The sequence below is a fragment of the Phragmites australis genome, chromosome 20, assembly GCF_958298935.1.
Source record: "Phragmites australis chromosome 20, lpPhrAust1.1, whole genome shotgun sequence".
NCBI classification, from domain to species: Eukaryota; Viridiplantae; Streptophyta; class Magnoliopsida; order Poales; family Poaceae; genus Phragmites; species Phragmites australis.
Genome location: NC_084940.1, coordinates 5253357 through 5324020, shown reverse-complemented (window position 1 = coordinate 5324020; position 70664 = coordinate 5253357). Strand labels below are relative to the sequence as shown.

Here is a 70664-nt window from a genome sequence, read left to right as displayed (position 1 = left end):
TAGACAGGTTCGGGCCGCACTAAGTGTAATACCCTACTCCTGTGTGGATGCTATAAATGCACTGAGAATGTTTCTCAGGGATGTTGCTGGTTACAAAAATGTTTGTCTATCCTAGAGTTTCGGGCTCCTTATTCTTCGGTGGTCTCAACTTCTGTGCTTGTACCGGGGTGTTCTTCGATCTTCGTCCGGACTTCGGATGTGTCTAGATTTGGGGCTTCGGGCTTCGAGAGAGTGTGAGAGAGTCCGTACCCACTGGCTCTCTTAAATACTCGCCGGCAGTAGCGTGTCCTGAAAGGGAGGGCACGAGTTTCAAGGCACCATAAATGGAAATACAGCCATCATGGGCTACTGCGCGAAGTGACAGGCGGCGGGGGGGGGGGGGGTTGAAAACGCACCTCCCCCCCCCCCCCCCCCCCCGCCCGGTCTCGGTCGTCATGATGGCGTCCTGCAATGGGCGTCGCGAAGAGGGCCCACCGGGCAGCCACTGAACGGCCCGACGTGCCCGCCCGGTCTTGTACACCTGACACAGCAGGGCGGCAGGCGGGACGCCTTGGGCCTCGCGATGTTATCCCGAGGCGCGCTGGATGACGCGGGATGAGACCCGTGCATTAAATGACCCCACGCCCTCCTGCCAGAAAGTGGCAGGGACTGACACCGAGCGTGGCAGGAGCAGTTGGAAGTGACAGGCCACACGCCCTCTTAAATGCGGCATCGGACCTTTCACTGGCTGACACCTCACCGCTGGACCTCTGTGGGGGCCACCGGCAAAGGACTTCTTAGGCCGTCGGGGAACTGAGTGCTTAGGGGTCACTGTTCACATCCCCGAGCACTCTCTCTCGGATATGCCCTTTCTTGGTCCTCGGGGAACCGAGTACTCGGGGGCCACTGTTCGCGGCCCCGAGCACTCTCTCCCGGACTGACTGTTCAGGTCCTCAGGGAACCGAGTGCTCGGGGGCCGCTGTTCACAGCCCCGAGCACTCTCTCCCGGAACTAACTCCCTTGGGTCCTCGGGGTACTCGGGCGCTCGGGGGCCGCTGTTCGCAGCCTCGAGCACACCTTTCCCGGTACTCAGCTTTTCTGGTCATCGGGGGACTTGAGTTCTCGGGGGCCACGGTTCATGACCCCAATCACTCCCTTCTCGGCACTTGGTCTTCGCGGATCATCGGGGAACTCGGGTACTCGGGGACCACTGTTCATGGCCCCGAGCACCCCCTCCCGGGACTTAGTCTTCTCGTACCTCGCGGAGATGATCCCCGCGGGAGGGTGCCACATGACGAACTGCTGGCCTGGCCTCGGGACTCGGGGATCCCTGGTTCCTGATTCACCGATAAACCCCGTCCTGCAAATGCTCTTGGATTCGTCATCTTCCTCATTCGACGACAATGAATTCATTGTTACTACAACATTTCACACAATGAATATCAGCAGTTGAATGTTCCACGTCATGGTGGTTACATGCTAGGACATCGGGTAATTCATCGCGGTATAGAAGCCGGACATGCTTGACTATACCAAAACTACTTTTCAGAGGCTCCTACCTATGATCCAACTATCTTTCGGCGAGGGTTTGCAATTAGTCTATATATTGTTATTCGTCATTCTTGTTGATCCTCTCGTCTCATTCTTTTTTTCATGCAGGTTTAGAATGACTCATTCTCTATTTTTGTGTATAATGCATTTTGTAGAAGTCCATGATAGCTATTTTGTGCAGAAAAGAAGTAGTGCTGGAATTCATAGATTATCTTCTTTGTAGAAGATTACATTAGCATTTCAAATGCTAAATTATGGAGTAGCGACGGATTCTACAGATGATTATGTTCGGATTGGAAAAACGTACTGCTATAGAGTCTTAAAAGGTTTGTGAAAGTTATTGTTGAAGTCTTCGGAGATAAGTACCTGAGATCTCTAAATGATTATGATACTGCTAGATTACATGCAATTGAAGAGCGAAGTGGTTTTCTTGAAATACTAGGTAGCATAGATTGTATGCATGAGAAGTAGAAAAATTACCTTGCAGCATGGCAAGACATGTATATCGGCTATGTGCATGAGCTCACAATCATTCTAGAAGCACTAGCTTCATAAGATCTTTGGATTTGACATGCCTTCTTTGGTTTACCGGGATCTCACAACGATATTAATGTTCTTCACCGTTCTCCTATCTTTACAAAGCTAGCTAAAGGGTAAACTTCAGAAGTGAATTATACAATCAATGGTCACAACTATACAACAGGATATTACCTTGCAAGATGGCATATATTTACCATGGGCCACATTTGTCAAGACAATATCATATCCACTATGAAAAAAAAACATTTCTCCCAAGCTCAAGAATAAGTTAGAAAAGATGTTGAACGAGCATTTGGAGTTTTATAAGCTCGTTTTGCTATTGTTTGTGGATCAACAAGATTTTAGGATAAGGAGACACTCAAACAAATCATGACAGCTTGTATCATTATGCATAACATGATAGTTGAAGATGAACAGGATGGAGAACCGAATGACTTCAATTACAAAGGATTGTGAGAAAGGGTGACTGTCGGAGGGTGAACTCCTCAAGCAGGGATGATTCTAAATCTGTTTTGCGGGTGAAATAAATGGGCATAAATGCGATGCAGGTGGAATGGAATGATCAGATGTAGAAGTAGTAAATGCACAGGAGGTTTTTTAGACAGGTTTGGGCCGCACTGAGCGTAACACCCTACTCCTGTGGGTATGCTATAAATGCTCTGGGAATATCTCTCAGAGATGTTGCTGGTTACAAGAATATTTGTCTAGCCTAGAGCTGCGGACTCCTTTTCTTCAGTGATCTGAGCTTCTGTGCTTGTACTTGTCCTGGTGGTTGCTCCGTGCTAACCGGTTCTTCTTTCTCCGGGGAGCCCGCCCCGCCTTAAATACCCGTCGGGGCTGTAGCGTGCCCAGAAAGGGAGGGCGCGAGCTCTGAGGCGCCATAAATGGAAAGCAATCATCATGGGCTGCTGTGCGAAGTGACGGGGAGGGTTGAAAATGTGCCCTCGTCTGATCTTGTTCGTCATCATACCGTTCTGCAACGGGCACCGTGGAGAGGGCCCACCGGGCAGCCACTGAACAGCCCGGCGTGCCCGCTCGGTCTTGTACACCTAACACAGCAGGGCGGCAGGCGGGGCGCCTTGGGCTTCGTGATGCTATCCCGAGGCGCACTGGATGTCCCGCGATGGGACCCGCGCATTAAATGTCCCCACGCCCCACTGCCAGAAGGTGGCAGGGGCTGTCAGGAAGCGTGAGGGGAGCAGTTGGAGGTGACAGGCCATGCGCCCTCTTAAATACAACATCAGACCTTTCACCAGCTGACACCTCACCACTGGGCCCCTGTGGGGGCCACCGGCAAGGGACTTCTCAGGCCCTCGGGGAACCAAGTGCTCGGGGGCCACTGTTTACAGCCCCGAGCACTCTCTCCCGGATATGCCCTCTCATGGTCTTCGGGGAACCGAGTGCTCGGGGGCCACTGCTCGCGACCCCGAGCACTCTCTCCCGGAATCTGACTGATCGGGTCCTCGGGGAACCGAGTGCTCGGGGGTTCACTACTCGCGACCCCGAGCACTCTCTCTTGGAACTGACTTCCTTTGGGTCTTCGGGGTACTAGGGTGCTCGGGGGCCACTGTTCGCAGCCCCGAGCACCCGCTTCCCGGTACTCGGCTTTTCTGGTCGTCGGGGGACTTGAGTGCTCGAGGGCCACTGTTGGCAGCCCCGAGCACTCTCTTCCTGGCACTTGGTCTCTTCGGATCATCGGGGAACTCGGGTACTCGGGGACCACTGTTCATGGCCCCGAGCACCCTCTCCCGGGACTCAGTCTTCTCGCACCTCGGGGAGGCAAACCCTCGAGGGAAGGCGCCACGTGGCAACCTGCTGATCTGGCCTCGAGACTCGGAGACCCCTGGTTCCTGTGTCACCGACAGTGACCGTTTCAAATAAACCCACAAGGGGATTGATCTGGAGGGTGGATATGCTTTGTGCGGTGGAGGCGGCGCAGGGGAGTATTCGATCCTGTAAGGTGTGCAAGATAGGATGCGGTGCGGAGGGGGTAATGCGAGCCCGAGTGCGTCGTTCTGACCGATGGGCCCCCGTGAAGATGCTGCATCCGAATGGCCTGGCTGTGGAGCGAAGTCTCAAATGAGCGTAGGTAGGATGCAGGTTTCCAACGTATTTTTGCACCCGCGGATGCAACATAGGATATGTGATACAACCAATCAAATATGTTTCTCATTAAATTTATACGTATCAACTGAACCAGGATACATGGGAAACACGCAACCATACAGACCCATGTTCGGCTGTATTGCCTCTGACGAAGCAACCTCTTCATGGGATGGACAAGTGCCAAGAAGCCACACTGAAGAATTGTGGTGACAAATTCCAATCGACTTGAGGCTTACCAGGTCTTCAGACATGTGTCACATTGTTTTCAACAACAGAGGAACTCTTGCAAATCATGTTGGGATGATTATTCAGAACCCATAAGTACACATGCATTGATTGAAGAATGCTTTAACTTGTCTATATACCGATTTGTACGCCAATGCCACTACACCAGCACGTCGCTTCCTTTCAATTTTCAGTCGGTGCAGGCTTCTTCTAGCTTTGAAAATGGCCTTTGCCCTTATGGTTTGAGAAAGACTCTCATGTCCGGGTAACTGGCCCTTTTGGTTCCAGAAAGCAAATCAATCGCATTCTGTGTTGGATTAGGATAACGGTTGATGTAATTGCGCTCATAAGATGCGGGTGAGCTCAATACTCAAAGCACTGTGATGGGCTAGTTTTGGTCCGATTGCGCTTCGGCCGAATTCTACAAATGGGCTTGCATACAATTGTGCAACATACAGAAATACAAAGGACATACAGAAATACAAAGGACATCCATAAAAGAGAGAGAGAGAAATACAAATCAAAGAGCACATAATAAGGCAACATATATTTATATGTTCGTAAAGTCTAATAGATTCCCCGCCAAGCTGCCGCGGCGTGACCGCACGACCGTGCGGGATGGGCCCGCTTGTCGCTTGGGCCGTGGGAGGTCACGTGCACGCCGTGGCTTGGGCCAAAGTATGGAGGCGATAATATCAGTAAGAATGAGTTGTTTTACTGATTCATTAGCTAAGTGTCTATACGTTGCAACAAAATATAAATGTTGGATACAATAATATCAAATATAAATTTAAGGTATGCAGATGTGGATACGCCATATGTGCACTGCCAAACAAATACGTCGGGAGTGATGATGTATTTTGATTTCAGATGGGATGCGAAAAAGAAAGAGAGATTATATGCTAATTTTCCTCCTAATCTTTTTATTTATTTTTATTAGTAAAACATGTCTCATATCTGTAGCTGATAATGAGACGGGGAGGATAGAGGACGAGAGTGGATGAAAAAAATGATAAATTATTCAAATTTTAAGGGTTTTTTTTAGTACAAATTCTCTATCATTAAATGGTTATATCTCTTATATTTGATATATGTTTTTGATTCCATTTGCAATTTTATGTTCTTTATGAAAAACATAACAAAATAAGATCTATATTGCATATGTTTTAAAGACATTTAATATGTGTTGTGAAGTTACATGTAACGGTTCTAGGAACTTATGTGTAAACTGCTAATAATATTGTCCACATAAGTTGCTACCAAAACTTCTTTAATTGAAGTTGATGCCTGATATGAAGTAACACATATCCATGCATATAAGTTGCTACACAAAATTTATAATGATTTGAAAGCTTAAAAAGTATAATTTTATGTGTTCTAAGTCATAATAAATTTTGAGTTGCTACATTATCTCTACATAAGTTATGATCAGACATACAACATAAGTTGCTACACTGCCTCACTAGCAATTTGATCCTTTATGTAAGTTGCTACTCCTGTTCGATAAAAGTCCTACAATAATTTTAATGAATATTTTTTAACAACTTCAATGAGTACATGGTAGCAATTTATGTGTAGGCATCAATAGAAAGTTTACAATTAAATTTCTAGTACATGTAAAATGTTTCCAAAACATATGCAATATGGATCTTATTTTGTTGGACTCGTCGCACACAATGGTTCAAACGGAACTCGAAATGGACACTCCACATAAAAAGCTATGTGATTTAAAGTAAACTTGATAAACCTTTTTCCATCCTTGCAAACGACGTTTACTGCTGACATGAGGAGCAGTCACACGATCAGTCTACACACGACCGTTCACGGGGTATCTTGGTCCTTATATGTCACACATGCAACCTCCACCATTTGTTTTGCACACCTACGGCTCCACTAGCACGTCGCCTCCACCACCACCTTTCGTTGTCTCCATGACCACCTAGTGTCTCACGCCGTTGTCCACCCACCTCCACGAGTATCTCACCGTCGTCCCCCTCATCCTCGCAGGAGTCTCTCCCAGAAGGAACCATAGCAAGATCTCAGGTACAATCTCGGTGTGCCATCAATGGGTCCACAGTTGGCGTTGCTCTTGGCTCCTAACCATGACACCACAATGCTCCTTGCCATGCCCTTGCTCCCGGAATATTTAATTTTATCCTTTTTGTAACATTTGGTTTGGATTCTCTGAAACATTTGCTTGATGGACTGAGGGTTTGCAAGAGCTTACCGGCGTGACGCTAGTGAGCAAGAGGAAGACAATGTGTCTACAACAGTGACGACGACAAGTGTTTGGTGATGGATGAAGTCACTACACATGTCTCGCTGTCGACATATACATTATTTATTATTGAAAGAAAATTTCTCCTTAACGAGACACATAAGGAGCATCATTAGTTTTTCTCGCATGCCTTTATTCATCACCAGCAAGTTCTGCTGCCAATTTGCAGTTGAGCAACGATCGACGTTTAAGTATCTTCTAGAGAAACATGCGTGGTTGGTTCTCAACCATGCAAATGCTTGGGGAACAACATTTCGCACTTCTTTGTCCCTGTCCCATGAGTCCTATGTTCCTTGCTCAAGTGGAGGAAGAAGGGTACCAATCCAGCATGATATCATATACTTTATGGAATATGATTAGTTGCTTACAACATCGGTAACTATCCTACAAAGTACAGACAAAAAAAATGCCATTTTGCCATGGTATCACACGATTTAGAAAAAAAATGAAAGATCGGATGTGCAGAAAACCCCGATTTATCTTAAGCAGGTGTCAAAACTCGAACGCGAACCGATTCAGAATCTATCACACGATTTATATGTACATGTTTTTGAAGAAAAAAAATAATCGAACGCGCACCCAGTAAATGATCGCGACCAAACCTTTAATTTGCCTCCGAAATTCCATGGCCGAGAATTTTCCACCACGACGGCGAGTTGGCGACGAAAGCACCGAGAATTTTCCAGCAGACACCGATTGACCACGACAGAGAGACCTCGTCGAAGTCAAACACGTTGTCCTGGCGCGCACGCCTGGTCGTCGCACTCCGCTGAGTTCCCGCCGGCGCCGGCCGCCTTGCCGCCCTTGCTCGACCCGTCGGCCTCGGTGCCCCGCCGCGTCGACCGCGACCCCCAGGCTGGGAGCCTCGCGGAGAAGGTGCGCGCCAGGAAAGACGGCCACCGGCCGGACTGGCCCAGCCGGATGCTCCTCACGCCGCGGCGCGTGCTGCCATCGCGGCTGGCGCGGAACGTGACGAGGCTCGTGGTACGCTGGAGCTTCCCCGCCGCGGCAAGGTTGCGGAGCACGTGGTCGGGCAGCCGCAGCGTGAACCTCTCGGCGCCGGCGCCTTCTCCACCTGACGGTACCGCGAGCGAGTGCCCTGTCGAGTGCGAGCGCGGGAACCGTGCGGGCGCCCGGCCGGACTTGGAACGCAGCGCGCGCTTGACGCTGCCGATGCGCATTAGCTCGGCGGCCTCCTCTCTGATTATCCTCTCCTCCTCTGTCTCCTCCACGTCAATGACCACCGCCGTCTGCCCTGGCGCAGCATCCGGCGCGGACGACGGCAGTTCTTGCGGCTGCGGCGCGGGAGTCGGTAGCTCAGGCACGTCGCCGGCCGGGGCGTTGGGGTCGGGGATGAGATTTGCGCGGCAGACGGGGCAGGTGACGTGCGAGGCCAGCCACGTGTCGATGCAGTCCGGGTGGAACACGTGGGAGCACTTGGGTAGAAGGCGGAGCGTCTCGTCGTCGTCGAACTCGCTGAGGCAGACGGCGCACTCGAGCGCGCCCTTGCCGGCCTTGTGCGCCTTCACGTCGGCGTACGCCATGGTCGGGAAGGTCTCGAGGACGGCCGCGTCGAGCCCGCGCTGGCGCCGCGAGCGCGCGGCGGCCCCGGCGCCGTTCGTGAGCGGGTTGGTACTGTAGTAGCCCGCGCCGTCGCCGTAGCAGTGGCGGATGTAGATGGAGAAGAAGCCGAGGAAGAAGAAGGCCGCGATGAGGACGACGATGACGATCGCCACGGACGGGTTGAAGTTGGTGTAGTAGCCCGGTGGCCCCGGTGGAGACGATTGCTGCCCCTGCACCACTGCCAAGTCGGCGACGGCGAGCAGGAGGAGAACGAGGCGGTCATTTCTATTGAGGAGTTGGATTTCCATTGTGCAATGTGTTGAGTGGTAATGAACAAATGATCGAGCGACGGGGGTGGGTTTTTGCGTGAGTCGGGAAAGTGTTTACGGAGACCAATTTGGAAGAGTGGGGAGTGTTTATACGTGAGGAGGAAGAGCGGAAGAGGCGGAGGTCGGGTCTCGGGCTAGATGCACGTGTAGTACCAATAGATATTTATAAATTTAATTAATCAGTTATTTTAATTTAGTTAAAATTTACTAGTTAGTTAATCGAGTTAAGTTAAAATAGATCTATAAATTGTTTCACACCTATCCGTACCTCAGCGGCGTTGCATATAAGCTGTAGCTTGTAGGTTCTTTGCTGGGGGGAAGCTAAGCCAACTGCTAAGTCACTACACAATATACTATTATAATATATGAGATCGTCTATTATATTTGTGTATTCTAAATAAATCTTAAAGCCCTAATATATGAAAAAAGGCTAAGTTAAAATAGATCTACAAATTGTTTCACACCTATCCCTACCTCGGTGGCATTGCATATAAGCTGTAGCTTGTAGGTTCTTTGCTCGGGGAAGCTAAGCCAACTGCTAAAGCCACTACACCATATACTATTATAATATATGAGATTGGTCTATTATATTTGTGTATTTTTAATAAATCTTAAAGCCCTAAAATGTGAAAGAAGGCTAAGTTCTTTTAATTCTATCTTATTAGTATAGGTGGAAGGAGAATAAATCTTAAAGCCCTAACATGTGAAAGAAGGCTAATTATTTTCTCCACTCCCTTAGCATAGGTGGATAAAAGGACTAAGAGAATATACTCACACACTTTCTCTTCTTGCAAGGGCGAATGACATTTGCGTGAACGGTACGTCGAAATCGGGTTTAGTTGTAGCAAAAATGACCATATTAGATCATGATTGTGATTTTGGTGATTAATAAGAACATAGTCAATGAGACTAATATGTTTATGTTAGTAGTTCTCATGGATGCAATATATGAAGAAGCCACCGTAGCCGGGACAAAGTTGGACTGAATTGGAGAAGTCCTAGGAAGATTTGCCTCACCGGATGGTTCGATGCTTTGGGTGTTGAACTCATCAGAGTATATTTGACAAAAGGGAGAGAGGCCTGAAGACCTCACCGGAAGGTCTGGTGATCAGAGAAGATACACACTGGAGCATTTTGTCCAGAGAAGGTTGCATCTATTGAAGTTGAAGATCAAAGTACTGGATTGTCCAGTGATCAATGTGTTACACACACTGGACAATAAATAGTGCAAATTAACAGAAAGAATTCAACACACCAGAAGGTCTGGTGTATGTGTTGTACATATCAGAGACTTAACACCAAACTAAATTACATAGGGTGCCAAGTGTTGAAGAATGAAGTTTAATGCATCGGATGGCCCAGTGATGGATGTTGTGTACACCGGAGTATAATTTCTAGAGAGGGTTGCATTGGCTCGGTTGGCTGAAGTTAACTCACCGGATAGTCCGATGATGAAGTGATGTGCACATGATGCTAACATAAGAGCAATTTACACAGAGAGGATGCAGTTGGCTCAGATGGCTTAGGATAACTCACTAGATAGTTCGGTGATGGAGATGAAATATACACCACAATATCTGGTGTTCACAAAGGCTTGAGTGGGGTTCCAACGGCTAGTTTGTGAGAGTGTACTCACCGGATGATCCGGTGTTAGTACTAGTATTCTCACCAGATCATCCGGTGTTAACAACTTTTTTAAGCCGTTGGGTTAACGGCTAGTGCATGGGTTTAAGGCTATAAATACCTATCTACTCAGTCATTTGAAGGTGTGGCATGCTATTCGAGTCCAGAGAAGTTCTTGTACATCTGAGAAGACATCCAAGCCACCAAAGTGCTTAAGGTGATCATTCAAGGTAATTAAGTACACTGTTAGAGAGTGATTAGTGCTTATAGGCCTAGAGAGTGTGTTGCGAGGTGATTACTGACTAGAGATTGGATCAAGGAGTGATCCAACCTTGTACCAAGTACACCGACACCTTGGAGTCTTGGTGACTCTCCAGCAAGCTTGTTGACCCTCTGACTTGGTGTAGAGCAGCGATGAGAAGCGTGTATGGGGATGCGAAGACCCTTGCTTTGATGGCTGAAGCTCCGAAGTGATCATGACAGTAAGGAACCGGAAGAGAGGCTAGTGGTAAGACCTTGCCTTGGTGGCTTGGTGGCTCATCTGGATAGATGCTTTGTTTTTGTGACTTAGTGGCTCAAGAACTGTGATCGAGTACCGACCGGGAGCATATCATTTGCAGAGCTCCAACATGGACTATAGGTGGCATTCATGCCATCGATACCACGAAAAAAAAATCCTTATGCCGAGTTTGCTCTCTCTGCCTTATTTAAGTTTCCGTATTTACATTGTTGCAATTTAACTTCTTAGATAGGTTGCAAGTGCTTTGATCGGTAAAGTAGATACAATAGATAAACCTAGAGCACATTTGGATAGAATTTAATATAGATTTATCTTGTGTTGTTTTTAGAGCTGAAATAGTTCTAAGTATCCTAATTCATTCCCCTCTTAGGACGTCATCGATCCCTTTAATTGGTATAAGAGCTATGGCCCACATCTAACTCTACAATTTGTGTTAGAGCTTCACATATTTCATAAGTTTTTGCCATTTCAAGTGGCATTTGAGCCTTAGTCTCATTGTGATCGGTTAGGTTTCAGCGCTTAGTGAGTTGTAACATTCATGGTTGGGATGGATTCCCATAGTGCTCTACTTTTCGATGATACAAATTTCTCATGTTGAAAAATTCTAATGTCTTGTTATTTGCAAGCTCGAGGGTTGGATGTTTGGAGAGTCACAGAGGAAGGGATGAGACCTCGTATCACCAACAAGGAGAATCAATTAGATGTATTGGCCAAGAGTATCTTTTTATCATATATATATATATATGTTGATGTATTTAATCGTATTTATTCTCTCACAAATGTACATGATATTTGGATTAGTCTCATTAAAATACATGAAAACACAGAGAATGTGCACAATAAGAAATATCATGTGCTTGTTACTAAGCTCAGTGACATCAAGTAACTACCCCATGAAAGTGCTAATGATATGTATCCTTGTTTGAACATTCTTGTTAATGAGATCGATGGATTAGGTTTGACGCCAACTGAAGATGATCAAGTGATGAGAAGAATACTTCAAGCTCTTCTTCCAAAGTATAAGTTGATAGTTTTCATCATCTACGATAACAATGACATCAAGAAAATAACTCCAAGTCAGGTGTTCGGCAAGATCACCGCCTATGTGATGAAAATAAACATAAGGATGAAAGCTTCTTTCTCATATGACACCAAGAACCTTGCTCTCACAAGCAAGTAAGCTCAATGCTAACACATGAAGGCAATGATGAGGAGACAAGAGCAAGAGTCAAGCTCAAGTGAAGATGATGGTGATGAAAATAAAGAGAGCTATGAAGAGGATGATCAAAGCACATCAAGTGATGAATAAATTGATTATAAGATGGCCAAACTCTTCTCAAAGTTAGAAAAGAACATAAAGAGGATCAATGCCAAGATTGATCATCCTATCTCCATTCAATATTTGTTCAACACAATTGATCATATCAAGAAGAAGAAGACCAAGAACAAGAGAGAGACAAGGAGAAGAGCCAAGGCATTCGCAAGCATAGGAAGATAGTTGAGCGATGATGAAGAGTCAAGCTCAAGTGATGAAAGCTTCACTATCCTCCCCTTCAAAAAAAACTCTTCCTCAAGGTCATCATTACACAAGTCGTCATCGTGCAAGTCATCTCACAAGTGTCTTATGGCCAAAGATATGGATAGCGATATAAGTGATGATGAATCCGATGAGAATTCTTCTTCCTATGATGAACTCCTTCATTTGATCAATGAGCAACAAAGGGCATTTAAGAAACAATCTAAAGAGCTTAAGAAATTCAATGCACTTAATGATATTCATGCTACATTTGTTACTAATTATGAACAATTATTGTTCAAATTCAATTGCTAAACAAAGAGCATGAAGAGCTTAAAGCTAAATTTGAGTGTATTGAATCTCAAACTAAGCTCCCTTTAAAGCAATCTACATCTCTATTTAGTTTCAATCCTAAGGTAGATGACTCTACTTCTTGTGATGATTTAATTGCTTTATCTAGCTCACCCTTTTGCAATAAGATTTGTGTTCATAATGTTTTTGTAGAATCATCTAACAACCTCATTACACAAGAGAATGATGAGCTTAAGCAAGAAGTGGAGAAGCTTAAGAAGAACTTGTCAAGTTTAAAGGGCAACGAACATGTTCAACCTTCTCAAGATAACCATGCTTTCATAGTGAAGAAGCTTGCCGGGGGGGTGGTCCACCATGACATGCTTCAAATACCATCAAGAAGGCTACAAGTCCTTTCAATGCAAACAAGTGAAGAAGGGGATCAAGGAGAAGAAGAAGATATCGAACCTATCCAACAAGACCTCCAACCTCTACACCAAGTCCAACTACAAGATGAAGACCAAGAGAAACCACTACAAACTTAAGAAGAAGAACAATGATAAGGCGGTTGCATACATGGTTGGGAGAAAAGATTGGAGGTGGAACTAACTCATTTAGGTGCCCAAGTAAGTCATCACCAACATGAAGGGACCCAATCGGTTTGGGTTCCAAAGAAGACTTGAAGCCCAAAGCGGCTATGGGGATTTGGAGACTTAGCTCACAAGATGACTTGGTGGCTCAAGAGCCGTGATCGGATGCCGACCGAGAGCATATCATTTGTGGAGCTCCAACGTGGACTAGGGTGGCATTCATACCATCGATACCATAAGAAAAAAACCTTGTGCCGAGTTTGCTCTCTCTACCTTATTTACATTTCCGCATTTATATTTTTGCAATTTACCTTCTTAGATAGGTTGTAAGAGCTTTGATCGGTAGAGTAGACATACTAGATAAACCTATAGCATATTTGGATAGAATTTGATATAGATTTATCTTGTGTTATTTTTAGAGCCGAAATAGTTCTAAGTATCCTAATTCATCCCCCTCTTAGGACGTCACCGATTCCTTCATCAGTAGCTTATGCAGGTGCAACCTCTTTTTGTAGTTTTATTCTTTTGCCGCGTGGGTAAATGGATGTATGTATGTATGTATGTATGTATGTATGTATGTATGTATGTATGTATGTATGTATGTATGTATGTATGTATGTATGTATGTATATGTAAACTGTGTCGGTTAAGAATCCGGTCATGGCACGTAATTGAGTCTGATCGTGGTATGTCTCAACCACGCAACTCTATATATAGATGTTGCCCACTGCCACATGATATTAGAATAATGTGTTCAATGAGTCTTGATCAGGTGAATAGTTTCAATGACAAAATGCCTTTGACGTTGGCGCCCCTCAAGGTGAAGAAAGAAGATAACATGAGGGTGTTTCTATTGATATAGATTTTCTATTTGAATTTGAGTATAGGAATACCGTACTATTAAGAGAGATGTAATATTGATAGCTTTGTTTATGTCTCAGTATTCAAACATGATGTATCCAAGTGCTAACTTGAGAGAAACCTATCGCAACATGTACACTAGGTGGTCTTGGATCATAATTTCAGTTAGGGATAGGTAGCCCTCTGAATAATCTTTCTGTAGAGTCTAAGATCATCGAAATAGGACATCGGAGTAAAAAGTTATGGCCATTTTAACTAAGCAAATTCGGAAGTTTTGGGTTGGCCGGATGTTCTAGATTAAATCCGATCCGGAGTACTTTATGGTGAACTATCGCATCAACCCGAAAGTTCTGGGTGCAATCCGGAAGTTCCGGGTAGCCAGAACCTCTTGATGGGCTCCAGGCAAGGGTGCTCAGTTTGGGTTTTTTAATTTAACTTGGAAGTTTCGGTTGGGTCCACAACCATCAGATTCTAGTGACTTTTATCGGATCCTCCGAATAGAGTTCTGGGTTGGGGTCCTCGATTGTTGTGGTCACGTGTTAACCTGGAAGTTCTGGGTTAGGCTAGTATGCTCTGTAACGGCTAGTTTTGGGGGGTTGGCTATATATACCCCCTCACCCCCTCTTTGCTGGGGTGCTGCTGTTCCACACAAGAGAAATATCCCCACAACCAATATTTGCTCTCTCCTCTTCAAATTAGCTTGAGTTTTGAGAAGAGAAGTGAGTTGTGTTGAGAGATTGAAAGATTGAGTGTAGGTGAGTAAAACTCCTTCTTTGAGCACTTGAGTTCATAGCAAGCAAATTTTCAATTGTGTTTGTTACTCTTCGAGATCAAGGTCTCATAAACGGCTAGGAGTTGCTGGCGAGCACTTAAGCTTGTGGTATGTTACGAAAAGTTTGTGAAGGTCTCGATTTCGTCTCCGCAAGGGAAGAAATCAAGAGTAAACTCAAGGGGAACGTTGGTGTTGCCTTGGTGATGATTTGGGTTGAAAGAGACTCGACTCCTTTGAGAACTCCTCAACGGAGACGTAGGAATCTTAGTGGAGGAGTCTAAACTTTGTGAAATAAATCATGTGTCTACTCTGTTGGTTTGATTGTTCTTGAGTTCTTGCTTTCTATTTGTACCTATTTGCTCGATCTACTTGCTTGTGTAAAATTGACTGCAGGTGCTCCGTGGATCTGCTTGAAATCATCATTTGGAACACACGACTTCAATTGGTTTGAGTTAGAACTCATTAGGTATAGTTTAATTTCGAGTTCATTCTCTGCATAGTTGGAAGCTTCGAGTTGAACCCGGAAGTTCCGGATTGAACCCGAAAGTTCTGAATCTAACTTGGAAGTTCTGACCCCTACTTCCACTTACCCTTTTTTATTTAAAAAAAAACGCATATTCACCTCCCCTCTAGGCGACATCAACATCCTTTCAATCTTACATAGGGAGAGTGCGGATAAGGTTTTTGGGAAGCGTTTGGCACAACTTCTCACGATCTGCTTCCTCTACATCAACACAGTTTGTTTCCTCTACGTCCTCTTCATCACAATCTATTGCATCGCTATCACGGGGGCTTCCGCATCTCACGCTTCCATCGGATACGTTTATTGTGATCCGTCATGTTCATCATGCATGTTTTCCTGCTGCTTTTATCCTGTAATACATTAGAGAGATTATATTTAGGATAGACTCTTATAGTATGATGATAATAGTTGATATGTTTATGTTCATGTTATATTTAGAAATTAAATTAAATATAAAAGCATATATTTTTTTAAGGAAAAAATCCAAATTACTCTCCTGAACTATTCATAGTGTCTGGATAACCCTCGAACTTTAAAACCGTTTATTTAACCTCCCGAACTTTACATACCGGATCACATAACCCCCTGGAGTGATTTTTCTCTGTGGTTTTGCTAACGTGGTGACGATTTCACTGACGTGGCAGGCCATTATGTCATTTTCACTAACATAGCAGTGCACACGTGGCAAGTAGGCCCACATGTTATATTTTTCTCGCTCACCCCTCTCCTGCTGGTCTCTCTCTCCCTCCGATCGGCCTCTCTCTCTGCCTTTCTCTCCCTCTCGTTGGCCTCTCTCTTCCTCCCATCGTCCTATCTCTCTCGGACCGAACGACTCAGACCATATGCGACGAGCTCCGCTAGTGCCCATCTAACTCGGTTCCAAAGAAAAAGAGTGTGAGAGAGATGACATAGTAGCCATATGGCAAAAATAGGTGGTGTGGTAGTCACGTTATCAAAACCGTTGTTGCAGCCCACTACAGGGGTCATGTGATCCAGTATTTAAAGTTTGGAGAGTTAAATAAACGGTTTTAAAGTTCGGGGTTATCCGGACACTAGAAATAGTTTAGGGGAGTAATTTTAACTTTTTATTTTTCCATCATATACATTTATTGCAGCACATACCAAAATCATTTGTGGCCTCCACCACCAACCCATTTTTACCTCCAGCTAAACGGAGCAGAGTCTAAATAATAAAGGAAGGAAGAAGTGAAGCAGCTTACGGGTGAACAATGGGGTAGGCACATCACATTTGTTCTAAAGGTCGAGTAAGTGTAATTCGTAAGTATAATTTGGGTTGTATATCTCAAGTGCAACAAAAATTCATAGACGCATTAGTTAGGTTTGTTTTTCGTGGTCTTCGTTAAATATTTTTATGTTATTTTATCTTGTACATGTTGAATAATCACTAATTTTTATATTACGCCTATTGGAAAATATATATGCTATCACTATGATATACTAATATTGGCTAGTACCATATTTTTATAACACTAAGGACTGATTTTTGAAAGGGATGTTTGCTCTAAGAGCTTCTAGAGTTTATTTCAAATTTGAGTTAGATCTCAAATATTTGGAGGCCGGTCATGCCCTTCCAAATGAGATATATGAAAGAACATGACTACCCAATGAGATCCTGTTAGAAAGGGATAGCGGTCAACAGCAAAAAATATCAAGTTTCAGAGAGGTTTAATGAAGGTTTCAAAGAGGTTTCATCTCAAAGGCGTTACAGGTATCCCCAAGACCATGATATTGCTTTGTAGATTCTTTTTTAACGAGCAATTTATCATCTACAATGTGAGAAATAGGTGTACATAAAAAATACTATTGAACAATTGTCTAGTAACAAGATGATGATGTCCCTTCAAAGCAAGTGTATGTTAGAAAACCTGCTGGTGTGGCTGGCCCTGTACGCATAGACAATTCGATGCGGGTTAGGCGGAGAATCTGTTCTGGCGGGCCTGCCTTGCTCAGCGGAACGCGATGAACGAAGGATCGGCGGAGATGCTCCTCCGCGCGGCAGCCGGCAGCACGTGGATGTTCTGCTTTTGTTTGGCCTCTTCCTGGCCTTTCCGTTGCATTTCCTGGAGCTAACTGCTAGGCTGAATTGACTAAAGCGGCTGGTCATACACTGACCGTTGCAGTTCCACCCGCAGATTAATTAATTTATCCTGATGAATTGCTTTCAAGGCTTGTCCTTGTTAGTTAATGCATGGTTATAACGAGAAGAAGGTTCTTGGAGTGTTTGAGAAGGAATTTTCTAGAAGACCAACAAATGATCAGGTAAATATTTTAAACTTTTCATGAGCAGTAATTGAATATAAAAAGTTCCTTTTCCCTTTAGTTTTGAGCACTTCCTATATTTCAGGTACTAAAATCTCCAAACTATTAGTCTGTGAACACACGAGTTCACATGGTCTGCTAGGATTCCATCATTCTCCGTGAGCTTTAGGGTTTTGGGACCGGGGCTTTCATGGCTGCTTGCCTTAGAGAGAGGCCTTGGGCAGCGGGACCCACCGACAGTGGTGGCGGACACAGGGGTGGAGCGGCGAGGCAGCGGGGACACACTGGTTACGGGTGGGGAGAGGGCGGGAACGAGAGGCGGAAGCGCGCCGAAGGAGCTAGCTTAGCATGGCAGGGGCAGTGGTGGCGGGCACGTTGTCGAAGATGGTTGGGGAGGGCGGAAAACGGGGTAGCGATTCAGTGGTGGCAGGTGGACGCGAGGCAGTCGCTAGGAAGAAGAAACACCAGAGGATGAAGAAAGAACATAACCGGTCCGATGCAAATTTTGTGGTTGTGGGCATCAACTGAAATGAAAAGTCACGCATTTTCAGGCCTATGACAATAGCATCACACTTAGTTTTAATTCTACACTACGCAGTTCTGATATGGATCATGTACTACTCAGTTTGCTTCATCAGGGTCCGTACATGCTCATTGGTTTAATTTGGTCCTATACGTAACAACAAGAAGAATTAGTCCCACCTATCTTTCGTAGCTAGCTGCGTCAGAAGTGTTTTTAGCTACACAAGTTACTGCAACAGAGATACTTGGAAATTGCAGAGTTTTGACATGGCTCCACAGAATAGAATTGAACTCGTCTAGCTCGCGTCACGGAATCTGATCTCTCGAAGTAAATAATGCTTGGACCTTGGAGGCAGTTGAAGAACGGGCAAGCAGGTAAGGATCTAGTCCGTTCTACAACGGAGAGCGACAGGCCGCGCGAGCGGTAGCCGGTGGTTGCGGTGACAAACAACACCAGACTCCTCCGTCGTCGGTCCAGGCAGCTCGGGCGGTGGCTGCAAGGAAGTCGTCACGGGGTTGCTCTTGCCCCGCTCCGCCTCGGCGGCTGCTTGCGAGCTGCAACGCGCTCTGGTGACGTGCTTGGGCACGCACGTACGTATGCGATATTTTGATAGGCTTCTTCTGACGCCCATTTCACCAACTGGCCCATGCATTGCATGAGAAGGCAACTGATGAAGAAGGGCAGGCAGGTTCGGAAAACAGAGCTTGGAGAAGAAATGTCGTGGTTAGTTCTTGCATTGGTGGTGCACCCGGATAATTATTGGCACATCATTCTCCGTTGTACGAGGTGTCACCATATATGTCAGGTAGCGTGCGTTGTCGCGTTCTTGATGAGGCCAGCACCTGTAAGTTTGCCCCTACAGCTCGATCGGGACAAGAGAAATCGAATCAAGGCAAATAGAAAACAGAGCGGAACAAGGGGCTCAGCTTGGACGCGTGGTCGCTTGTGGCGAGCAATTCCGCGAATCATCGCATCGTGGAGGGCAAGGCCAGGCCCAGCCCGAACCATCGCCCTCCGGAGACCTAACCCGCTGCTCTGGCGGCTGAAGCGGCCATGCGGCGCGGCGCCGGAGCCTTGTGCGCTCATCGGGGCGGTCACCGTTCGGATTTGAGATGGGACGCGAACTCGCCATTATTCGTTTCAGAAGCATCTCCGATACCGTGTCTGCCGCGGCGCGCGCTCGCCGGAGCTTCCGCCGCCGTGTCGAGAGGAGGTGAGAAGGGCAATACTAGTAAAATCTAAATAAGAGAAGGACCTATCTGCAAGTATAGATTTACTGGCGGCCTTACACACGTCGATCCGAGCCGCACGGCACGTTCTGATCTAACGGTTAGCCATGCGGGTTTCTTCCGAAAAAAACCGGTTAGCCATGCAGGGTCAGATCTTTTGCATATTGGCCCATATTTGATTATTAATCGCGATTCGAAGTTTTGCAAACTATCCCCTACCCCTAGTTTGGATCGCGATCAATAGTCGTGATCCTTTTTTGCGCATTAGCCCCTCTTTAGGGTCGGAATTATTATATGCCATCAAATTTTTTTTTTCCGGCCGCCCTGTCCGTTCGCCGTCCGTCCGCCGGCGCCTGGCCTGCTGGTCGAGCAGTTGTTCGGAGCTAGGACGCGCCGTTGCCATCGCCCGATGAAGGAGGATCTGTTGCCGATGAATCGTCCTGTATGTGCTGATGGCTCGGCTCCCCCCCCCCCCCCTTCTCTCCCTCCTCCTCCCGCTGCCCATCCATCCGCCGGCGCATGGCGCGCTCGTAGAGCAGCCGTTCGAAGTTCCGAACGCACCGTCTCCGTCATCAGCGGAAGAGGAAATCCGACTTGGGCTCAATGTGACGAGCCAGGAAACGAAGACGATGGAACCGAGAATTTAGACCATATGTGATTTGCAGCCCACTAATTTTCCCCTTTTACTTTTGAGAGAATTTCTAAGTGTGTATTTAGTTGGAGGATAAGATTAGATATGATATGTTTATTTATATTTTGTTGGATGCGACAATTCAATTTTTTACTTGGAAATATAGATAGGACGATTTAAATTTTTGTTTGGTTGAATGAATATGATTTTGATAGGGTGAGATAAAATTTTATGAGACTAACTTGTCATATATTTAATTTTCTATCAAATAATCATGCGATATCTTATTTTATTAGTTTAATTATAATAAATATAATGATATAATCAAATAGTAAATCAGTTAAACGGTTTATGAGATAATATCATTTAAAATATACTTAAAAAATATTTATTTTAACTAACTAGAATATACCACATCAGCGTGAATAAATCTCATCCAAAACCTTGATAACTCCATCCATCATTTGTTTAGTAGACAGGCTCGTCCAATATCTAGAAAAATATTCCTCAAAAATAATCACATCATCCATACATACTCTTTAACCAAACAGTTTCAAAAATTAGATAACCACATTCCACACCTAGAAATATCCCTCGAACCAAAAAAAACTCTTGCTCACGCGACAAGAAAACACCATTTTGGTTCGGTTCTTTTGGTTGTTGTGTGATGTATCGTTCGTGCGGGAGAATGCTACTCGTGGAAAGCAAGCACTGAATGACCTCACAACGTGATGGATACGATACAACTATGGTAGCGTAGCAATGGAAGTATGAAACTACGTACGAAATGAAAAGGCTTACAAAATAGACCAAAGCCAACGGGAAAGGCGGATGCTATTTGTTATGCGTCTTTTTTTCTTTTTGTTTTTTTGTCAGGCAACGAATCTGAGCTACTCAATCCCAATTCGACAATTCACATCTTTTTTTTCTTCCTCCTGTCTTTTCATGTACTGTTCTTTTTCTTGCCTTTTCTCAACCGCTCTACTAATCAATCGCCCGCCTTCCGTCTATAGATATAAGCAGAGCCATCGTCGCAGCCTATTGCCAATCCGACTGTCACTCTAGACTCCTAACCCAAAGTCATCGATAAACTCTGAAACCCCATACTCTAATATCTCCGTTAAACTCATCAGCATTCACACGGACATCTGAAATCGAGCGTGTGATTTTAGACGCTTGAAGATTAGTAAGCGTAAGTAAATCATCAGTCATCCATTTACTTCTCTGTACAATGATAACATGTTCCGGACCTCGACCTTCTCTGCTTCGTGTTTAATCAAGCGTGGAGCTCGAAATTCATCGTCCTGGTCTCTGAATCTCATCAGCTTTTCATCCAATGGCATACGCACGGCATGGAACTCACGAAACATGTATCCCTCTCACCCTGCGGCAAGAGAGAAGACGGGTTAATTTCTTCAGGCCCGAATGGATTACACATTCAGATCAAGCAGCACACATAACTTCGGTGGAAGAAGAGGCGTGCAGGAATGAACGTACCACTCGGCATGGTTGCAGTATGTCTGTCGACAGTAAAAAAAGGGCACGATATAGGTTTTTTTTTAACGTCGGTTAGTTCAGTGTAGAGAATTTATAATCGTAAAACTATCTAGTGAGTTAAGTTAATTATTAAAAAAACATGCTCTCTGAAAAATAGTCCGGTGAGACATGAAGTGAACGCCGGACTATTCAATCAACGTAGCTCAAATTTGTGCCGAAAATATGCTTTCTGTATAAATTAGTCTAGCAGTGAATCCGGCAGACACCAGACTATTTGGTATGAACAATGAGATTTCGTGTAGAAAAACATACTTTCTGGAAAAAATAGTCCGGTGAGGTATTTTTTGTCGAAAATTGACTCCTTGGAAAATCATCCCGTGAAGTCTCCGGTGAGTTCATTTCGGCCATCGGAACATCCGGTGTACATTAAGACGCAGTTTAGGATTCCAGCAGAATTAAACTCGCTGGAAGGTCCGGTGTTCATAAATTTGTTCACACTGGAACATCTGGTGTTCAGATCACATCCAAGTCGGTTTAGATTCAAAGATCTGTTCAGATTTCTTTTGCATTTTTTGCCGAATAGGGTATATTTAGGGTTGTAATAGAGTCCTACTTTGATTCCCTAAGACCAAGATCACGCCCCCCTTATAAATAGTTGAGGATGGTGGTCGATTGCAAGAAACAACTCAATCAATCACAATATTGCATATACCTTTTGTTCTACTTTACTTTTCTGCACTTTATAGTAGTTTTAGAGTAGTTCTTCGTTGCTACTTCAAATTCCCACTATTTGGGTGATAGTTCTGAGTCGATTTGCTCATAAATCGTTCGGACAGCGATCCTCAAGATTGTCGGTCAAAATTCTTTGCATGTTTGCTTGTAAACAAGTCGTGTGTTGCTGCGAAAAGCTATAGTTATCCAGGACAGATCCGTGTGTTGCATGAGATTACCAAATTCCTCGCCCAACATAAATTGGTGACTCCGTTGGGGAATGACGGTTCTCCATCAACACCTTCACCTAGGGTTTCGATGTCTACTTCATCACTAAGCTACTATTGCACCATGTCTAAAGAGGAGGGAACTGAAATCAACATGGACAATATTGTATCGTTGACGCTTGAGGAGCTTTCCGAGGAGGATCGTCAAGCTATTGAAGCTCAAAAGCGAGAGGTAGAGAAGATGATGCTTGCGTGCTATCAGAAAACAAGACAAGGCATCGTCAAGAAGAGCAATCCTACGTCGATCGTCCACGCCAAGCATGAGGTAAAGACCAATGTAAGTGATTCCACTCATGATTTACAAGAACGCATTGCACATATGGTTGATTCGTTTGTTGGTGCTACTATGTTCAATAATTCTGAAATATTGGTTAAAAGTCTAGATCATGTGCTATCTAATCGTGTTAGGACTTTGGTTATTGAATTTCAAGATAAAAAGGTAAAAAACAGTCCCAATTGAATGATGCTAGCACCTTGAATTCCAATGGTAATAACAATTTTCAGCATGTACCTTTAGGTTTATTGGCATAATTTGTAACACCTTTTCCTACACAAAAAATATGTAGATGCAACAAACCCATAACCGAGCCAATTTGGGTTCGGCCAACATGGCGAAACCTCCATTTAATACATTGAGTACTAGCAAATCGGAGGTCTCTTTTTTTTTCGGTTCCATGCACTTCATCTAGCATAACTAGTTCGGTTCCATATATAGCTGATAGCTGAGCCAATGAAATTTTAGAAAGCATACCACTAGTTCCCTACAACACAGTGGCATATAGCACACCTTCTATACCCCCTACAAGGTACCGGCATATCTTATGGTCCATTGTCGGGTACTTATTTTAATGTGTCTTCATAAAATACGTCATATATGCATCCCATAGTTTTGCACTATCTTCATACGTCGCAACCATAACCTTTTAGGCTGCAACCATATGCTAATGTATAATCTAATCGGCCCATGGTCGAAACACTTTTGGGGCCTGAAAGCATCAAAGAACAAATAACTAATATTTTGAGGGAATATTTTAGGGTAGCACTTAAAGGTAAATCACATGTATATCAAAAATCATACCCTGATTATTATAACATAATTCTATATCCTTGTGGGTTTAAAGTTCCTAATTTTGTTAAATTTAATGTGGATGATGGTAGAACCATAATGGAGCACATATGACAATTTCTTGCGCAATGTGGTGACGCCGGTGGTAGTGATAGTTTAAGTTTACGCTTATTTCCTTTGTCACTTTCCGGCAATACATTTACTTGGTTTACTTCGCTTGCATCTAACTTTATCCGTACATGGGCAGAACTTAAGCAAATTTTTTTGAATATTTCTATACCGGAGACATAGAGAAAATAAACAGAAAGGCTAGGGGTCTTTTTGCAAAAACATTAGGACTTATGTGTAAATATAGGAAAGTTTAGGGTCTAAGATGTATCTGGATAGGGGCTTTTAAGTAAATATAGAAAGGTCAAGGGGCTTATTTGCAAAAGTGGCAATTTTCCCAAATTAAAATAAATGGGAAGATGACCGGATAAAAGGGCTGCCGATGTGATGGACATGTCGGTTGTTTTGCTGATGTGGCCAGCTAATGTGGCACGATGGCGTGGCTTTGGGCGGCTGACTGGATTAAGAAGGAACACGTGTCGACACACGATTGGATGGTGAATGGGTATTTTGCGGCCTTCCATCTCGGATCTGACGACTGGAAAAAGGGAGAGGGAATTAGGTGGCCAACGGTTTAAATCGAGATGGCAGCGGAAGGGGATCGGTGGTGGTGGACTCGCCAGCGAGGCAAAAATCTCGTCGCCGGGCACGGGAAGTAACGGTGAGCGGCAAAGAAAGAAGGAGGAGGCACGATAAACCTATTTGACGGCATACCTCGGGGGGCGAGGCACGGGAAGACGGTCGAAGGTGATGGAGGTGGTGGCGGCGTACAGGTGCGCCTCGGGGATGAAGCTCCGGTGGCTGGGACACGAAACTGAGGGCACCCATACACGCGGTGGGCAACGGCAAAGCTCACAAGCGGGTCGGCGGTGGCAAAAGGCAGCGGAAATGGCCGATGGTGAGCTCGACCGAGCGACATTGGTGTTGGACAGCGGTGGCTTGGTGTGAGGGCAAAATAGATCCAAAGGGGGCATGATCTTATATAGGCAAGGAAACATGTAGAATGTTCGGATTTGGCAGGGTTCATTGAGATTCGGGCTCGATGAGGGCGGCAGCGTTCATGCCCAAGTTGGACTCGGGCTCGAACGGCGACGCGAGGAAGGAGACGAGCACGCGGGCACCACGCGAGGGAGAAGGCGGCTTCTGGTCAGCGCATCAACAAAGGGAGGTAGGCGGCAGATGGGCCTGGCCTATGGTCAGCCCAGGCGGGGAGGAGGAAAGGAGAGAGGAGGAGGATGGGCTCGGCCTGGAAGTAGAAAAGGTTGGGCCGACAAGAAGAAGAAAAAGAGAAAAGAAAGAGGAAATCCGGCCTAGGGGAAAGAAAAAGATATTTTCTTTTATGGAAGCAATTTTTAGTCTTTTTCTAAAATTCAAATGGCATGCCTCGAGATTAAAAAAAGTAATTTTCACAGAATGAAATCCTAATACTTCTATTCTCAGCAGGAATGCATTCAACCAAGGTATAACCTATGGAAAAAATAAATTTATTTTAGAAAATAGGTTTTAACATATTCTATTCATTTAGACCCTAATTAAATTCTGTCCAAATTTTAGAGAATTATGAAATTAAAAACCATGGTGTTACAAACATTGCATTATATTTTTTATCTTTGTCAAATATTTAGTTCATGATAGAACCTTGGGGGAACACGTGTTCCTTGTGTCGCAAAGACACTACTTGACTTGATATCATGAAATCTTGATAATTTGTGCCAATTGAACAATCTTGAACAATCAAGTTTTGTATGCTAAGATATGATACAGTACAGTTGTCTTAAAGTCTCGAGGTGTTTGTCGTACCCAGTCGTGCAACACTTCGCTTGGATAAGAGACAACTTGAGGATAAAATAAATTACAAAGAAATGTGACTAAATGTTCCATTTTTAATCACTTAATCTAACTAAGTCTTGATTCCATATGTGAGCATTTGCAAAAACAACTATCATGAATACTTGTTTGGCTAGTTCGAGTTTGCAGTTTGCTAGTTCTTAATGCTTGTATTTCCTCGGTACGAGTGGATGCTTATGTGGTTGTCACTTTTAACATGATTTGACTATGTGAATTTAAATGCACCAATAATTATTTAGGATTAGCTTGTAAAGCTTCATATTCTTATGTTATTATCTCTTTTTAAGCCTTTATGCGATTGTGATTTCCATATTCTACTCTCCATAGTCCTTTGATGTTTCTAGTTTTTGTAAATGCTTTGTGTTATACTTGTGTAAGCTCATTAAATTTGTATGTTCATGCATTGCATGGTCTTTTGTCCTTGATGTTCGTATTGCCAAAGCAGGAGAAAATAATAAAATATGCGCTAAGCCACAAAGAAGAATCATCTTACACAATGAAATAAGAATCTTGAGCATTTGATCTTGAGCATTTGCGCTTTTATTGCACTCTTGTGGTTTTTGGCTTATCTTTGCTTCTCTTCGGGCTAATGCAATCTTTCTTATATCAAGTGACATCTTTTACTCTTTTTTGAGTTTTTGGTCACTTGGATGAGCTTCTCTTGTTGAAATTTTCAGACTAAAAATCTTTGTGCTTTGAGAGTTGTTAACGTACTCATCAAGGGGGAGATTGAGAAACCAAGTTAAAATGTACTTTGTTTTATATATGATGAGTGATTGACAAGGTTCATAATTTGGTTTGATGATTTTGAGATTTCATGAGCATGTTTATGTATTGCAATTATGATCATGACTAACCAAAGTTGTAGAGAAAATAGAATTGGTATTTTTGTTTGAGTCTAGTAAAATTTGCCTCACCGGATGGTCCGACGTCCAGTGAAATGAACACGTCGGATGGTTCGGCATTCAGGAAGATTTCACGCTGGAGTATTTCAGTGCAGAAGCAATATTTGAAGTGTACACCGGATGGTCCAGCGTTGGAAAGCTGGGCACATCGGACTATTTTTCCTAGAGAGGTTGCAAAGTATGTCTGGTAAGGATGTACACACCAGATGGTCCGACGATTGGATTTGTGAGCACTGGATGCTTCACCAGAGCATTTGTTTCAAAGAGGTTGCAAAACGGCTTCTGGTGAGGTTGTACTCACTGGATGGTCCAGTAATGAGCAGGGTGAGCACCGGAGGTTTCACTGGAGCATTTCCCAGGAGGTTTATAGAGCAGAAAGAGATGTACACACTGGATGATTCGGTGCTTGTACTAAGGATGACACCGGACGGTGTTCACGTTTTCTGTGTGATGTGTTTCAACAGGGATTTTGATGATTGCTAACTGGAGTTTGTGCTTAACTATAGAGTTGGAGATACATGTTTGCTTATCTTATGGTGTGCAAGTGATGGATGTAACTTGACGATCGACGGTGGGATGATCGGGGCTAAGTGGCATGCTTGGTGCCGGATGATCGAGGAGGCTAGGCGAAGTTGATGGTGATCCTAGTTGTACATATGAAGAACAAGTAAAGCATGGAAAGGTGGATGAATACGGCGTGCTAACAAAGTCAAGCAAAAGAGATAACGGTGCAAGTGACAAGACAGCACGAGAGATCGGGAGCAGGAGAGACTTGCTAGCGGTACGAGTGTATTGGAGGAGATGGATATTCTAGAAACAATTTAGGATATTTAGGGGTCAAATAACCTAGGCTATAAATAGAGGGATGGCTGGTTGAGCTATTTGAGCCAGCCATTTGAGAGTTATGTGGTAGGGTTTTAGAAGAGAGAGAGGAGTGCTTAGCCTATGTATTAGGTGCAAGCTTTTGTATGTAAAATACTTTATAATCTACCAAAAATAAGACTATCCTTTACAAGTAATAAAGATCACGTTACCTCTTATGCTTATGTTAATCTCCTTTTAATTTTCGTCTATTGATGGATTTAAGTGTTTCTTTCTCAAATTGCTAGCTTTTATGTATGATGATGGATGTATTGATTTTTAATAGAATCTAGTGTTCAATTTCATCCATGAGAGCTATGTTTTCTTAGAGTATCTTTTGATGTAGCGTATTTCTCTTGAGTTTTTCCTTCCGTATATTGTTTTGAGGAGCGTTAGGTGAAAGATTAGGAAAAGACTATCCAAAGATTTGTTAAGGCACATATTCATCTCTTCTAGTCGTCATTCTCGATCTTACAACCCACGGTCTTAGGCCACCGTTCGCATGCCATATGCTACGAGCAGAGGGGAGTTGATAGTGGAGCGGCCCGAGCATGGAGAGGGAAATCTCCAATCCATAACCGTAAGCTCCTGCTCCTTCGTTTTCTCTAGAACTTTCTAGGATGCATTAGAATCCTCCTGCCGCCTTGCTAGGTTGGGGGCTTCGGGTTTGTGCTTCAATGTGGTTGATGCATCGAGTGAGGGATTTGGGCGGTTGGCGTCTTGGCGATATCTCACAAACTAAGTTAAGGGGTGTTTTTGCAAGTATTTCACGTCCTCCTCTACTTGCGTTATGTTTTTAGAATTTTTCAAAAGTCTAGATATGTTTTTTTGGGGCGTGGTTCGCGATTCCACCGATTAGGTGTTTTGCACTGAATATTTTCCCGCTTTGTTTTGCCTAATCAGTAGCATCAGTATAAACCACCTTGAAGCTCGGCTTTCAGGAGAGAGAGAAATGGAGGCTCACGCGACCCTAGTTCGTTCTCTTGATAACTTGATGTTAACCAAATATCACGCCACTGATTCTATGGCCGAATTTTAATACAAAAAGTTTCATGACTAAGTTGGAAGGAAAAACGTTGTGTACACGTTTTTTTTAACAATAAAATGTTCTGTATAAATAGGTAAGACATACCGTCCGCTCCAGTTTGGCAACAATGTGATACAGCTTAGGGTAGGCAGGTGGCTGGCAACTGGCAAGGTTCTCAACTTGGAAAATTTCCCATGTCACATGGACTCTGTGCCACCCCTTCTCCTGGTCCTTGGTCTCCTGCTTGCAGATTGCACGGCCATTTCTTCGCATCCCCAGGCTGCGCCCACATCAATCGTCATGTTGCTATCGCAGCAGTACTAGCTAGTATGCAACCTTGCTCCTTGCTCTCGCGCAGTAGTCATGCATGCATGCACAATGTGCAGTGCAGTGGCGCACTCTACAGTCTCTGGAGCGAGCCGAGGCTGAAGAAGACTGGGAGACCGTCTCTGCCTGACAGCCGCTGAATTGTTGTCGGAAAGTCTATTCTCTAGTATAATAAATAGAAAAATTTTACGGTAGCTTCAGAGGAATTTGAGCTATCTATTTTTTATCGGATGATTTAAATTAGTTAAAATACTACTAATTATTTAAAGGTAGTATAAGTAGTATATGAGAGGAGTATATGTAGTATAAAAGTATTTTTAAGAAAAAAGAAATAGCATGGTAGTTATATCGTACAAATTTATAGGTTTAATATTTAGATTGATTTTAATATTGATTATTTAGTTGAACGATTATTTAAAAATTAGTTATAAAAAAAGATTGCAGTGCTCTTCAATAATATGATGGGTAAATATTAACAGTACTGTCGTAATTACAGAAATATCCAATCACATGAACGGTTAGATTAAATTTATACTATATCTTACCTATAGGTAATATAGACCACTGAAAAAAGCTCAATAAATAAACCGTGGGAGGGGATCAGATCGAACCGGCCCCAACCTAGGTAGCATGTTTTTCATGCTGGAGACGTTGCCGGCCGGAATATAATTGTGTGTCGTATGATCTGTTCCTCTAGCTACGTACATAGTGTACTATTACTATATGCAGTACTATACATGAGTGAGGAATCATTACGAATGCATGTGTCTGCGTTGGCCTAGGTACATAGCTGCAAGTCGACAAACTGCATTAGTTGACGATTCTTTTAATGGTAGTCCACAAACGTCGTCAGAATACTCCGGCATACAGTAGCACTTCGGAAATGCCGCACACTGTGGATGCTCTTAGACTGCTCACATAAAGACTTTAGTGATCTTCATTTGTACAATTTGATTGAAAAGAAAAGACGTCAAAACTGCATTTGAGAGGCCTGAGTGGCAGAAAACAGTCGAGAATATTTGTAGCTAGAGGTAACCACAGTTGTCCGGGAAAAAGATTCCAAAGCACGTATGTGTTTGCCCTTGACAAGATAGTACACGGCCGAGAGGCAGGTATGTTCGTTCCTCTTCCTGTGCTGGGGTAAACGGTAACCCAGCATACGTACAATACCTTGTGCCTGCTCACGGTGTCCAAGATTCTCTGGCTTCTCTCTCCCGGCCGTCTGCTCCACGGAGGTAGCAAAAAAGATGAGCTTGTCTCTGCACACGGTATGTGCAGCCCGCGCGAGCGCACGGCGTATTTGGCAGGAAGAGTACGTGCTACGCCGGCCGAACGGCGGCAGGAACGGAGAAACAGCGCCGCGTAGGACATCCGCGCCTAGCCGCACTTGGCGCTAGCTAGCAGCGTCCAGCCGGACGCATGTGCAGGTCCGCTCGGGCTCGGCCGGCGCCCGGGACCGATATGGCGTATATTTTACTAACAAATTATAAAAGTATAATAAAAAATAAAAAATTATAGATATAAGATGTTTGACAGTATTTCGATTATCGACTAGTCATCTATCAGTAATCGGAGTGCTATTTAGCACATATATAGACAGAGCAAGAATCTATCACCGCACCAAGAGCTGATAGGTCTCACTGCTCAATCCATTGACCATCTTTGTAATTCGCTGCACACCTTTCAACACACGAAATGCTAACAAGTAATGTCAGCTCTTGGTGTGCCGATAGGTAATCAGAGTTTGGACTGACACATATATCTGCAATACTTCATTTTAAATTATATTTTGGCAATTTTTAATAAAATAGTATTATTATTCTAAAAAAATCTGCGCACGTCGTGAGCACGGTCACCTCCTGCGCCCTACGGCGGCGGACGAACCAGTGGGTCAGCACTTGGGACTTGGGACCACTGCGTGAAACCGGCCACGTCCTCGAATTTTATCGGTACAGGCGTCGGCAAGGAGGATCGATGCGTCCCACACCGCAACTTGCTTTCAACTGTTAGAAATTTTGCTTTCTACACACCCAATTGTTTTGAGTTCCTGTTTGAGATTATTTGTCGTTCTTTCTTCAGATAAGACATCGATTGCAAGTTTTTTTGGTTTGGCATTTTTCGGCGTTTCTGCAGATAAGACATGTATTGCACGTTCGTTTGATTTTGAAGCGTTCTGAGGGTAACCGGCATGGTAATGCTCATCGACCCACATCTGACACCAATGCTCTAACATGATCATCGTATCATGATGATATAAAATCTTCTAATAATTGGTTCGTACTTGTACTGTCGTGGGCTCGTGGCTACCCATTTGGAACGCGGAAAAAAAAATCTTATGTTCCTATGGAAATTGAGTGCTTCCAGTGAAATTCCATCGAAATTCTTCCAAAGCTACAAACACCTCCTTGGAATGCCTGGTGAAATGCAGGGACAGAGCAGGAATTAGGGGCTAGCCCTGACCCGATCAGTCCACGCCCTTTCTCGGTCTGTTTCAGTGCTCACCCCACAGCACAGAGTAAATGGAAAGAAAAAACAAAGCTGTAAATGTATCTACAAGTACACTCCCGAGTCCCTACAGGTCCCTACAGTAGAAGCAAAAGGAGTCCCTTACGATTGAATTAACTTTTGCTCACTGTTGCTTGCTCGTGCACCGATGATATCCCTCTCGCATCGCATGCCCTGCCTGCTGCTGCTGCTGCTCATGATCAGTAGCTTCCGAGATGTGGCGACTCCGTTGCATGCATCGATCATGGAAACCAGTAGGATCGCAGGACATGCACTTTTTTTAGGGAAGGGAAAAGTGAGATCCGATGCGTACATAGGAGTGGGCAGAGAGCTATATGTGATAGGGCGAATAGTGATATGCTCAGTGACCATGGCAGACGGCGAAGCAGGCTGAGAGCGACGCTTCACATGCCCTCATGGGTTCCCAGCCCGCCACGAGAGCGCTCTCGTGGTGTGGATATGTGCGATGCCCGCTCTGTAGCCTCGGAGTGCTGCAGATAGCTGTACTGACATGGAGCGAGGGACGTGGTTCCAAGCTCATTTTGGGAAAATACTTTTTCTAATTAACTCTCAAGTCATATACTTAATTTTTTTATTAACTTTATTACACTTATGATTAAAAATTAGGATTTTTGTTTACAGGGCACTTCTCGTTTTTGTCCCAGTCACACCACATAAACGTGGCTTGGTATCTAGAATACCGCGTTGAATAAAATAATCATATGGTGAGTGAAAAGATGCTGTTGTTCTTCTTCTCACTGTTTCATTACCAAGCAGGTCCCACTAGAAAACCGTTGAGATCCGCTCCAACCCTTCCACCGAGCAAGCAGCACCAGGTGAGATCGTCGTGCACAGGGGATTGATGGCAGCTCAGTGCCAGGTCGTCGGCCATGGAGAAGAAGGCCTTGCACCGCCGGACCACAACGAAATGACACAAGAGATTTCTCAAGTCTCGCCTCCGCTCTCAAATCTGTCGCTAGCCTCTCCTTCTCCTTCCTCCTGTTGCTTGGGCAGTGCTTTACCACCATGCAGCCGCCGGTGACTGAGGAGCCAGGCCACCGCTCAAGCCGGCCAATGGCACCTACACCCAAGCTCCCTTATCTCCTGATGCCGCTCTATCCCTCTATTGCTCTCTCCTACTCCCTCACTCTCCTCTCACTGAGAGCACCGTAGAGGGAGTGATGCCACCGAGCTACTCACGTGCCGCCGCCAAATCCAAAGCACTGCTCGATTCCACTGACAAATCTGCCCCACCCGAGCCCAGGAGAGCGAAGGGAGAGGTCATCCAGTTCGTCTCCAACCGCCTTCCACCGGATATTGCATCGAATCTCGTGTGCCACCATCTTCTCCCCCGAGTCCGGTGACCATCTCCGTCCCTCACCGTCGCGCCGCTTCCCTGTAGCTCCAACCTCCAACTTAGAGTCCAGTGAGCTTTTCCCTATGTTGTTCAACGTTTCGCGTGCGTCACTTCCGTCTTAGCCCGCCGCCGGTGTGGTCCTCCACGAGCGCCGCTCACCGCCGCTCCTTGTGGCTCACCACTCGCTACTTTTTGGTTGGACCCGTCCACCGGGAACCCCTCCAATGCGCTCTCCATCATGTGTAGATGCTCACAGTGCCGACCCTTCACCATCTTGTCACCGCCGCCCGTCGTGAGCCAGACCGCCGTGAGCCATGCCCATCTCTCTCTCTTTCTCCTTCCTCTGTGAACCCAACTCATGGTGAGCCATAGACTCATCCCTCTCCCTGTATGACCAACACATGGGACCCACCTGTCGGCCACAAAAAGAGAGGTGAGATACTGACGACAGAGATCAAGGGCATTTGTGTAATTTTCAAACTAGTCTTTCTCCTTATTAGCTAAAAATGATTATTTTATTCGACGCTGTGTCCTAGAGACCAAGCTACATTTTCATGGTGCGGCTGGGACAAAAATGAGGAGTGCGATGTTGTGTGGACCAAACCGCGCTTTATCAGTATCCTAGAGACAAAAATCTCTTAAAAATTTGTTAGCTATATTTTTTTTGCAAGTCACACTTAGCTAACTAGTGTAGCAAATATAGTTATAATCTAAACATATCCTTAATCTCATCAATTGGTTCACTCGTTTAGTATTGCTTTCTAAACCAGCTAGCCTCTCGTCGTGAGCAGAAATGAGCAAAACATGCTTCAACCTAAGTTTGAAACCTAGCCAGGCCCGAATGTAGCTTTCAGGTCATTAACCCGGAGTGAACACGACTCCCGAGTGTAGCCCTAACATTTTTATTTATTTATTTTCAGTGTTAAATTGCCCATTCTGTGGACCAATAACTCGAAAATGCTATATATTGCACGCGGTATACAACAAGTGCTACGCATGTCTTAAGACGTTGCCTTCTCTCCAGAGTCGTTGTCTTCCTCTCGAACCAGGTGCATCACCGGCCCACCACCCTCGCTCCTCCATTGCCCCTTCCACGTCTCCACCGTGGCATAGACTGCTTAGGGTTTGAGGGTTGTTAGGGTTCGGATTAGGAGCTTCGGGCTTAGAGAGAAGCCTTGGACCAGTAGGCGGCGAGACGAGGGTGGTGCCACTATAGCCATAGTTGTTAGGAGGGTGGTGGGTGGGGCTGTCGACAGGGGCATCAAATCAAATGACCAGTAACACTGGGCGAGGTGACGAGAGCCGTTGGAGACAAGGAGGAGGGTTGGGTACGGGCAAAAGCATGAGAAGATTTTCACCAAAGCAAGGAAGGAGGTGGTTCAGTGGTGACAACTTAAAGTGCCACGTGGCACTCTCTGGATACTACACTTGCGGTATCGATTCCCTCCCTGATAACCTTGTTGACTTGACTGCCATTTTATGATTGAAAGCAAATCGTGCCTTTTTAGGCCTTGTCCACATGTTCGGCTTATGGTCATTCTACTTGAAGGACAAATATCTATTTTGAGGTGGAGAATGTTTAAGATGGTAGTCGTCAATTATATGTCACATTGTTTTAAAAAATCACCATCAATGACACAGCCGACCCAATGAGCATCAATGCCTACCCATGATTTATAAGTAACCATCCAGATATGACTAAGAGTGAAAATAAAGCTCGAGGCTCATGAGGGCTCAGCTCGTAGGCTAAATGAGCTGAACCCGAGTCATCTACCTAGCTCGGTGGAAAATTGAGGCAAGCCCGAGCTGGCTCGTGAGCGGCTTGTTGGCTCACGAGTTGACCCATTCCTTTCCCTCTCCATCTCAAACTCATGTCGCACACGTCGGCTTCAATCTGGACACATGACCGGCGCCCAAGGCTAGCATCATTGAGCAGTCCACAACCGCGACCCGACGGGCAAGCGGCACGCCTCCTGGCCTCCCACGCGACACCACAACACACAACTGGACCAAGTCCTATTCGGTACCCAATTCCAACCGAACCCCGACCCAACCATGGCCGAAGACGATCACGCTGTGATGGCAGCCTCCTCCTCTGCCGGCGACGACGATGACGAGGGCACTGACAACAACGCTTACAACTCTGGCCACGCCGCCCCTTACCAATAGGACCCTGCACCCCTCCCTGACACTACCAAGGCCGCACCTCCCCCTCCCACCGTGGAACCCACCAGCATAGTTCCGCATTTGCTGCCTTAGTCGCAGAGTGTGACCGTTACGGAGGACTCCAAGCGGTTGTGGACGGACGAGGAGGAGCTGCTCATCCTATGCGGCTTCCTCAACTTCACGGCGTGCCGTGGCACCACATTTGCGCCGCACCAATATGACATGACACCCTTCTACGAGGAGATCCGACGTCGGCTCTCCTTCAACTTCACCAAGAACTAGCTCATCGAGAAGCTATGCCGCCTGAAGAAGAAGTAACGTGTCTGCGCGGTGTGTAGGGCGCTGTGTTTGCCTTTGTGGTTTCTTCGCCCTTGGCTGCTGCCCACCCGCTGCCTCTTCACTCAATGGCGCCACCCACCCGCTGCCTCTCTGACCGTGGGTTTCTAACCTTGGCTCGCAAGCCATCTGAGCTAGCTCAAGCCAACAACGAGCCCGAGTCGAGCCTGTTTTTGAGCTTGGAAATGTAACCGAGCTGAGCCTAGCTTGACTCGCACATAGAAGCGCATGCACAGTGGCGAAGCCACATTAAGCTAAGGTGGTGCATAAGCACCATGCTAGAATAAAGATTAGTAGTAAGTTGTTTATTGTGACCACATGAAACATCTATATTTAACAAATGTTACTTCAAAACTAGTGCACCATCATCAATTTCCTACTAGCTTGGCCTCTCGAAACGCAGCGGATGGGACCAAGGCTCGCAGGACTTGACATGTTCGTCCAAGACACGTCAACGATGATTTCCTCATTTTTTTATTTTTTTAAACCAAAAAATTGCAAAAAAAAAAAGATGTTGTTTTGAAAAATCACACATGTATACTCATGTCGCTCTTGCAATGAGTGACATATTTAAAATAAAAAATGCTAAATTCCATTTCTCTCATTCCACAAGTATTTATGTGAGTTAAAAAAATTTGGAGTGATAGAATGAGAAACCAAGTTGAGATGTGTATTGATTTGATTTTGATGAGCCATTGATAACGTTCGAGTTTAGTTGAATTTGGTTAGCATGTGTTTATTGATGATTGTTCTTGTTCTTGACTAACTCGAGTTGGAGAATGGAATTAGCAAATTTTGTGTGAGTCTAAGAGTTTTTTCCCTCACCGGATTATCTGGTGCCTGAAATTTTCAAGTCACTGGATGGTCTGACGTTCAGGTTCTAAAGTGCACCGGAGCATTTCTAGTTGGAGGCAAAACAGATACTGCACATCAGATGGTCCAATGTATGGGGGCAAAGTGATGCTAGAGCATTTTCTTTAGAAGATAAGTTTTAGCACCAAATTCAAAGTGATACACCGGATGGCCTGGCTCTTAGGTTTGTGAACACCGGAAGGTACACCGGACAAATTTTTACAGAGAGGCTGCAGAAGGCAAGTCTGGTGAGCTTGTATGCACCGGATGTTCTGGTGACTGGAGCCCAACACACCGGAACGCTGCACCAGAGTGTTTTCTGTAGAGAGTAAATTTTTAGTGCGCAAAATGAAGCTACACTCACCGGATGGTCCAATGTTCAGAGGGTGAATACACTGGACCATCCGACGTTCATGATTTCTGCAAGTTAGGAGTTTAATTGTGAATTTTGATTTGGAATAACTTGTGGCAGTTTGGAGTTAGAAAAACAGGTTGCTTGTCTCATGGTGTGAAGGTCATGGATGCATCTTGGCAATTGACGACGGGATGATCGGGGCCAAGCGAGTGCTTGGTGTCGGACAGTCAAGGAGGTTGGGCAGAGTCGAGGGTGATCCTAGTGGTACATGTGGAGGTCAAATAAAGCATGAGGTGATTAGTGAAGACGACATGTTGATAAAGTTAAGCGAAGGAGATGTCGGTGTAAGTGACAAGATGACCTGAGAGATCGGAAGCGGTAGAGACTTGCCGACGGTTAAGATCGCAAGACGAAGGACACACGTCGGTATCAGAGTGCTTACTTCAGGTGGAAGCTAGTGGTGACTAGTCATACTTTGAGAAGCGTGCTAGGGTTCCACAGTTTGACCTCAAAATCGTGGAAGGACTGGAGGGTCACGTGGCATCATCGCGAAGCTTACGTCAAGACGAAGCTAAGTCGTGAAGAAGTCATGGTCGCTCGATAGATGGAGCGAAAAGAGGACCAAAATACCCCAGTGGTAGGTAGGAGTGCATTTCTGGTGAAGGGTATTTTGGGAACAAGAAAACTTAAGAGCCAAGCACCTCTCTAGGCCTATAAATAGAGGAGTATGGCTGTAGAGAGAGAGAGAGAGTCAGCTATTTGAGAGTCAGCTATTTGAGAGCCTAGTGATAGGTTTTAGAAGAGAAGAGATGATAAGTTTAGTTTTTTAGTAGGCTAGAGTTTTTTTTGAGAGAAACAACTTTGTAATCTGTTAAAAATAGAGCTGACATATGTGCTTGAGGAAGATTATTTTTTTCATATGCTCATGCTCATCTCCTTCTAGTCCTCTTCGTTTAGTTCTCCTGTCTTCCTTGCAAGTTTCCCTATTTTCGTGTTGTTTTTCCTTTTTCCTTTGAGTTGCAATTCTTTCACCTTAGGAAATTATTCTTCTTGTTGCTAGAGACATAAAACTCACATACTCATGTATATAAGAGGGTCTTGAGTTCCTTTACCTCTAGATTATCAACTTGGAGAGTTTCTTTGCCCGGTGATCATCTTCTTTAGTTTCTTTGCAAGTTGTAAGCTTTCGAGTGCTAAGACACATGAAATGGTCTTGAATGAAACCTAAGGTTCATATTCCATCCATGAGTCATGTTGCCTCGATACTTCCCTTTTAAACTTTCTCTCTTTGCTTGTGCTTAAGTTTTGAGGTGCGTTGGGTGAAAATAGAAGAAGACAATCAATTTTAAAAGAAAATTGTTAAGACATCTATTCACCCATTCTAGTCGTCATTCTCAATCCTACCTAGATTATAGCATTTCTCTACACCATATATTGTTTTTGAAATTTTTCATAACTATTTCTATAGTGTTTTGAATTTTGAGAGCATTGGGTTGCTATATTTTTATTTATTTTTACCTGTCGTCGGTTAAAGAGACGACATGTTTAGGTTTATGTTTTAAAACATATCCCCTGCTGGAAAATGTACAATGCTCAGTTCAACAGGCATTGTGAAATGTACAATGGATGATTTTCACCTCATCTGTGTGACTTGTCTTTAATTGAATAAATCCCTTATTTATCAAAAAAAAGGGGTGCCATTTTACAGGTTTAGGAAGTAGGAAACACTATCCTACACTACTTTATTCCTCCCATTTTGAGCCATCTCCATTCCCCATTTCACCACAGCTTTGCACAGCTCCTTTGTTTCCCCCATCTGAATACTCCATGTCTCCATCCATTCCCCATAACGACGTCCTTTTTGGCCCCACGCTGCCAAGAGGCGACCAAATTATGGCCTAATCACACCAAGGCCCCCGCTCCCATCCAAACCCTCCCATCCAATCTTATATACCCCACCTCTCGTCATCACGCCCCTCTCATCGCCATTCCCGATTCTCAAGTGCGCAGGCAGCTGCTTTCACGTGTCCAGCCCCTTAGCTCGATCCAACCTGTTGCTACAAGAAACTACAACCACCGCTACTGTCTTCTAGGAGTAGAACAGCTCGCCATCGATCCCATGGAAGAGACCTAGCTTTTTCTGAGCTTCCTCGTGTTCTACAGATGTAGCTGGCTTCTTGGCAGGTGAGACCCTGCGGAGGCATGGCATTGGAGGCCGTGGTGGTGTCCCAGCAGCAAGGTAGCCGCTTTGGGTGTGGCGCCATGGCAGGAGCAGCAGGAGGGGCTTGGAATGGCCCGTTTGGCGGAGTCGAAGGGGTCATGGAGCTGGGTGGCGGCTGCTGGGACGCGGGTGTCGCGTGCTCGTCGACGATGCTGCTGCATGGGTTCCAGGAGCTGGATCACATCCCGGCCGCGGGCGCACTGCCAATGGAACCCGTAGGGAGTGCCGGCGGCGTTGGTCAAGAGGCCCCAGCAGCGGCGGTGAGGGTGACGGCGACGGCGCCGGCCGGGCGGAGGAAGCGGCGGCGGACGAGGGTTGTCAAGAACAGGGAGGAGGTGGAGAGCCAGCGGATGACCCACATTGCTGTCGAGCGCAACCGTCGCAAGCAAATGAACGAATACCTCGCCGTGCTCCGCTCCCTCATGCCGCCCGCCTACGCTCAACGGGTAACCGACGAGTTCTAATGCACGTTCTAGCTCAATATGGCATGATGTGATTGATCGAGTGCGCGTTGCCGTGTGCAGGGCGATCAGGCGTCCATCGTCGGAGGGGCGATCAACTTCGTCAAGGAGCTGGAGCAGCTGATCCAGTGCCTAGAAGCGCAGAAGCAGTCCAGGCAGCGCCCGGCAGACGGCAGCGGCGACGCGTCCCCGTTCGCCGACTTCTTCACCTTCCCGCAGTACTCGATGAGCGCCGCAGCGGCGCCGCCAGTTGCTCCCGCCGACGCTACCAACCGCGATGGAGCCGAGGTCGAGGCCGAGGCGTCCGGGTCGAAGCCGTCGGCGGTGGCCGACGTCGAGGTGACCATGGTGGAGAGCCACGCCAACCTGCGGGTGCTGTCCCGGCGGCGGCAGAGGCAGCTGCTGCGGCTGGTGGTGGGGCTGCAGGGCCACCGGCTCACCGTGCTCCACCTCAACATGACCAGCGCCGGCCACATGGTGCTCTACTCGTTTAGCCTCAAGGTACACTGGCCTCAGCTCCTTCACGTTCTTCCAATCTACTGGTAAACAATTCCATCTATCTGATATGGATACACACGGCCCTCAGTCCAAGGTGTATAGTACTCATACCCGGTTAGCAATACCACACTTGAAAGTCTGAGGCAAGTTGCGGCCTAGGTTTCCGTGCTTTTTGGATCTTGCTTTGTCTCGAACAGCTGCTCCAAATTCTCCTATCTGTTTAGTTTATGGAGCAGATCAGTTAGCTAAAAGGTTACAGTTCCCTAAAAGAACTATTGTTTGACTCTAATGGATCATCATATCCATCTCAAAAAGAAGAAAAAGAGAGAGAGGATCATCATATGATGTGGATTCTGTCAATGCAGGTCGAGGATGATTGCCAACTTACCTCTGTGGATGAGATTGCAACCGCGGCTCATCAGATCGTCGAGAAGATCCAAGAAGAACAGGGTTGTAGCAGCTTAGACTAGCATGCGTGTGTGCAGCTTTTTAGCTCTTCTAGCAAGTGAAATGAAGTTTAGTGATTCCCTTTGTGCAAATCAATAATGTAGTTATCAGGTTAAGCTAGTGTTGAATCATTTCAATGCATAACTTATCTTTGTTCATAGCATGTCCATGGCTAGGTATGTAACTTGAAAGGTCTTCAAATTATGAAGGCTCCAACTAGAGAACAATTCCATGGTGTGGTGGAGACGACATATGACATTCCTTGTGGGTGCTACCATGTTCACCGCAGGATCTGACACAATTTGACAGGTGCTGCTTCACACCTCCGGGGGAATTCTGTATTTCTGTTCCCCTTGTGAAGCACCATCCCCTGCCAAACACCAAAAGATTTCCAACTTCCGTGCACATGGCTTGCAAATTCCTTTCTTGAATTTCAATTCTGCTCCATTCTTAGTTTACATCATGGTGGGGCAAGTTAGGCTGATGCAAGCATATCCATGTTGTGATCATAGAATCGACGAGTATATCACAAATAAATACACAAAAAATACATACCGGAGCAAGAGCAGCGTTCCTGCAAGTAACGGATTTGTTTCTGCCGTGTAACATAAATCAGAACGTTCCTGAACATGTATGGAGTATGGTGCTGTATGGACATCAAAGCGAGACTGAAAAGAGAAACGATAAGAAAAAGGAAAGCAAATAGCTTGCGTGTGTCCTCTCATTCTCTCAATGACCCAGGGAAAGATTCTAAAACAGGTCACTTTTACCTGACCGACCTTTTACCATTTCTATCTAAGCATGATTGATCAAATAGTGAAAGAGCTGCACGAACACTTCATCCCAGTGATGTTTGCATCTGATTGATTCGACCAACGGGACAAACTACATGTTGATCTTGCTCGCATGCAGCATGTCGTTTTCGCTCTCCAAATGTTCCACTCCGGAGTAGTTTAATCTAGTAAAAAAAAAGGTGAACCAACTAGTCGGGGTTCGAGTGGAGTCGGTCTTGATATGCCTCCAATGAAGATCGGAGCAGTGATAAAAATTAAAACCCCCTTAAAAAAGAGTAAAAAAAGAGAGCCGCCTGAGTAAAAATAAACAGCCCAACTTAGAGCTGAGTTTCATGGACAATTCACTCAAAACTTTTAGCTGCTAGAGAAAGGTAAATGAACTGCTTATACTGTAAGTATTTAGAGTGAAACACACATGTATGTGCTGCGCGGGCATGTGAGTGGCCATGAAAATGACAGATCTGTGCAGCAAGAAAGAAGGTATGTTGATACGATCACCGAACTAGACTATGACATTGATGCATAAAACGCTTAGGGGCATAGATGGAAGGACCACATATTGTATATTGGTTCAACAGAATGCGGCTACTTTTTGTAGCATAGGACAAAAAAAAAGGACAACAACATGGCTCGAAATCAGCAAAAATACGTTGTATGACAAGACAAGATTGTTCTTAGTTACGTAGACTAACTATAGCTTAACAAACTAGTCAATATGAAAACCAATCTCAACAGCACACATGACATAGATCTTTACAGGAACTGTAGTAAAAGGACCTACTGATGTTGAGGGCCCATCAACGACTTATCATCCTGTTTCAGGAACTCCATAGGGATAATGACAGAAAACCTTCATGTTGCAACTTAAACGCTTGAAACATGACAAAAACAAAAGCTGGTGCGTTTACATGATTGGGATGTTATTTACATGATGTATGTTGGGAGGCAAAGGTCAGAAGGCTAGTGCATTTAGGCACATCGAACCACGAGTGAGAAGCACCAGCCATGTCATTCCAAATGTACGAATGCTTCACTATTCAAGTACAATATTGCTGTATTGGCTCACCAACCAAAGTAGCATGTCTGAACAGGAGATCAGCAGACATTTACCTCATCACACAGCAAAGAGACAGGAAATGGACAGCTTAACAGATGCATAATTTTCAAATAACTCCACTTGACGAAAAAGACTGGGAAAAGGAAAAGAGGAAGACAACAATGGAGGGAGAGTATGAAATAGGGGGCAGAAAGTCGAGAATAAAATAATTTTTCAGTTGTTGCCACAGAGAACAAAAGGTAAACCAGCAGCATCATGGCAAAAGACCAGTGAAAATAGAAAATACATTGTCGGTTGGTGTAATAATTAATCATGCAAGACAACTTCCTCTGCACCTTAGCTCCAGAACAGAAAAATGGCATACTTTGCACGTCCATCAAGAAGAGGTACATGAATGGAAAAACAAAGCTTTGAAGAAATTTGTTAGTCAAGCATTCTACATATCGAAAACTCAAGTTCCCTATTTCTGAGATCCCAATCAAGGGTTTATATACAGGGACCATGTACCGTGAGAAGCAAATTTAGAAAATTGTTATCACAAGTAGAATTGATGCAAAAGTAATTTTGTTTCATCAATCAGAATAAATGAAGTGACTGCTAAAGATATCGGAAAATTAACATGTCTCATTAAGTCGCAGTTACAAATGTACAGTTTGTGGATTCTTAAATGAATTCCTTGATAGGTGAGCATGCTTAGTTGATAATTGATATACATGAGTTCTCTAGTGTAATATAGCTTAAAGAGAAAAGACATAGAACAGAATCTTGATGTAGAAACCCAACACTTTTTCATAGTCGGAAGGCTGAGAGACATGCTTTACCTACCGATTCCCAAAAAAATAAAAAAATAGCTTACTCAACTCAATTCTTATAATAATGAATTTGCAAGTGTTTTCGTCACCGTGCAGCTCCTAAGTCTCCTAAAGACGCATCTGTGATCCTGTTCCTTGCAATGCACCGCCTAAGCAGTCTGATAAAGTTTGTAGTTCGCATGAAAAGTAGACAGATTATTGCTGAGAAAAAAGCGCAGAAGTGCAGAAAACAAATATGCACTCAAACTAGCAAAAAATTGCAATGCAAAGCAAATAGAAAAAAAATTATGTTACTCTTTCTTATTTCAATTTGTTATTTCAGAAACCACTGAAAACAAGATATCAGTTGTAACTGGTATGTTAAACCATTAAAGAGGTTCAATTCTTTTTAAACGATATTTTTAGCATCTTTTGCTTACCACTTGACAAATCACAGAATTGAGTTTTGTGATAAACATAACAATCAAGTTCATATATAGCTTGGGGTAATTGTAGTCAGGTTTTGTCATTTCATCATGAAATATCTTTCTATTAGACAACAAGAGAATTCTATTTTACAAGCAATTAATAATCAAATATCTCTTTTAAAACATTAAATGGCATAAACCAAGCTACATGACCACTAAGAAGGCCGAGGACAAAATGGAACGCCATCAAACCTTAAAGACGTAAGACATTAACTATATCTAAGGGCATGAGCCTTGCAATATTGTCCTTTATGTTCAAAATGTAAAAAAACTTCTTAAATGACTGAGAAAACAGGTACCTCAATTTGATGAATCTTCCCACCTTATTCCGCAGGAACACACAACAGCATTGTATATTCAGTTCATTTATTATCCTGCCAACATAAAGAGCCCACATGCAAAATCTGCTGTAGTTAGCACAATAGATATGCTAACTGGATCTTAACATCCACATGATAAATAAAACAATCACATGTAGAATTGCTAGTTTATGTTTGCACTCAATATGTGGTCAATGCTATCCATACAAAGAAGAGATCTAACAATATCGTACGCTACAGATTGTTGATTTAGTACATTTTCCCCATTCCTGTTTAAGACCAATAGACGTTGATATAGGCGATAGTCCATTCCTCCTTGCATGATTGATACATAATATACGGAGAAGCCAAACATCAGCTTCTTCGCTCAACCCAAGCTGGAAACTATGATACAGGAAACTTGGGAAGTACAAGTTAACACGAGTTCATCAACTCAAGAAATCCTTATCGCTCCACAATTACTCTCATCGACTCACACATCTCAAAGGAGATTTTCGTTTAGAGTTACTTCGGCTCTCTAGTATACGCTTTCTATAAACAGACACTGACACACTACCAGCTCCCGGCTTTGCTGAGGCTGCACCCCCTTGACAGTAAAATCATGCCGACTCACAGTGGCAGCACGGTGCCACTGGAGCGGCTATTCCGTGAGAAGAAGAACCCCGGACCACTGCTTGACATGGACCTGCCAATCCCAAACCGGCCTGCCTGACAAGAGGACGAAGTCCCTGCTGCCTCCTTCTCCTTCACCTTGAATAACCTCATCTCTCGGGCATTCGGCAACTTGAAGTTAGACTGCAAGTCATCATCCTTAGCTTCAGGCACAGTTACGAGAAACATCGGCGAGTCCATGGACGCTGAACGCCGAATTGGTATGGGCGTCGCCCTTCCATTCACATCCGCTGCAGCTGTTGTGTCCTCACTTTGAGTCACTGAAGAGACCTCCGAGACCTCAGAACCCTCGACCTGCGATTCCAATTCCGACTGCAACATTTCGTCAAGCACTTGGCGCTCTTCCGGTTGGGCGCCATCCGCCTCAGCCTCGGCAACCGCGGCGGGGAGATCGGAGGGAACAACGACAATGGGGGAGCGGCAGAGCGGGCAGTTGACGTGGGCGCGGAGCCAGGTGTCGATGCAGGGCGCGTGGAACGGGTGCGCGCAGCGCGGGAGGAGGCGGACCAGCTCCCCGTCACCGAATTCGCCGAGGCACACCGCGCAGTCCCCGGCCCGCCCCACCCCACGGCGGTACTCCACGGTGGCTATGGACGCGATGGTGGCCTCGTCGAGCCCCACCGTGCGGATGTACCACACGTGGTGCACCACCCCTCCCCCGCCGCCTCCCTCCTCATCGTCGCCATCGCCAAACCCGTCGCCGCCGGGCTCCGCGGCGGCAGCCGCGAGCTGGCGGCGGCGCATGATGAGGCGGCGGCGGTAGAGGAGGAGCGTGGAGAGCACGAGCGAAAGGAAGAGGAAGGCGGAGAGCAGGGAGACGAGGAGGAGGAGGCGCACGGGCGCGTGGCCGCCGGCATCCGGCGCGCGCGGGATCACCGGGGCCGGGGGCGGCGGGGGAAAGGCGTACTCGGAGCAGCCAGCGCCGCCGGGGCAGAGCGGGAAGCAGTCGAGCGGGTTCTCCGTGCAGTTGACGGTGCTTACCGTCGCGTCCAGGCGCACCGGGTACATGGCTACCTCGGATCGGGCGGCGGCGGCAGCGAGTGCTCGGCGGCGCGCATCGAGGGTGGGGTGAAAGGGCCGCGTGCGCGATGCGGGGTGGAGACGTGGAGTGGATGGGTCGCTGTTGGGTTTGGTCAAAGGTTTGGCGGCGGCAGCAATTGGGGGTGGAGCTGGAGCTGCCTACGACGACTGCGAGTGCCAGAGACAAACGACGTTACGCATGCTCTCACTGACAGTGTGGGCCATGGTGACCTACCAGGGTTTTGGGTCCACGCGCCAGTGAGTTGATGCTAGTCGTGACGACGTTTGCTCGTGTAGATAGCGGTTGGACCAAAGATTTGCATCCACTCTCCAGTACACGTAGGACTGGACCGGCGTGTCTACGTAAACTTACGTCGTTGATCGAGTTCCAGACGATTGAGATGTAATGGGGTGAGAGGCGAAGGGATTCGTTCGTCAATGGCTCCGTAGCAGCCTTGACCGTGCGGTGCCATTTCAAAATGGAGAAATTATTGCCCGGGTAATTCTGTCCGACGGGGTCGGTTGATTGGTTCGGTTTTGTTAGGCAAGTGATGGCAAACCAATCAAGGTTTCAACGCAATCAATGGGTAAATTAACCAAGGTTTCAACGTCGGATGATGACGAATAGATAATGCGTTCTTGAATCTTTTCGCATCGTCAGCCTCAGATGGTTTCTGAACTCCTCGCGGTTTGAGTTTGAGTATAAATCTGACCCCGTCTTGGTGGATCATGTAATTTTGACTAAACTCGGAAAAGGACGCGCGTCGACCGGGCTCAATGTGGCCCATTACTCAGGTCGGACTGGTTGGGCTTCTCGTTGGAATATCTGCGTGGGCTCGAGCCTCAAATGTGCCATCTCGCACCAATTAAGGCGTGTTTGGTTGGCTTGCGGCTTGCCCGTCTGCCTCGCTCAGTAAGACTATCTTGCCAAGTTGCCAGCGTTGGAGAATGATTTTGGCTCGTCTGAATTGGTAAAGTAAATCCTATACAGCATAGGCATCGAGACAAATGGCAAGCGGCGGCAAGTATCCAAACGCGAAAGTCTGCGTCACCAGAGCGATTCGATTATCCAGATTACAGAGTAATTAGTAGATTCTTTAATGGCCCTCGTCCGAAATTTTCTACTCTACTCTACTGCGTCTCGTCTCGATGACGGCTACAACTCCAATGGCGAGCGAGCTAATCTACTCTACTCTCTTGTTCCTTTCTTCCCTTTGGGCTCACCTCACCTCACCTTGCCGCCGACCCGCCACCTTTGCTGATTTTCTCTTTGGTTTTGTCTAAAGGCTCGACCTGTCAATAGATTGATGTGAAATGTAATGATTTGTTGGGTTTTTCTCTTTCTGATGCAGCGCGGCCAAGAAGCCTGCCGACGATGCTGCAGATCCGAGCGGCATGGACTCCGGGTATGTGTTCTCCGAGCATGAGCTTCGATTCGGTGCTTGCTTCCTATTTGGGACAACGACTCGCAGGTTTGTCTGACGCGGTTGTTTCCGGTGAACAGATGGGTGGTTCTTGGGAAATCGGACATCTTCCTGGCGGATTTGGCCGCGGCGGCCGCCGCTGCCGATGATTCCTATCTGCTAAGAATTGGGAACAGCAACTGTGTGTGTATCAAAATCAAAATAGGATCTTCCGAATTGTGTGATTGGCTACGCCCCATGTTTCTCTCTCAGGGCGCAGATGGTTCTTGGCGGCGTGGTTTACACGGTCGTGCCGTTCTACAAGAGGGTCAGGAAGGTTCAAGGTATGTCCAGATCCACACAACTCTTAATTTCAGGGCGCATATGGCGCTTGGGGGCGTAGTTGTTGGATTGATTATCAGTTACTTGTAGATGATCCGATGAATTACAAACTGCTGCTACATGTTCATGTACTCCATTATCTAGAAAAACATGTTCATGTACTGCAGTTCTTAGCTACTTGTTGCGATGATTGCATTGCTATGTCAAGCGAAGCGTTAGACAACGCTGAAACTGCAGAGGAGGTTGTGGAGCATATCGCCGAGGTGACAGAGAAGCTGGCTGCTAATGTAGCCAATTCCCTACCAGAGGATGGAACTCCGCAGAAGGTAGCCGTGGAGGTTGAGTACATTGCTGAAGTAGTGGATAAGGATGCGCATAAGGTTGAAGCGGTCATCAACAAGGTTGGTGATGCCTTATCCATGTTCTTACTTGAAATTGAATATTTGAACATATCAAGGATATCATATTTCAGTTGTACAAGAGAGACTGAGAATCTTCTGTATGTGTTAATTTGTTATTGGCCGGGGCCTACACATTAGTAAAAGTTATCCGGCTGAGTGCATGCCTTATGCAGAGGCGGAATAAATACATTCCATTATATAAAAAAGAGTAAAACTTACCCATGGAAAAACATATGCAAGAACAAATTTCTTACTTTTTCATTGTAGGAGAATTCTGACCACTTCAAACAAGGGACTTCTTACTTTAGATTAGATGTTGCTTGTAAGAAACTGAGGATAGATTCAATGTTTTCCAACAGTTCTACATGCTAAGAATTGAAGTGACTTGGGACTAGGGAAAGCATGTGCAAACTTGTTAGTGAAAAAAAAAGTGTTTCTGAGTTTTTCTTGCAGAACATGCTTTTTTTTCCGCGAAGAGCAAAACACTCCTGGGGTCGCTTTATTTCGGAAACACTCAAACTCGCCGTGCATGCTTTGGTAGCTTCAAACCAAGTTTATACAGGCATCCCGCTGAACTGTACAGGTTGCGTTGCACCTAGCTAAGATGAGAAAGAGTTTGCTTTCATCCTGTTAAAGACCGTTTCATGTCTACATATCCCAGTTCCATGGGTTATAGCAAAATTAAATCTCTTCTAATGTCCTTCTCTCACCAATGCAGATCGAAGCACTGAGTGACCAGATTGACGCCGCAGTGGAGCCTGTCATTGAAGAGCTCGAGAATGACTTCAAACCGAACACAACATCCTCTAGTGGATCAGATGGACAGAAATAATGGTTCATGTAGATTCCCGGGGGGGGGGGGGGGGGGGTGTAAACAGAAGCGTTCCTTGTTGTAAATAATGTTTCTTTTTTCTCCTTCTTTCTGAATTCCTTCATGTAAATATATGCTCGCTATGAACTAGAACCGCGCCATGGTTATAGTAAGATATGGTGATGGTGTGTGCTGGGTGCTCGAATCTGGAGCGTCCTGATGGTCAAAATGTATCGACAACAATTACACTGATTGTGGAATCTTATACTGCTGTTGTATCGCAATGATTCCCCACTAACACGCAATGATCACATGTGAGGAAGAAAAAGAAACGAAATGTATCACTTATTTCTACATGAGGAATCGCGTGCAGATGCGAAGCCATAGTTACGATTGCTCTATGGATTATTTGGATTTTTACATTTATGTTAAATCCTTCGGATTTTAATATACTACTTTTTCGTTGGCTGAGATAGGTTGGGCAAGGCCATCGATGAGCGAAGCGGGCCGTGCTCTGATATATGCTTATGCGACACCTCGTCAGAGCTGCAAAGTCTATCGATGTTTCGGCAGGGTAGTGCAGGATAGGAGGAGCCAGAAGATTTAGCACGCTGCTCGCGTGCACAGGCCGTGAAGTCCCTTGCTCATTCATGTTGTTTTAGAGATGGAGATGTCCGCTCGTGAGGTCTATTACAGAGTTTTTTATACTTCGTTGATTACACATTATGTTTTCATCCGGACTATTATTTCAAATGAGTAGTTAATGATTATGCCATGTGATTCATATTCTTTTATAGCTGTCAGTTTGGTGTACGCATCACACATGCAATTTGCTCTTATGAGAGCGTTGTTTGTTGAGTTTTGTGTTTCAGGTGGAGCATATATGATTCCATGAGATGAGTTCTTCATTGAAAATTTTATTCAACATCATAGTTGATATTTTGGCTTATACTTTTGATGATTGAGCGATGTTCTAGTTTGGATAACAAGGTTAGTTGGACAGACTTAGATTTTTGCTAGGGTTATGAATTCGTGAAGACCCATATTGTTTATCTGCTTTGTTAATAGTTGTACGTTTGAGACCTACTGGTTATTTGCTCAATTTGGTTTGGTATGAAGTGTTTGAAGACTCAAATGATCACAGTCATTGTTTAGCCTTTTGGGGTTTCGGAGATAATTTCTTCGGTACATATATATAGGGATTTTGAGTCAATGGGAGGTTTGTTAGGACATTATACCTCAAAATTAAAGATAGAGTTGTGATCCAACATAACTGCTTAGTGCTTATAAATATAGGTCACCTACTGTATTTGTACCCTGAGTTATCGTAATATATTTTTATCTTCCGTGATTTTTTACTTTCACATTGGAAGATTTATTTTACATTAAATCCGTGTCTCTGGTATCCAAATTCCTAATAGTGTGTGCTAGGTGCTCGAATCTGGAGCGTCCTGTGGTCAAAATGTATCGACAACAACTACACTGATTGTGGAATCTTACATCACTTTTGTATCGCAATGATTCCCCACTAACACGCAACGACCACATGCGAGGAAGAAAAAGAAACGAAATGTATCACTTATTTCTACATGAGGAATCGCAGGCAGATGGGAAGCCATAGTTATGATTGCTCTATGGATTATTTGGATTTTTACATTTATGTTAAATCCGTAGGATTTTAATATATACTACTTTTTCGTTGGCTCGGAGAGGTTGGGCAGGCTAATCGATGAGCTCTGATATATGCTTATGCGACACTTCGTCAGAGCTGCGAAGTTTAACGATGTTTCGGCAGGGTAGTAGGAACCAGAAGATTTAGCACGCTGCCCGCGTGTACAGGCCGTGAATCTGAGACGCGTCGTCTGCACACTCGTTTAACGCATTAGGTCTTGATGTTGCTCTACACTTTGGCATCGGTCCCCTGACCAGGATGCTAATCCCTGCTCGAAAGCATCTAGGAAATGCTAGTGCTCTGCACACAAAAGGATGCGCTTGACTGCACGAAGATGACAGCAAGTAATTGGCCTAAATTGAGTGGCACCAGATTCTGTCCCTTCAACACATTGCACTCATTCCACTTGTGAAGAAATTAGTCAAAAAGCAAAGGAATGAAAGAAACATATATAAGAAATAAGTAATCGACACGGTACAAAATTAGCACTAAAATATTAGCAACAATGTGATATATAAATAGACCAAATCCAACCTCCGGTCAGGTCTGCAACACTGGTGATTGGTCCATTCGTATCCTCATCTCCCTCGCCTTTCTGGGCCACTCGCAACGCATCGCAAGGCTAAGATCACCATGACCAACAGTTTGGCTCTCGTTGCGCTGGTCGTCGCGAGCTACACGGCTATGCTGGCTTCGGCCACGTCCTTCAATGTCGGCGACGATCAGGGCTGGATGACTGGCGTCGACTACACCGCCTGGGCCAGCGGCAAGACGTTCGCGGTCGGAGACAAACTCGGTGAGTGAGCTCTGTCCATCCATGGCTTGTCTCGCGTGGCTTGCTACTAGACATAGCGTTGGCAGGACGTCGTGGAAAATTTCAGTGTTCAACTACGCGACCAAGGAGCACACGGTGACGGAGGTGAGCAAGAAGGACTACTACGCGTGCTCCGGCAACAACGCGCTGAGCAACGACGACGGCGGCTTGACCAACGTCACGCTCACGGCCCCCGGCACGCGCTACTTCATCTGCAACGTCACCGTTCACTGCACCATCGGCATGAAGCTCGCCGTTACCGTCGCCGGGGGCGACTCGCCCTCGACGCCACCAGGCGCCACGCCAACAGGAGCCGGCGCGGGCTCCCCGGTTCTGGCGATGGGCTCCGTTGTCGCCGCCGCGGCCGCGGGGGCTCTGATCAAGCTCGCGCTGCACTGACGGAGCACGACTGGCAGCGATGCACGCAGGCCGTTGATGATTCTTGTGATCATACATCAGTATTCGACCACATTTCTGACACATTTTCCCAGCGATTGCAGATCGCAATTGTGTGTGCTTTAGATGTGTGTCGTGTGTACCAGTGTCTCGTCGTCGTATCTGATCTTTCCGCACAGCCTCGAGCAGCAGCAAATGCTGCATCTCAGGCTCTCAGCCGAGGCAACATTTGCTGCTCCTCTGGGGATCCGGATCCCCCGACTTCAGGGGATGAAGTCATGAGTGAACAGTAATTTGTGAGTAGATGAACAGTTCTATGACGTCAATATACTGTACATATTTTACTGTTTTGTTAGCTTACTGTACACATTTTACTGTTCCGTTATACTGTAGCAGTACATCTGATCCATCCATCCATGATCCAACGGTCTACAGACGTTTGAAGTCACCTGACTTCACCCACTGGTGAAGTCAGAGGATCCGATTCCCTCCTCCGGGCCCGGCGTGGCCCTTTTAAGTTTTCTCTGTATCCCAGGCCGCTGCTTCACGGCCGGCTAGCTGGCCGTCATTGTGTCGACTTGCCTTTTCGGGGCCAACCAATGATGCTGCTACGGCCACGACATCAGGCGGTGGCACACGAGTGAGACAGCCGAACATGAAGTTGGCTGGACCGGAATGGTTGTGTAACCGTGGCGTGGGCTTGGCCCGTGAGTAGTGCGGGAGCGAGTGGCGTGTGTGAACCGAGCGCTTAATACTCTGGCTCGGCGTGGAGGGAAGGACAGGCTATAAACGAACGGAATTCTCCTCCTCTTGGCCGCGGCGGCATCAGCCGGCCGGCGAGCAATCCACCTGCCTTCCTCCGAACTACCTTCTTCTGCTACTTCTATCTATCCACTTCTCCAACCCATATCCCGCTGCTAACACCTGATATCAGAGACACCGGTCCTGTGCGCACTAGAGCCACACGATCATTTCACTCGGTTTCAGAGGAAGCTCGGCGCCATGGATCCCAGCAAGAAGCTCCTGCTTGACGAGATGAAGAGCCTGAAGCAATCCATCGAGAAGCAACTGACGGAGTCCGACTTGAAGCATGAAGAGCGATTCAAACAATTGGAAGCCTCAGATTGATGGCACGGTCGGCCATTTGAAGATGGAGATTGAGGTGATGCGCAAGCACCTGATCGGGTGCTGCTCGAGCAAGATTCGTCTTCACCGGGCATCCTCGTTCCACCGGAGATGGTCGCGGCTACCTCACTTGCCGAGCAAACGGCCATCGACCCCATCAGGCACCGCTGTGACACACATCACTGGGAGCGTGGGTTTGGGTGTGTTACCACCCTTTCTCATCTCCCGGTCAAGGGTACGCATGATTTCCCTCATCATAAGCATTATGGTGATGATTTGCATTCGGTGGGTCGCATGGGTACTCACTCTTCATATATTCCTCCGAACACCTCACCATTTCATCACGGCAAGATCCCTAAAATCAACTTCCCACAATTTGATGGTAGAAATCCTAAATTGTGGAAATCTCGCTGTGAGGATTACTTTGATCTCTATTCTATGGATCCTGCTATTTGGATAAAAGTTGCCTCAATGCACTTCTCTGGTGCGGCTGCACGGTGGCTTCAGGCCCTGGAGCATCGCATTAGGAATCTCTGTTGGAATGAGTTTTGTGAGATGTTGCATGAGAGATTTGGGCGAGATCAGCATGATATTCTGATTAGGCAACTTTTTCATGTCAAGCAAGTTGGCTCAGGTAGAGTACATAGAATAGTTTTCTGAGTTAGTAGACCAATTAACTGCTTATGAATCGGTCATTGACTCTCGTTATTATACCATGCGTTTTTTTGATGGGTTAAAAGATGATATTAAAGCCATTGTGTTAGTTCAACGACCCCAAGATTTGGATACTGCTTGTGTTCTCGCTTCATTGCAGGAGGAGATGATCGACTCCGCGAAGCACAAGGGGTATAAAAAGCTTGAATTCAATCAGAATCGAGCTGGTCCTCAGGGTCCATATCCATTACCTCCTCCTCAAACTCCAAGCGTGAACAAGTCTACTGGTGCTGCAGATGATAGAAGAGGTCTCGAGGCAGCAAAAACTGTCTTAGTGGAATATAAGATTTCCTCTTTTTGTGCTTATCGGAGAGCCAAAGGATTGTGCCACAAATGTGGTGAAAGGTGGAGTAGAGAACATAAATGTTCATCTTCAGATCAGCTTCATGTCATCCAGGAGATGTGGGATCTGTTTTCTGATGAAGATGATACTGTTTTGTGGTCCTCACAAGTGGATTCTTCAGAAGCACAGTTGTCCATGGCCTTGTCTAAAGTTGCAAGGCTCTATTCAGCATTACTCCTTATTGATTCTCATATATTCAGGCAGTTCTCACTCTTTTATTAGTACACATGTAGCATCTCAGTTGCAAGACATATATTCTTTACATGTACCACTAAAAGTTCAAGTTGCTAATGGTGAAGTCATACAATGTACAACTAAATTAGTGAATGTTGATTGGACTGTGCAAGGCTATGCCTTCAAGGCCACACTAAAAATTATACCATTGCACAGTTATGACTTAATCTTAGGTATGAATTGGCTTGAAACACACTCTCCTATGAAAGTGCAATGGACTCAGAAATGATGTCAATTCCTTATAAGGGTTCACACATCATACTGCAAGGTGTTTTACCAGCAGCACCTGAATGTACTTTGATTGAATTGCTGCACATAACTTCTGACATGATCTCCTAGGATACATCAACAATTCCTCCAGCTATATGTCAGTTATTGCAGGAATTCCATTATGTTTTTGAAGCACCCACTAATCTTCCTCCTGCTAGAGCGCGTGATCATCACATACCTCTTATTCAGGGTGCAAGGCCTGTCCATATTAGACCCTACAGGTATGCACTTGCTCTGAAGGATGAAATAGAAAAAGAAGTTTCTGAAATGTTGTTGACTAGTCTTATTCAACCAAGCACAAGTGCATTTTCTTCTCCTGTGTTACTTGTCAAAAAGAAAAATTGTACATGACGTTCTTGTGTGAATTATAGACATCTCAATGTTATGACTACCAAAAGCAAATTTCCTTTACCTATCATTGATGAGTTTATGGATGAATTAGTCTTGGCCAGTTGGTTTTCTAAGCTAGACCTCCGGGCTGGGTACCATCAGATACGACTTGCACCTGGAGAAGAATACGAGACAGCATTTCAAACACATTCAGGCTATTTTGAGTTTAGAGTGATGGCTTTTGGTCTATCTGGTACCCCAAATACTTTCCAAGGTGCTATGAACAAAACATTGTAGCCCTTGTTGAGGAAATGTGTGCTAGTATTTTTTGATGATATACTGGTTTACAACAAAACTTTAGAGGAGCATGTTCATCATTTGAGGTAGGTTTTGCAGCTCCTGCATGCTGATCAGTGGCAGGCCAAACTCTCCAAATGCACCTTTGCCCAAAGGGAAATTACTTATCTAGGTCATGTGATCTCTGAGAAAGGCGTCACAACTGATGCATCCAAGATTAAACCATCAAAGAGTGGGTCACACCTACAAATACAAAATAGTTGAGAAGTTTTTTGGGTTTGGCAGGATACTATATAAAATTTGTGAGGCATTTTGCTATTATCTCTAAACCATTGACATAACTCTTGAAAAAACATGCTATATTTCAAATGGAGGACTAGCCGACTGGGCTATTTCTAGCCAGTCTCTGCCCACCCCCTCCCACCTTTCTTTTCTTCTTCTTTTTTCCCTACCCACTTCAGCGAGTTCTCTCTCTCTCACGCTAAGCGTCTCTGATGGCCCTCTTCCTTGCCTCCATAACTACCAGCACCACCCACCACCCTCCTACATCCCGCAGCTTTGGCGATGCCACCACCTCATCGCCACGCCACCACCCCCGACCATCCCTCTAAGCCTGACCCAATCCACCTGAAACCCTAACGCTTAGAGGGATGGGTGGGTGGCTTCGCTACACAATGGGCGGATCGGATGATTGGCGCAACCTATGTGCGATGGCTTATTCCGGCCCATCTACGTTACTCAACCCTCGATGGCCCCCTTCCCCTATATCATGATGCACCCCCTGCCACTCGTCACAGCCGCCACACTACAGGTCGCCACAACTCTCCATTGCTAGACGACCGTCCAGCGAGCATGCACCATACAGATCAAATGTTCCAAAGTATAGAATCAAATGCTCCAAAAACAAGAATCAATTGTGCCATCAACCTCATCGGTTGCAAAATGGTGGACCTTCCATCTTAGTGGGCCAATCCAACAGTAGAAGACGATAGCCTCCTTGATCATGCTTGTCACCTGGGAGGTGTGGAAATAGCGAAATGCTAGAGTTTTCAATGGTTCCGAGTCAATAGCGCCAACCTTACTTGCCAAAATAAAGGATGAAGCTAGAGCGTGCATACTAACGGGAGCAAACAAACTGAGCGATCTTTTAGATCTGGACTGATTTAGCGATCGGGAGCATATGTGCTTCACTTATCTTTTCAGCCCAAGTTGTTTTCTTGCTTTTGGGGACTGTTATTTGTTTTGGGACTTTTGTTTACTTTTGTTCTCCTGCTATATTAATATATGAGGCACCCCTCTTACCTCCTTTAAAAAACAAGAATCAATTGTTCCAATCATACAAATCGATTGTTCCAAGCACATGGGTGGCGACATGCTGGGATTGGGAGGAGCAGCAGCTACTAGGCGCAAGGAGGAGCAGGGCAAGGTTGAGGGCGAGTCTGGGAAGTAACAACGGCGGTGTTCGATGAGGAGGAAGGAGGAGGTACTCTAGATTCGTGGAGCGGGAGTGTTGAATGGGAGCGGAAACACATTTGTGCCTGACATGAGTAAGGGAGGGGAAGCGATGACTGGAAGTAGTGAAAGAAGAGGGTGACGGGGAGAATAGAGGCAATGGTGTGCAAGCCGTTGGAGCCAGAAGTGGAGCGGGGAAGAGGGGTGACCAAACCGGAAGAATCCTGGAGGTGGGGCTGTGCCATGAAGAAGCCTGGCCCAACTCCCAGCTCTAGAGAGCCCAATCATCCAATGCAGCTTTTCCCTTGTTGAGATTAGATGGGCCGGACAATTGATGAGCAAAGCAGGCCGTCCCCCGTCGTGACTTCGTCGGGAGCTTTGAGAGCTTCACGATGATTTTGCTGGGCAGCACGTTAGCCGCATGCATGTACGGCCCATGACGTATCCGAGCGTGAGCCTGAGCGCCACTCACCGAGCCGTGGTCCTTTGCGGTTTCCACACACTTGGGTCAATGCATTAGGCGAAACAACTCCCGAACTGCCTCCGTCCGTTGGCTCCGTGCAGCCGCGCAGCCAGGCACATCACCTCACCTGTGTGAAACTTTGTTTTTCGGCGGAACCTTTTTTTTTTCCTTTTTGCGGAACCTCTGTGTGAAACTAGTAAAGAAACAAGAAGCTAACCGACGCCTTTGTTGCTCTACTGCACTTTGGCATCAGTTCCCTCACCGGCCATCATTCCACGCTCGTTTTCCAGAGCAAGGCATAGCCCTTTTCTGCTTCAATTGTTGAAGCCAAAGACGATTCGAGCGATCTGAACATTTTCTATTTTCAGTGCCCTCGAGGTCATGATCCATGAATTTTCTGTTCGAAAGCATCTAGGCGATGTGCGTGCAGTGTTCTGATCACAAAAAATGAAGCGAGATTGCCAGAAATCACACCAATAAGACTGCACAAAGATGCCACCAGCTGGCCTAGCTAAGCACAACTTTCGCGTTCGTTCCCTCTTAGAAGCTTTGAGTCGCACCAAAGGCATTTCGATTCCATTCTCTCTTCACACACTGCGTCCATTCATTTCTGAAGGAATAGGTGGAAGTTGTGAAAAAGAGGGAGTACTGTAGGTATACATAGAACCATTGACACGTACCAGCTCATTATCTATTTTATCTTTGAAAACTTAGCAACCATGTGATCTATAAATAGACCCTCCAACCCCCTGTCAACTGTGCGACAGAGCAACAATAGTGATTGGTCCATTCATATCCTTGTCTCCCTGGCTTGCGCCCCTTCTATCGTCCAACAGATCAGAAGATAAGGCTAAGATCGTCATGGCCAACACTCTGGCTCTCGTCGTGCTGCTCGTTGCGGGGTACGCGGCGCTGGCCTCGGCCACGACGTACACCGTCGGCGACTCGCAGGGCTGGACGACCGGCGGCGACTACAACAACTGGGCCAGAGGCAAGACGTTCGCCGTCGGAGACAAACTAGGTGAGTGAGCTCTGCCCCTTCATGGTTCATCTTGTCTAGCTAGGTAGCTAGTAGACATGTGCAGCTACTCACGCATTACCACCTCGTGGGAAACTGTGTAGTGTTCAGCTACGTGAACAAGGCGCACACGGTGACGGAGGTGAACCAGAGCGGCTACGACAGCTGCTCCGGCACCAACGCGCTGAGCGACGACGACAGCGGCTCGACCACCGTCACGCTCACCACCCCCGGTACGCACTACTTCATCTGCAACGTCCCCGGCCACTGCGCTAGCGGCATGAAGCTCGCCGTCACCGTCTCCGCCACGCCCTCGGGAAGCACCCCGACCGGCGGGGCCGCCGGGGACGCACTGAAGGCTCCGGCGATGGGCGCTCTTGTCGCCGCGGCCACGGGGGCTCTGATCAAGCTCGCGATGTCCTGACAGAGCACAGCCGTCATTGACTCGGCGTCTCAGGGTAGAGACAGTGCATGCAGACAGTTCACAGTTGGTGATTCGTGTATTGAGCATCTGGCCACATTTCTGCTACGTTTCCTGTCGATAATTCGTCGTGCGTCTCATGTATTTACGTTAGTTCCGCAGTACTGTGCCTCTGATGTCTGTGGTTGTGTGTGCAGTGTCCACCAGCTGCATCATCGTGTCTGATATCTGCTCGTTGTGGGGATTATCTTTGTGTAATTATAATTTATTCTCTTTGTGCTCAATGAAGTGGTTTGTGCAATACAGCCTCTCAAATCACACTGTCTTTTTCGCGTCAGGTAAGAGTGTGACTTGGTAGAAGGAAATGGAGGGAAAAAAAGGAAAGAACGAATCGAAGGGCAGGAACAATAGGAAAGCGATCTTGTCGGTTGGAAATTGGAACTGGATGGATACGCATCGATAGAAGTTTCTAATGGCGGTCTGCGAAAAGCTATTGCTTTTCTTTCTCAGGATCGCCTCAGAGAACTCTTGAAGGACCTTTGCGATCTGGAAAACACAGGCATCAGCAACCTTTACAAAAAGCTAAGGCTGAGAGAGAACTAGTTGACTTCGAGTTACAGCAATTACGATGGGGACAGAGGAGAAGCCTTCCGAAACCACCAAACTCGAATAATTTTTATTTTCATGTTAAAAGTGGTGCTGGAAAAATAGCCGGTCGCGCGATGGAGTATGAGACAATGAGTAGGTATAAAATTCTTTTTCAGTGAACTGCTCAGAGTTTCAGGGTGCATAAAACTCAGCAAGTAGTCCAGGAGTACTGGCGTGAAGTAGGGATGAAAACGGACGGAACAGTCGGAAAAACCGTCTAACCGTTTTCACTTTTACATTTTCTCTACTGGACAGAAATGAAAACGAAAAAACCGGAAACAAAAACGAATACGGGATTGCCGGTTATACGAAAATGAACCAATCTAAACCAAAATATGCCGATATTGGATGGAAATCGGTTATAAAATCCGGAAGACCGAACCTCATAATCATTATTCCATGACTTGAAACATTGAAATAAAAATGAAGTAGGATATCAAATAAAAGACAAAGACAAATGAACTTGCCCTCACAAGCACAGGCTCACAATAGCCTGTTCTGTATCAGAAAAATGATATTATAAGACGCATCAAGTCTAAAAATAGGCAAATTTAGCAGAGCATGTCACAAGGATGATCATCGTAGGGACCTCAACAACCTCATGTGTGACAATCAAATTCAACAACAACACATCGTGTCTTTTCATCGGCAATGGTGAGGCGACGCCGCCCCATGCTACTGCCGGTAGCTCGGCCGACGTCATCACATGCGGTGGATGTGAATCGTTTTAATGAGATCCTGGTGTTGAAGCTAGAGGAGATCGACCCAACATCGACGAGACCAAAATTTCTGCACGGTCAGATCCCATCGAAGGGAGGTTCTGGGCTCGTGGAGATCATGCCTCCGACTCAGATGAGGAGAGTGTTGTGTCTTTTGACATGTTGAAGCTGGTGAAGATGGCTAAGGTGGCGGGTTTCACTATGGATGATTTAGTGGCAACAGAGGCCAATCTCTCCATGCCATCATCGTCTAAGGTCAGTAAGTCGTCTGTGCTTGTAGGTACGAGAAAGAAAAGTTTGTTGGCGGATAGAGTGGTGGACGCCATTGTTCGGCAATGAGTTCAAGGTCGCCCATGGCATGGTCCTTTACCTCCACCGAGAGTTTCTCCCCCTCACACTTCCAGTGATGTTTTGGCAGGTGCTGCTCTGCAGGAAGGTAGGTGGAAGGCAGTCTCTACAATCGGAGTTGCAATTGGAACTTGTTGATCATTGTCTTCAGCGCTGATGGTGGCAACCAATGCCTGATTTGCTGCTTCTGGAGATCGCATTGTTTCCTCGGATGATCGTTCGAATTTGAATTCTTGAGAAAACTTGCGGTCCAAAGAAGGCCTCATGAAACACATCTGCAATTTACAAACTAACATCCCTTTTCGTCCCACAAAGGGTCTCATTGCTCTTTTCTCCAGGACAGGGGCATGCCAGAAGAACCTTAGGGCGTCGTCATCTCTTCTACAGCCGCTCAGATCATGCACATACTCCGACGTGGTAAGAGTGGACACGGAGAGCGGTGGCGGGAACCATGGAGTGCAACACTGGGTCGTTCCGTGCCATGACACAAGGAGTTGGTGCCAGCCAAGGGAGTTTTGTCAGTCGTGGAGGTCTCCACTGCGCCAACCAAGGCTTGCATCCTGGGTATGGTGGCTAGGGATATTACGACGACTATCGAGGAGGCCACTTCGCTTACGGCGGCCGGGGTAGTGGTCGTTACCCTCGCCATCATCGCAGTCATTTTGGAGGAAGATATGACATTAATGGAGGTCAAAGCTTCTACAATGAACAACAAATGTTGCAGGCTCCGGCTGGGGGTGCGCAATTCGGAGGTGGGGATACGGCATCAACTCTGTTGGGCTCGATTGGAGGTGATCTGGCTCCGGCTGCTCCACTCCCTGGTGCGAGTGGGACTCCATCTGCGATGGCTCCTGCCACCCAGGGTAGTGGTGTAGCACCGGCTTCCACTTCTCATGGGGTTGGTCCACTGCCGGCCACTGTAGATGTTGTTGTACCCACTTTTTTGGCTTCAGTGGGGCCATTAGCGGTAAACAAGGCCGAGCTTGCTGCAGGCTCGGGAGTAGAATCAATGCCGATGATGGTAGATATCCTGGAATCTTCTAAGCAAGGTGCAACAATAGACGGTACCAAAAAACCTAAACCTTATAGTTTCCACTGCTTTACAAAGGGCCATACTCAAGATGAATGTGCTACAATGCTATTTTATGATATCTTTGAGAGTGTGAAGCTTGTAACTCATAGATGCCCTCTCTTGAGAGCAGTAAAGCCCGTAGCTATCCCTTGTAGTTACGCAGTGGAAAGCTTAGTGTTCTATTACATCCCACACACGTCGATCCAGAAAACCAAGAATGATTCCAAAACAGTTTCAGTGAGAGTTATTGAGGGTTCTTTGACCGTGGCTAATGTCACAGCGGAACTCCAGATGTTGATTCCTGGCAGATGGAAGTGGGTGGTGGAAGAAAATGGACCAAATACTTTTAGAACTTATTTTCTTTCCAAGGCAGAATTGAAATGCATGGTGGAATGGGGTGTACTCCAAACTAAGTCACAGAATGCAAAGATGGTGATTGAAGAGCATGTTGCAAGTGAGGAGGTCAAGTATATTATGCCCAAGGTGTGGGTGCAGTTCCGCGGATTAACCAAGGAGCTAAGAGATTTTCTTACCATTTGGGAAGTGGACTCTCTTTTGGGAGTAACTCAAATGGTGGCCATGAAATTTACTAGGAGGCATGATATTGTTCACATGCAGGTTTCTGTTCTTGACCCAAGTTCGACTCCGAAGTATGTTGATGTAGTCATCGGTGACTATCTTTATGAGCTGCAATTTAGGGTGGAACCAGGAGATAATGATGCAAATCCGGTTCCTATTAATATGGATAAGAAGAGGATAATGATGGGAATGGAGAAATGGATGATGCCTAGATGGAGGATAAAAACGCAGCTGCCGATTCTTTTGGTGAATGCTCGCAAGGAAATGGTGCAAAGAAACATATCACTGGACTGCCTCCTGATCTGGCGCCTGATAAGGGAGAGCCTTTTGCTGCTGTGGCTGAGGCCAATCTAGGAGCTCCTTTGGTGGCCTCGGGTTGGCGCATCCAAGCTCTTGGACCAGTCAGACTAGAGGAGCTCGCTGCGATACTGGAAGCTTCAGTGGAGGTGATGCGTAGGAGCAAGTGCCGGGTCACCATAGTGGATCAAGACTCTATGGTCCAGGCTTCCAAATTGAAGTCATGCCAAAATATGGAGTAGCCTACAGCGGCAGGTAAGACTACCAATTCGATTTTATCTTTTTTAGATGATTATATTGCTTCCAATATACATAGTGTTGGGGTACTTTTGTGTAGCAACGATAATTGTATTGAACAGTCTATTGTAAGCATTAAAAATTCAGAGCCGTTGTGTCTTAGTCATGTTGAGGGTCTTGATAAGCTAATGGAGATTTTAGATAAGGAAGAGAAAGAAATTAAGGAGGATGAGGAATTAGACCACCTCGCGTTGTGTCATTTATGTGGTGATATAACGGAGGAGGTAATAGATATAGGTACATATCATTTTTATGATCAAAAGGGCCCGGTTAAGTCCACAGTAGTCGCTCTAAAAAACAACTGGATCACTATTACAAACAATGGGATCCGACTTGGTCGTAGTCTCAAGACAACTAAACATCATTCTCAATGAAAGGGGTCTTTTGTAATAGCAATGGGTTTAAAGACCCAAAAAAGCATAAATATATCTCGGATCTATCAAAGGAGCAAAGATTAGATTTCATAGCAATATCAGAAACAGGAAGGGAGAATTTCCCAAGGTTTCCTCAAGAATTTGTGTGGGGGTAAGGAATTTATGTGGCATAGCAAAGCACCTAGAGGTAGATCAGGTGGTATCTTGCTGGGGATAGACCTTGATACATATGACATAGGAGGCATTGTAGAAGGGGACTACCATGTGAAATTTCAATTGCGTATAGTAAGTCAGATGGTTATAAATGGGCTCTTGTTGCAGTTTATGGGTCGATACAAGCTGATTTTAAGGACCTCTTCTTATCGGAATTAGTTCAAATGTGTACAAATGAAACATATCCTCTAATAGGGGGTGATCTCAATATTCTGAGAAGCCCACATGAAAAGAATAATGATAATTTTGAATAGAGGTGGCCTTTCTTGTTTAATGCAATTATCAGTGGACTAGATTTAAGGGAATTACAATTATCAGGGAGGCAATACACTTGGACTAATGCGATGTCTGTACTGACTTATGAGAAATTGGACATAATACTCATGAGCATAGAATGAGAGCAGAAATTTCCGCACTCAACTGTTCAAACTCTAACAATAGAAAGATCTGATCATACTCCTCTGCTTTTAAACACAGGAGAGGCATCAGTAGGTAGTAATCAACCTATGTTTAAATTTGAGCTAGGCTGGTTGTTAAGAGATGGTTTTTATGATATGGTAGCTGAAGTTTGGACAAATGTAACAAGCAGAAATACTCCTATGGAGAAATTGCAAGCAAAAATTTGGAGACTAAGAAAACACTTAAGATGTTGGGCAAAGAATGTAAGTGGTTAGTACAAGAAAGGAAAAAAGAAACTACTAAATAAATTAGATGAGCTAGATAAAAAGGCTGAGAATACACCTTTGTCTCCGAATGAGATAGATTTAAAGCAATGTCTTAACGAGCGTTTAACCCACTTGTTGAGGGAAGAAGAGATTAAATGGTACCAATGGGCAAAGGTAAAAGAGTTACTTCAAGGTGACTCTAACACCAAAATTTTCCACTTGGTAGCACATGGGAAACATCGGAAGCAAAAAAAATTTCAGTTGCAGCAAGATGGGGTAATAATATGTGGGGATGCATATCTTAAGAAACATATTACGACATATTACAAAGGGTTATTTGGGCCTCTGGATAGTAACCACTTTGAGTTGGATAAAACCCGTGTGGATGACATCCCACATGTCTCTGTTTTAGATAACATAATGCTAACATCAGCGTTCTCTGAAAATGAAGTGAGACACGCTATATTTCAAATAGAACATAATAAAGCACTAGGACCGGATAGTTTTCCAGCTAAGTTCTATCAGGCCTTCTGGGACTTGATAAAAGGTTATCTGATGGATTTATTTGTGGATTTCCATAAAGGAACACTACCTTTGCCTAGTCTAAATTTTGGAACCATAATATTATTGCCTAAAAGCATGAAAACCTCACAAATTCAGCATTATAGACATATTTGTCTATTAAATGTGAGTTTCAAGATATTTACCAAAGTAGCTACAAACAAAATTTTTGGGGTAGCCCAAAAGGTAATAAGTCCAACACAGACGGCTTTTATGCAAGGTAGAAATATTATGGAATATGTAGTCATATTACATGAGACAATACATGAGTTACACCGAAAGAAACTTAACTGAGTTAAATTGATTTCGAGAAAGCTTATGATAAAGTAAAGTGACATTTTTTACAACAAGTTCTAAGAATAAAAGGATTCTCACCAATCTGGTGTGACTGGATAAGATCTTTTGTTGAAGGTGGATACGTAGGAATAAAAGTGAATGACCAAGTAGGTCAAAATTTCCAAACAAAGAAAGATCTAAGACAAGGTGACCCTTTATCTCCGATCATATTTAATATAGTAGCAGATATACTAGCTATTTTGATAAGCTGAGCTAAGATCAATGGTCAATTTGCTAGGGCCATTCCGCATTTAGTTGATGGAGGTTTGTCCATTTTACAATATGCAGATGATATGATTATCTTCATGGACCACAACTTAGAACAAGCAAAAAATATGAAGTTATTGCTTTGTGCTTTCGAACAATTATTAGGTCTCAAAATATATTTTCACAAGATTGAGCTTTTTTGCTATGGTATGGCACATGACTGTTAAGAACAGTACTACAACTTTTTGGAGGTCAGAGGGGTACCTATCCTTTTAGGTATTTAGCTATTCCTATGCATCATAGAAAGTTATGCAAGAAATTTTTTTTGAGAAGAAGTACAGTAGTTGGAAAAGTAAGCATATGTCGGTTGGAGGTAGACTGGTTCCAATTAATTCTATGCTAACTAGTTTAGCAATGTTTATGCTCTTTTTTTTTTGAGGTACCTAAAGGTGTCCTACAAAAACTGGAGTACTTTAGATTGAGGTTTTTTGGTAGGGCGATGGCCATAAGAAAGATTATAGGCTAGCTAGATGGGACATTTTGTGTCAACTGAAGGATCAAAGAGGCCCAAGATACAAAATATTAACGTACAAAATCAATGTTTGCTAAATAAATGGTTGTTCAAGTTAATAAATGAGGATGGACTATGGCAGGATCTTCTGAGGAATAAGTATTTAAAAAACCAAACAATAGCCTAGGTAAAGGCAGGAGATTCACAGTTCTGGTTGGGATTGATGAATGTCAAAGAAAAATTCCTAAATTTGGGTTCATTCTATCTTAATGATGGAAACCAAATTCGTTTCTAGGAAGATAAGTGGCTGAGAAACTTCACCCATAGAGAGCTATACCTTTCGCTATATAATACTGTTCATAGGAACAATACATCAATAGCAATGGTGTTCATTAGAGTTCCTTTGAATATCTCTTTTCGTAGACAGATGGTTGGTAATAATTTACTACATTGGCATCAGTTGGTGGCTCGTGTAATGCATATTCAATTGAACGATAATTATGATGTTTTTAGGTGGAATTTACATCGGAATGGATAGTTTTTAGCTCATTCTATGTACATAGTCCTTGTAAACAATGGTAATATAGAAGCGAACATGGTGGTTTGGAACATAAAGATTCCTCTAAGAATTAAGATTTTCTTGTGGTGCCTAAAGAAGGGTGTATCCTTACTAAAGACAACTTAGCTAGAAGAAGTTGGAATGGGAGTAAACTATGTTGCTTTTGTAGTAACAATGAAACCATTCAACACCTTTTTTTAATGTCATTTTTCTAAGTTTATATGGCGAGCAGTTCAAATTGTCTTTAACTTGAATATACCTTCCAGTATGGACAATTTATTTGGAGATTGGTTGGCTGGGAGGGGTACAAAGGAAAAGAGGTTGTTGTTAACTGGGACATTTGCGCTATATTGGGTTTCATGGCTTAGCAGAAATGATATGGTTTTTGATAAATCACCTTGTAAAACTTATATGCAGGTACTATACAGAGGGGCATATTCGTTCTGGTTCTAGGCGAACTGCAAAAATGTGTTGAAGACAAGGAGAGGATGAGTTTTGCATGCCGTACTCTTGAGACTACAGTGATGCAGCTTTTCACAAACCATGGATGGAGATTAGCAATAGGATTACTGCTTAATAAATTTGTTGTATCCGAATTATGTTATCTTTCATTGGTTTAAATTGTTTTACTATAACGGTGTGTGATGTAGCAGCCTGAGTGTTGACTTTTGTAATAATCACTGAGGCCAGATGCTCACGCTAAAGGCAGGGAAATTTTATTTCATTATCTAAAAAAGGATGATAATCTATTTCCATCATGCTGCAAAACTCAATGATAGAAAAGCACAGATCGACAACAAGTTTCAACTTGCAACGGGATATGAAAAATTCCAAAAGAAACCGACAAGGAGCCAAGGGCATCGTAATATATTCGACTAGTATAGCTCCATTCCGCAATCACCTAGGCATCTAGCAAACCATCAAAAAGTCTAGGACAATAAATTAGAACCAAACAAAGCAAATAGAACTGACTAGGCTCTTTCTTCCATTATCTTTCTTCCTATGTAAAACATAAGATTAAAAGTAGTTATGTCAATATAAATTGGGCAAATATTGCCTCATACAGGAGCAAAAAGAATCAAGTAACTACAGGCAATGGCAGGCCATGTCCATTTATTATCCTAAAACACACAAAGAACAAGGCGCAAGATAGGCATCATGCACAACCCAAAGTCACCAATATGCAATAGGCAACATAACAAGTTTAAGACTCCATGTCCACACTCAGAGTATATGACATACCAAAGTGACCACATACAATAGTTTAAATATTTAACCATACAGACAATCAGACATACAATGAATAAAAGTTCTCAAAATATATGATAGCTAGATAAAAATATAAGATAACAAGATGCCAAGACATTTCTTGTTCCATCATTGTCGGCTTACAACTCCTCCAAATAGTTCATCTCATCGGGATCACTTTTGATTTCAGCAATTTGTTCATTCTCCTCCTAAAATTTTACATTTCATGGAAAGGAGACAATCAGACTATCTTTTTAAACAAAAAACTACAAAGACCTTAAATAAGCTCCACATTCAGTTCCATTTGGCTAAAATAAATGCTCATACCTCATGCAACAGCATTTCAAAATAGGCCTCTACAACCTCGATATTAGTCACAATTGAAGTAGCATTCTTAGAATATGAAAATTCAAAGATAAATATAGAAGAAGTAAATCCTTGCACAATTATAACTGACAAACTATTTAAATTTTCACATTTTCCTGCTGCATTTACCCAATCCTTCATTCAAATCAATGATTGTACCATCTTAGGATCAAGGCGGTTGCGATAAGGATCAATGACACGACCACCAGCACTAAAAGCAGACTATGAAGCAACCGTTGACACTTGTATGACCATCATATCACGAGCAATTCATGAAAGAATACGATCACATAATAGATAGTTTCAATTTCAAAATCAACAATAGAAAAAAGTTCATAAGTGATATAGCCATGTTTGTTTTAGTTCGCATACAAGTGGATATTTGAAATACCATGATAGGTAATAGCCAAACATACAAGTGCCATAGAACAAATCAAACATACAAGTGCCATAGAACAAATTAGACATGCAAGTGCATGCATCTAATTTCTCAAGTGGATGAAGCTTTAAGAGAAAATATCAACTATGCACAGGCTAGATATCCAAACCATTCAATCACAAAATTTGTTTAGTTATTGATGTTGATATGTGCTCAACAAAAACTAGAATCGGCACAGCTAATACAAGACTTCCCAGGAACCTAAATAACAGATGAATCAGATCTTCTTGCACAGCCAACACAAATATAAATCAAATTAAGAAAATGGGTGCATGACCAACAGGGAGCATTCTCAAGCTTAGATGCAACCGACTTTTGAAGCTTGTGGGTAATAACTACATAGCCAAAGAAACAAAGAATATGAGCTCCTGTATTTTCAGTTTTTGAAGAAGGCCTATTGATTAGCACAAGAAAAAAATATGTCATGATAATAACCAATACATACACAGCTATGATAGGTAACCGCCAGACATACAAGTTAATGCCATATGGTAACTAACTAAAGCACCTCGCGTCATCCCAGTGCTTAAAACTTTATTTTTACCAGTTCCTGGATCAATCGTTGGTAAATACAAGTTTTACAACATGTGACATCACAATCATACAACAAAGGGTGTGGTGAAATAACTCTACCAAGCTAATAGTACATAAAAGATTATGCTAAGACCTGCGAGAAACACCTACTTGGAATATAATCCTTGGACTCAACAAAGTCATTACCCACCACAACATCATCCGACTAACCACCTACGGAAGCTAACCAGGGGTTCCGGACCTTTACTAGGCCTCCAATTGGGTCGATAAGCCTGCACCTACTTGTACCTGCTCCATAGCCTCTCGTTGCACTCCTAACTCCAGACGACCAGTAGACTAGCTGGTGGGGTTTAGACTAAGCCCTGCCACATACAACGTCGAGTGGTTGTACGGTGAAGACTAGGTAGGATGTCACACCAACTTGGTCTTTAATCGAGTAAAGGTAAATATCTTCACACTAAGCCTGCCACACATGCAACACTTAAACTCCCAAGGCATTCCCGACGGTAATCCTAATTTGCTCCAACTCTAATAGGTTATCTCTTATTAATATTATCTGGTAAGCCTTCCCATCCCAACAACTCACACAACACCAAGTCATTGGATTTCACACAAGTCACAAAACTAAGCATAACAATAAGGTACACAATCCTAAGCATACTAGTAACAAAATTTTCGTCTTAGCATAATAAAAGTTGCCAAGATGATTGTCCTAGGGTTACCAAGGTTATATTCAAGTCAATGCAATTCGGGTAGCTATTCTATTATACGACGTAACTAGATCAACAATTTAAATTATGCCAATAATTAATATTTCATGCAAATATTTTGTGGAAAATGGCTGCTACGGGTTGTGGTGATAAAACTTAGGGTCAATATAATCAAAGAGGGAAACAGATTAAGACTTGCCTCTTTTAAAGTCCTCGAGGGGGTCTTGTGCAAAATCTTGCATTCCTGGCTCCTCCTCCTCCTCCTCCTTGAACTCTCCAGTTTCTAAAATGTGGGTATACAAACAACACAAACACAAAATTAAATACAAATAAAAAACAAATAAATTCTAAATAAATATGAAATTGATGAAAATAGATAGGATTTGACTTTAAATGAATGTTGATGGAAGAATCATCAAAATCGGAGTTAAAATGGAGGAGATATGGGCTTTGGAAGTTGACCGGCAAAATAAATTCGGCAAAAAGAAGAGAGGAGAATATTCCCTAGAATATTATCTGGAAAAAGGAATTTCCGAAAAAGAGAATGGCTACTGTTCATTTAGGCGGGGAATGCTATTCATTTGGGTTTTGCACTGTGTAGGCGGGTTGTGCGGCTATTGGGCCGAGGTGGCCTAGTTCGGCCCGGGCACGGAAGTAATGGCAGGACGGGTATGCCGGTAAGGCCGAGCCCTCACGCCAGAGGGACGTCAAGGGGAGAGGTGACGGCGGACATTGACGGCGCGAGGTCGATCAGAGAGGGGCGACACCGTCACTTGTTTTACAGCGGTGAGCTCGCCGCTGCATTGCCAGATTCATGCTCCTCATTGCCATTCACGACGGCGAGCACACAGGGAGGGAGAGAGGGATGATGGGAACCCATTTGGGGGTCCTCGAGCTGCGGAAAGGGGCAAAGGTATGCCGATGGGAACCCACCATGGCTACGGGTAGCTGAGCTCGTGGGGAGCTTAGTGGAGGGAGATAGAGAGAGGAAGATAAGTGAGTGAGAGGGTGGCGGTGGTCGGGGTGGTGCTCAGGGTGGCTTGACAGCAACAGATCTTGATTGATAGAAGAGATCGAGAGAGAGAGAGAGAGAGGGGGGGGTAGTGTAACATCCTGAGTTTAAACATGTTAATTAATTACAAATTTCACTCCAAATTAAAACTTTTTATGATTAATTAGGCTAACTAAGATTAAAGAAATAAGTATATGAATGTATATATACTAGTATGTATACATTCATATATACATTAAGTGTCCTAAATTGAATAGGTGTTCCAAAGTGCACTAGAATCCATGCATTTCAAAATAACCCATGCATTAAATTGGTTCATATGCATTTTTTTCAGATATTTATGGTTCTTTGTGTGGAGATTTGAAATTAAATATCTCTCAATTTCAAATCTACCCTTAGATTCTCAAGATCATATTTAGAATTCGAATTTGAATGTCTCTCAATTTCAAATCTACTCTTAGATTCCCAAGATCATATTTAGAATTTGAATTCTCAAGATTCAGCTCAAATCAATTTGAATTCAAATCCTTTGATTCAAATCATATTTAGAATCTCAAGATCCAAGTCCAAATCATAGTTCAAATATGTTCAAATGAGTTGATCCTATTCCAAGGTCAAAACTAAATTCAAATACCCCATTTGAATTTATTCCAAACTTTCTCCTTATTTTTCCTTTTCTTTTCCTTCTTTTCTTCCATTTCTCCCGGGGCCGGATTTCCTCCTCTCCCTCTCTTTCTTAGCCCATCCAGCCGTCCTGGCCTTCTTCTTCTTTCCTTCCCCTCTCCTTCTTTCCCGCGCTAGGCCGCCACCATGCTCCTCGGCCCAACTCGCCGCAGGCTAGTCAGTTCGCCCATGTGCGCGTCCGCGCGAGCATGACCGACCACGTGTCTCCCATCCGGCCGCGCCCACTACGCCACTCCTCTTTCTCCTCCCTCCTCCACCTCACTGCGTCACCGACCATCGTTTTCCCCACTCCGGGAAATATCCCCGTGCGCCCCGACCAGCCTCCGCTTCACTCGCTCCTTTCTCTCTCGCTCTCTCTCCGCCCATGCTCGCGCGCCCATGCCACGCGACTTTCGCGCCCCGCTCGCACGTGGACGGCACAGAGCACCCACACCATGGGAAATACGGTAGGTGCTACCCCACCGCCTCATCGCTATGCTATCCATCGATGTCCGCCCAAGATCACGTGCTCACCGCCTCACTGCTCCCTATTCCTCTATAAATAGTGCAGCCTGGCCCCCTCTCCTTCTCCTTGTCCCTATTTTCACCGTTGCTGCCACCATTGCATGCCACCGTAGCATGCCGTCGCCGATCTGCTTTCCACAAGCCATCGATGAGCTCCAGGGCCACACCGCTATCCCAGTGCTGCTCTCCGTTGGCTAGAAGCCCAACGGGAGACCATACGAGCCAGAGCCAAGTAGAACCATCGCCACCCCTTCGATGAGTTGCTAGCCGTCACCCTGCCCGTCGTCATCTCCGAGCGTGGTGAGTACTCCGAACCCCTAGCGCTCCCTCCAAGGTAGCTGGTAGCCACACCCGTACCTCCTTTTCAT

At 44.9% G+C, this 70664-nt stretch overlaps 6 protein-coding genes across 9 annotated transcripts; 4 read left to right on the top strand and 2 right to left on the bottom strand.

The window, feature by feature from the left end:
- Nucleotides 1–6993: 6993 nt before the first annotated feature.
- Nucleotides 6994–8679, bottom strand: LOC133902197 (E3 ubiquitin-protein ligase ATL6-like). The gene has a single exon (XM_062343794.1). The coding sequence runs from the start codon at nucleotides 8548–8550 to the stop codon at nucleotides 7405–7407; it is 1146 nt and encodes a 381-aa protein (XP_062199778.1). The 5' UTR covers nucleotides 8551–8679; the 3' UTR covers nucleotides 6994–7404.
- Nucleotides 8680–38099: 29420 nt separating this feature from the next.
- Nucleotides 38100–40213, top strand: LOC133901886 (transcription factor bHLH94-like). Its single transcript, XM_062343422.1, has 3 exons — nucleotides 38100–38805; nucleotides 38884–39321; nucleotides 39684–40213. Exons 1-3 carry the CDS (start codon nucleotides 38341–38343, stop codon nucleotides 39786–39788), a joined length of 1008 nt encoding a protein of 335 aa, XP_062199406.1. The 5' UTR covers nucleotides 38100–38340; the 3' UTR covers nucleotides 39789–40213.
- A 3297-nt stretch (nucleotides 40214–43510) lies between these two features.
- Nucleotides 43511–45042, bottom strand: LOC133901797 (E3 ubiquitin-protein ligase Os04g0590900-like). The gene has a single exon (XM_062343304.1). The coding sequence runs from the start codon at nucleotides 44893–44895 to the stop codon at nucleotides 43825–43827; it is 1071 nt and encodes a 356-aa protein (XP_062199288.1). The 5' UTR covers nucleotides 44896–45042; the 3' UTR covers nucleotides 43511–43824.
- Nucleotides 45043–45848: 806 nt separating this feature from the next.
- LOC133902467 (uncharacterized) lies at nucleotides 45849–48148 on the top strand. 4 transcript variants are annotated; one of them, XM_062344062.1, is made up of 6 exons: nucleotides 45849–45988; nucleotides 46260–46313; nucleotides 46412–46490; nucleotides 46584–46654; nucleotides 46743–47053; nucleotides 47772–48148. In XM_062344062.1, exons 1-6 carry the CDS (start codon nucleotides 45916–45918, stop codon nucleotides 47883–47885), a joined length of 702 nt encoding a protein of 233 aa, XP_062200046.1. In that variant the 5' UTR covers nucleotides 45849–45915; the 3' UTR covers nucleotides 47886–48148. The 4 variants fall into 4 exon arrangements, with proteins under 4 accessions (XP_062200046.1, XP_062200047.1, XP_062200048.1 ...); XM_062344063.1 differs by having other exon boundaries at nucleotides 45850–45988; nucleotides 46866–47053; XM_062344065.1 differs by having other exon boundaries at nucleotides 45866–46313; nucleotides 46861–47053.
- A 1919-nt stretch (nucleotides 48149–50067) lies between these two features.
- On the top strand, nucleotides 50068–51051 carry LOC133901205 (blue copper protein-like). The gene is made up of 2 exons (XM_062342488.1): nucleotides 50068–50332; nucleotides 50418–51051. The coding sequence occupies exons 1-2, from the start codon at nucleotides 50170–50172 to the stop codon at nucleotides 50747–50749; spliced, it is 495 nt and encodes a 164-aa protein (XP_062198472.1). The 5' UTR covers nucleotides 50068–50169; the 3' UTR covers nucleotides 50750–51051.
- Nucleotides 51052–56713: 5662 nt separating this feature from the next.
- On the top strand, nucleotides 56714–57697 carry LOC133901202 (blue copper protein-like). Its single transcript, XM_062342484.1, has 2 exons — nucleotides 56714–56995; nucleotides 57097–57697. Exons 1-2 carry the CDS (start codon nucleotides 56836–56838, stop codon nucleotides 57414–57416), a joined length of 480 nt encoding a protein of 159 aa, XP_062198468.1. The 5' UTR covers nucleotides 56714–56835; the 3' UTR covers nucleotides 57417–57697.
- Nucleotides 57698–70664: the final 12967 nt, after the last annotated feature.

Bases quoted from the DNA above. Each gene is read 5' to 3' on its own strand.
- LOC133901797 (XM_062343304.1), bottom strand. From the start codon at position 44,895: ATGTACCCGGTGCGCCTGGACGCGACGGTAAGCACCGTCAACTGCACG.
- LOC133901202 (XM_062342484.1), top strand. From the start codon at position 56,836: ATGGCCAACACTCTGGCTCTCGTCGTGCTGCTCGTTGCGGGGTACGCG. The intron at 56,996-57,096 runs GTGAGTGAGCTC...GAAACTGTGTAG, and splicing joins CGCCGTCGGAGACAAACTAG to TGTTCAGCTACGTGAACAAG.
- LOC133902197 (XM_062343794.1), bottom strand. From the start codon at position 8,550: ATGGAAATCCAACTCCTCAATAGAAATGACCGCCTCGTTCTCCTCCTG.
- LOC133902467 (XM_062344062.1), top strand. From the start codon at position 45,916: ATGGCAAGCGGCGGCAAGTATCCAAACGCGAAAGTCTGCGTCACCAGA. The intron at 46,314-46,411 runs GTATGTGTTCTC...TCCGGTGAACAG, and splicing joins CCGAGCGGCATGGACTCCGG to ATGGGTGGTTCTTGGGAAAT. The intron at 47,054-47,771 runs GTTGGTGATGCC...TCACCAATGCAG, and splicing joins TTGAAGCGGTCATCAACAAG to ATCGAAGCACTGAGTGACCA.
- LOC133901886 (XM_062343422.1), top strand. From the start codon at position 38,341: ATGGCATTGGAGGCCGTGGTGGTGTCCCAGCAGCAAGGTAGCCGCTTT. The intron at 38,806-38,883 runs GTAACCGACGAG...TGCCGTGTGCAG, and splicing joins CGCCCGCCTACGCTCAACGG to GGCGATCAGGCGTCCATCGT. The intron at 39,322-39,683 runs GTACACTGGCCT...CTGTCAATGCAG, and splicing joins TCTACTCGTTTAGCCTCAAG to GTCGAGGATGATTGCCAACT.
- LOC133901205 (XM_062342488.1), top strand. From the start codon at position 50,170: ATGACCAACAGTTTGGCTCTCGTTGCGCTGGTCGTCGCGAGCTACACG. The intron at 50,333-50,417 runs GTGAGTGAGCTC...GGAAAATTTCAG, and splicing joins CGCGGTCGGAGACAAACTCG to TGTTCAACTACGCGACCAAG.